Source organism: Pteronotus mesoamericanus, unplaced genomic scaffold (genome assembly GCF_021234165.1).
Source record: "Pteronotus mesoamericanus isolate MK-2021 breed Mesoamerican mustached bat unplaced genomic scaffold, CSHL_Meso_final scaffold_165, whole genome shotgun sequence".
In the NCBI taxonomy this organism is placed as follows: Eukaryota; Metazoa; Chordata; class Mammalia; order Chiroptera; family Mormoopidae; genus Pteronotus; species Pteronotus mesoamericanus.
In genome coordinates this window covers 6,635,226-6,705,924 of record NW_026555307.1, presented here as the reverse complement: position 1 = coordinate 6,705,924, position 70,699 = coordinate 6,635,226, and the positions used below count along the sequence as shown (strand labels likewise).

At 45.1% G+C, this 70,699-nt stretch overlaps 4 protein-coding genes and 1 pseudogene across 4 annotated transcripts; all 5 read right to left on the bottom strand.

Moving 5' to 3' along the window:
* Window positions 1-10,050: 10,050 nt before the first annotated feature.
* On the bottom strand, window positions 10,051-12,777 carry LOC129083085 (free fatty acid receptor 2). The gene is made up of 2 exons (XM_054588861.1): window positions 12,693-12,777; window positions 10,051-11,674 (listed from the first exon to the last, which is right to left on the bottom strand). The coding sequence occupies exon 2, from the start codon at window positions 11,665-11,667 to the stop codon at window positions 10,684-10,686; it is 984 nt and encodes a 327-aa protein (XP_054444836.1). The 5' UTR covers window positions 11,668-11,674; window positions 12,693-12,777; the 3' UTR covers window positions 10,051-10,683.
* A 24,209-nt stretch (window positions 12,778-36,986) lies between these two features.
* Window positions 36,987-44,497, bottom strand: LOC129083028 (free fatty acid receptor 2-like; annotated as a pseudogene).
* A 3,624-nt stretch (window positions 44,498-48,121) lies between these two features.
* FFAR3 (free fatty acid receptor 3) lies at window positions 48,122-49,105 on the bottom strand. The gene has a single exon (XM_054588860.1). The coding sequence runs from the start codon at window positions 49,103-49,105 to the stop codon at window positions 48,122-48,124; it is 984 nt and encodes a 327-aa protein (XP_054444835.1).
* A 3,764-nt stretch (window positions 49,106-52,869) lies between these two features.
* FFAR1 (free fatty acid receptor 1) lies at window positions 52,870-53,772 on the bottom strand. Its single transcript, XM_054588859.1, has one exon. It carries the CDS (start codon window positions 53,770-53,772, stop codon window positions 52,870-52,872), a length of 903 nt encoding a protein of 300 aa, XP_054444834.1.
* Window positions 53,773-58,428: 4,656 nt separating this feature from the next.
* Window positions 58,429-69,539, bottom strand: CD22 (CD22 molecule). Its single transcript, XM_054588858.1, has 12 exons — window positions 69,496-69,539; window positions 67,349-67,404; window positions 66,726-67,106; window positions 65,456-65,764; window positions 62,222-62,479; window positions 61,762-62,025; window positions 61,425-61,688; window positions 60,047-60,143; window positions 59,782-59,857; window positions 59,469-59,593; window positions 58,967-59,051; window positions 58,429-58,681 (listed from the first exon to the last, which is right to left on the bottom strand). Exons 2-12 carry the CDS (start codon window positions 67,380-67,382, stop codon window positions 58,550-58,552), a joined length of 2,025 nt encoding a protein of 674 aa, XP_054444833.1. The 5' UTR covers window positions 67,383-67,404; window positions 69,496-69,539; the 3' UTR covers window positions 58,429-58,549.
* Between the last annotated feature and the right edge of the window lie 1,160 nt (window positions 69,540-70,699).

Below are 70,699 nucleotides of genomic sequence, written 5' to 3'. Positions count from 1 at the left end.
ACCCAAAAGGAAGATGGGGGGATTGAAGAAGAGGGAAAAAAAAAATTTTCTTTTGAAGTCAATTGATGAGAAGATAATACTTTGAACATGCTGGGATTAAACAAAATATATTATTAATGTGGATTTACTGTTTTTCTTTACTTCTTTTAATGTGGCTATTAGAAAATCTTAAATGGCTTACATTATATTTCCATTGGACAGTGTTGAGGTTGGTAGAAGGATACATTGCAAAGCTCTTAGCCCAGTGATTGCCACAAAATAAACGTCTGATAAATTCTCCAAATGCACTTTTACAGACTGCTTCCCTGTGGAAAGCTTTATGCTGGTTATTGAGAATTAAGCTTTAAATAAAATAGAACTTCCATGTGGTACTCAGCTGTGAGTGGGAAGACACACATTAAGTAAGTGAACACAGAAGGCACTTTCAGATCATGATAAATAAGTGTTGTAAAAGAAAAACGCAGCAGTGGAACAGCAGGTGTTGGCAGTATATCTTTCATTAAGGAGTCTGGGAGGGCCTCTCTGAGCTGGTAGCATTTGAGCCGAGATCTGAGCGACTAAAAGAGGGAGCTATAGCCGTAGAAGCCCTGGGGACAGGGGTTCCAGACAAAATGAACAGCCTTTGCGAATGTCCTGAGGCAGGAATGAAGCTCCTTCTATAAATGAGGAATAGCAAAGAGCTCTTGGGTTCAGAAAATGGTTAGTAGAAAATGAGGCTGCAGAGCTGGAGCTGCGTGGCTGGCAGGTCACAAGGGCCTAGTAGGCTATGGTCATTGGTAGCTGAAGTGTGACAGGAAACTTTTGTAACCATTTCCACCCAGTGGGGAGAATTAAGCCCTAACACTCTAAGACATCCATTGCATATAATGAATTAGGTCATCTCCTATTGTATTAGAGAGAGAATGGTATTAGCTAGTATTATCCTTAGGAAAAGGGAGAAAACTGTCACTCTTACCATTCTTTGCAGGACTTAATTCTCTCCCAACACCTTGATAAAGGCTGAATGAGAGGACATCTAACAAGAGGTTTGAAAAAGATTGCATTGACTGCAATATAGAGAATATACAGGATAGGGGCCAAGGGGCAGGAATGGAAGCATGGAGATTGGTGAGGAATCCTTCACAATGGCCCGGATGAGAGATGATGGTAGCTTCCACTGGGGCTGTAAGCAGCTAGATAGTGAGAAATGAATATTCATTTTGGAAGTTGGATCTAAATGGAACCAATGGATTAGACATGAGGAGGAAAAGGAAAGAGACGGAGTCAAGGATAACTACTGAGTTTTTTATCTGAGCCATTGGGTGGATACCAGTACTATGTGTGGTGACATGGTTGAGTTCTAGACCCACATCTGCTGGCTGATCCTGGGCAAGGAAGTGACTTCCTCACTGCTGAGTCTCAGTTTCTTCACCTATAATATGGGACTGCCATGGAGATTTGATGAGATCATGTATGAAAAGCACAGGTCTGGGGCATGATAAACACTTAAACTTTTATTATTATCATAGGGATCATTCCTGCATGACAAGTATACTACAGTAAGTAAAATCATGGACTCTGAAACCAGTCAGACCTGAGTTGAGCTCTCGTATTGTTATGTGACTTTGGTGAGGTCAATTGACATCCCTGAGCTTCAGGTTCCTCTTCTGTAAAGAGGGTTAGTGAGACTACCCTCCCTCCAGACATGGTTATGAGGATTTAGTGAAGTCTTGAATGTGAAGTGCTTAGCACCTAACAAAGTTCGTAGTAATTGCTCAGTAAACAGGATCTAAATGCCAGAGTAATTTGAGTTTTCTTCTGTGTGTGTGTTTGGGGAGTAGAATTATTACTTAAAATAAGTCTTTGTATTTTATTATGAGATAATACGTGCTCATTGGAAAAATGTAAACTGTACAGAATTATGTAAAGTAGAAGATGAAGCTTGACCTACCTTCCCTTTCCCTAACGCCCTAAATAACCACTGTCGACATCCCTGCATACAGGCATGTTATGCTCCTCTTAGGGAAGCAGTATAAGACAATGACTCAGACTACAGAGTCATATAGACCCAGGTTCTAGTCCTATCTCTGCCACTGTTTTGCTATGAGATATTGGACCAGTTATTTAACAATCACTCTAAGACTCAATTTTCCTTTTTGTAAAAAGAAAAGTCATGACAGTACTAACACTGTGCTTTGGGAGAAGCTGAAGAGTGCATGCAGAGGCATTAGCACTGTGTCTACATGTCAAAGATCTCAGAACACTTAGATGCTATTATTATTCTATATACTTATTTTAACATTATGGACAATACTGGTTTCTTTATGCTCTTTTGCAACTGTTTTTATAGCTTCATAAGATGTCATGAGCCTCTTTCCACATCAAGACTCATTTTTATTTGATGCAAGGTTAAAAAGATGGACTCCTTTGCCAACTCCTCATCCTTAAATTTCTGCTTCTGAGAGATTCCTGGCTGCAGGTGAGTAACAGACGCCATGGCCTCTGTGATGCCTGGGCCTCCCAGGCTTTGGAGACAGGTAATAACCTTATCTACCCACAAGGTGGCAGGCAGATTCCAAGAGAGGACAGCAAGCAGTTCAAGAAAAATGTGGGGCCCTTTATAGCCTTTAACCTCTGTGACCTGTGCCCTCGGGACTTGGGGTGGTTTCTGAGGCCACCTCTTGTTTCTCTCAAGGAGACTGTGTACCCTGATTTCACTTTTCGCTGAGGGGCCTCAGGCAGAATTTAGACCAGCTTGTCTTAAAGTCCAAGGCCTTGATGTCACTGTTTTACAGAACCTGCTCTCTAGAGTATTTTGTAACTGGCTTTATGATTATATTATAGTTTTTCTTTTCATTTTTTGAGAGTCTACTGATTATGGGAGATGGTTATTTTCATCCCACCTCTTTCCACATTACACACAGACTGCTCTTAAGTTCCAGGACTTACGTTTCCTCCTTCCAGGATCTAAGCCCCCTTCCAGTACCAGCCTCTTCTCTGTGTTCTGCTAATTTGGACAGTCCCACTTTTTTTCTTTTTCTTCTTCAACCATGTAAAACTCAGACACTCTCTTTGCTCGAAGGCTCTTGTATTATTATCCCATGTCTGCACTTGTTTTCCTCTTTATGAGAGAGCTGGTCTTGAACTGTTGAAGACTATTTCTTTGAGAGATTACAAGCCTTAATGGTCCCATTTGCAGAGGATGTGATGGGAAGAGCAAGACAAATGGCAGTGGCCTGGGATGAAAGGTCAGGAACAAATTTGGTGATTCCTTCACAGGAAAGTTCTTGCTTGGCAAGGATCATAACTATTATGGCCAATAATAATTATTTTTCTATCTGGTCCATGGGCTTTTGTCAGAATCAAATGAGATAAGATCTTGAAACCACTTTGTAACATGTAAAGCAGTTTACAACTTGTTAGGTATCATTAGTTAGCAAAATCACCTACATCCCACCCATGCTGTAGAAGGAAGGACACTGGATGGAAACTCAAGAGACCTGAGTCTTCTACCAACATATTGGTAGAGAGTAGTACATTTCTTTTGCCAGAAAATTGATTCAGTTATTTGTTGAATTGTACTAGAACCCACATTCAAGAGAGGAAGACAGACAATAAACATAAACAAATAATAATAAATAAGAAATATTTGAGACTAACGAATCAAATACACCCATCTCCTTTAGCTCCTTCCTGAAATGACACTATAATGGTAGTAAAGAGATCATATAGAAAGGTACTAAACCCATAAGGACAGGGAGAAGAGCAAAAAAGAATGAAATGACATCAAAATTTTGAAAGTTGGAAAGCAGGTGAAAGAGTAGTAACTGCTAACTAACTTGGCAGGCCTCTGAAAATTGATTCTTAAGCCAGTAGTGAGAAAATCCAAGACTCAACCAAGTTTCTACTGCAACGTCCACATAAGGCTTGAGAGGCGACAAGCATCCCCAGAAATGAGGACAAGGAAGAATGGTTGGAAGTTTATCTGAAAACAATCACCAGATCTTTTCCCCAATTTCCGGTGTGAGGCAACACACATTTAGAAGAGGAAGCAAAGTAATATAAATAAGAGGTTTAAGGAATGTTGGATGTTGAGATCTTCCCCACCACTGCCTGTCCCCACCCCGGTCCTGAGCTCTCTTTTCCATTTGGCTTCTAAATTTCTGGCAGTCCAACTTTCATCCTCCAGAAGAATAGAAGAATTTTTTTTTCTGGGAAATTTGATCAACCCAAGAAGAAAATCCCACAGTACGGGTGGTGGAGTTTCTCCCAAGTAAATGACCCAGCTAAATCACCCTTCAGTGAAGCCTAATCCATGTGATCCAGCTTTCATTCATTATTTACTACCGCTGGAGAGAGCCTCCAAGATGACCCCAGTAGTCCTACTTCCTTGTATTCACATAATTATATACATTCACTCTCCCTCTAAGAATGAGGTGAGCAAAAATAATAGATCATTTTGGAGGTTAAATTTATAAAAAGACTGCCTTCGTCTTGTCCTTTCTTGCTTTCCTGCTTTGGTGGAAGACAGCTGCCTTATGGAGAGGCCCACCAGACCACGGCCAGTGGGGAACTGAGGCCCTCAGTTCAACAGCCCTCAAGGAATTGAATCCTGTCAATAACCACACTTATATTGTGAATGTTTTCAATACAATATCAAAAATATAGGAACTAGTACAATAGAACCAAATTCATTCATTACCCAGGTTCGACACTTACTGAGATTTTCCATATTTTCATTCCTTTCCTTTTTCTCTTCTGTCTTTAAGGCAAACCCTAGACATCATGCCATATCACCTTTATATAGTTTTTATATATCTTAAAGGAAGATTAGCCCCCTGCCTTCTCTTCAAGATGAGCAACCAAGGATTACCAGATATCTGATGACAACTTGTAACGTAAAGAGTGGAGACCGAAAAAGGCAACTCTAAGCAGGGAGGCGAACATTCTTCAAGATAACTGAATGGCTATTACAATCATAAAACAAGATCGATAATTTTTATAAGGTGTTTGGAAATGAAAGGTGATTACAAAAGAGAAAAATTAAAAAGAAGGACTGGAATATAAACTTGAGGAAATCTCACAAAAGGAAGAGCAAAAAGGATTGAGAGATGGAAAATAGGAGAGAAGGGAAAATTAGTGGGCCAGTCAAGAATGTCCAATATCCTGCAAATAATAGAAGTTCTATAAAAGGAGAAGGGAGAAAATGAAGGGAAGAGAACAATTACAGAATGTTTTAAGAGAATTTGCCCAAACTGAAGGATACTATTTTGCAGATTGAGAGTTCATCAAGTACCTGGCACAATGGATGAAATTTTAGAATACTTGCGAGAAAAATAATGACCCTTCAAGCTTTCAGTGAGGAAAATATAGGCCACATACAAGGAGTCAAAAGTCAGATATATTGGGAATTTTCAACAAGACTGCAAGCTAGAAGGCAATGTGACAAAGCCTTGAAAATTCTGAAAGACAATAGTTTCCAATCTAGAATTCCACACCTAGCCCAATATGAATTAAACATGAGGGCAGAATAAAGACATTTTCTGACATGCAGTCTTGAAATGCTTTCTTAAGAAGTTCGTAGGGGATGTAAACCAAAGTAAAAAGCCTCCTGAGTATACCTGGCATAAACTACTGACAGTCCAGAAGCAGGTCAGAAAGTTCTGGGAGAGATTTCTTTAGGAAGATGAAATCTGTATCCTACTAATACCTCTGAAGGTCTTGAAAGAAAATAAGACAATAGGCAAAGAGTTTAGGGAGGAATTAGTGATATGTATGTAGAAAACTAAACAAATGAAAAATAAGGCAATTATTATTTCCAGGTGGTGGGGTCAAAAATTGTGCAGGGTAGAAAAACTAATCATAGTTTACTATGGAGCCCGTCATTTACATAGTCACAGTAATGTAAACGTTGATTATTATTCTAACACAATTATAATGTAAGTATATTAGGAAGATACAGAGTGGGAGGGTACATGTGTTTATGTATTGGAGAAAACTAAATCCTCATCTTCTACCTTTCCAGACATTCAAAACTTTGCCAAGTGGGTTACTGGACTACTGCTTCTCAGGGCTTAGAGATCTTTGGCCCAATTTCCTGGTTTAATGTGCAATTTGTAGATGTGAAATGTCCTCATTTCCTGTGACTAGAGAAAAATAATGAAAAGGAAAAAATGGGGCCAAAGTATCTAACCACAGGAGACAAAGAAAGCTGAGGGAAAAAAGAGAGAGACAGAGAGAACTAACAGAAACTTGGAGCTAAGGGACAGGGAGGTTTAAGGGAGTGGAAGGGAATCTTGGCTGTGTGTTTTCCTTCAGATCCTCTCCAGGCTGGTCCACCCCTGCCTTCTCTGACTGAAGTGATCACCACAAAACCACACTACACGTGAACTCTGGCTGTGTGGTCAGATGAGAATTTCTGAGGAAGGGGAGCAGTAACATCTTTTCTAGAAAGAGGAAGTAAAATGCAGGTTCCCCTTTATTAGGTCAGGCTGAGCAAGATCCCTTCGCCCCCCCTCCGTTTCCTGGCAGTGGCTCTACACTGCTGTCTGTGTTATTCATTAACCAGACACTAATATTTCTGTTTACACATCTGTCATCCTGCAGGGTATTCAGAGGAGTCCTGCAATCTAACTAGCCACCCAGATTCTCTTGAATCAGGCCCAGCCACCCACATTTAGCTAGTGTTTATTGTGCCAGAGCCTTGTAGTAAATGTAGTCAGGCAGAGTGAACATTTTCTCAAGTAGGATGTTATCTGTCTGCCAGCTGAGCATATGTGCTGGGAGTATATCTAGTGAAGTGCTTGAGTTGGCTTGCAAGAGCTGACTATTAACATCTCTTGCCAAACCCATGTTCAGTGTCTTCATGTTGGTAGAAACTGGCCCTGGTAGAGTGTGTCTGCCATAGAAATTAGCAAATGGAACAAATCAGAGCCTTTCCTAACCTCCAGCCCCCCTGTTCCCCACCCCCTCCCATTCTAAGACCTGGTTGTTAAACTTTTTCTAGCACACCACTGAGGACATCTATTTATTAAGTAGATGCATAACTTGTATTCTAATGAAAGAGGAAAGAGTCCCCACGTTCAGGAAGCTATCAGTCTGATGAAAACCCTGCAGGTTTGTTGTAATATTGTACTTTATGGTTTCTTACTCTGTCACATACTTTATCTCCTTGACCTAACAATCATCTCCCTTCAGTGGTATGCACAGATGCCAGAATAATCATCTTAAAATGGAAATCAGACCATTCCACTCTCTTACTTAAGACCACCTAATGACTTCAAAGACTCTCAGAATTAATTCAAACTCCTATCTGTGGCCTAAAATACTTGGCATGGTCTAGTTTCTGCTCATAGTCTTAACATCTTCCATCTCTCATTCTCCCCAGTTCACAGTATATGGGCCTGTTGTTTCTCAAAGCGTGATCTCTGAACCACCAGCATCAGTATCGCCTGGAACTGTTAAAAATAGTCTTGGGTCCTACCCCAAACCTACTGATTCTGGAGCTCTGAGGAGGGAAGACAGTAATTCATGCTTCAGCAAACTCTCCATGTGATTCTAATACATGCTTAAGTTTGCAAACCACTGCTCTAGCTCCACATTAGCCTCAAGATACTAAGCATTTTTCCCTCCTCGGGGCCTTTGCCCCAGCAGTTCCTATTTCTAAAATGCTCTTCCCATGGGCCTTTGTATGGCAATTCCTTTGCCTCATTCAGGTCTTAGCTGAACATTATTGACTCAGGAAAGTCTTCTAAACCTCCTCAAACCCCTCATTATACTTTCTCCTATAGCTCATATCTGTTTGTAAAAAAAAAACATTTGCCACATTCTGAAATTACCTTGGTTGTTTATTTGTTTACTCATTTACTAACTATTTTTTCTCACTAGAATAGAAGCACTAAGGAGAGATACCTTGACTTATACTTTCTGCACCCCTAGCTGGCCCCTTATATATCCCAGCTTATAGTATGTAATCAATACGTATTTGTTGAACAAATGAATTACTAATTTCCCATTGAAGAAATGGGACCTATATCAAGTGACTTGATGAACATCAAATACTTGTTAGTGAGTAGCTAAAGTTTTACCCTGAAAGTCTCAGATCAAGTCCAGAGATTTACTTGCACTTTCTTGGCTAGTAGAAGCAGCCATAAAACCCTGGGAATCTCAGGTTGGAAGGAGTTGGGCAGTTCCTGGTTCAGCCCTTCTCAGATGTGTGAATTTCCTCCATGTCCTAACATGGCTGTTTTCTATCTTCTACTTTGATATCCCTGGAGACTGGGGAGTGTGGAGGTAGTTGGTTTCATTTTAAACAGCCCTGATTCCTTAAGACATAACTCCCTGTCTCTTTTGCCCATGACATTTGTTCTTCTCTGTGGGGCTGCGTTGACCGCATCTTCCATGCAATGGAACTTACTTGTTCCAGCCACACATCTAGCATTCTCTTCCTTGCTGCCCATGTGTGAATGAAAAATGCAGGCACTCTGGCATCAGGAAGACCTAGATTCAAACTCCCTCTTGCTTATTGACCTTGGAAAGTTCCCTTTATCATGTTAGGATCCTTCTCTAGAATGGTGCCTGGCATTTAGTGTGTTGTTATTTTCTAATTGTTATGTTTTAAGTCTCCAGAATATTTTGCTTAATTTTTCTGATTAACCAAGTGACTATCCTTTGATTTCCTGAGATAATATCCTTTATGAAATGTGTTGCTCAGCACTGAATAGATCTCAGTGAAGTGACATGATCAACTTGTTTAGACTCTGTTTCTTTTAATACCATCCAAAATCAAATTAGTTTTGGAAGGTGTAATACATCTGAAAATCCCAGATTTTTTCCCCCTCACTCATTACTATCAAACTATCCTATATAGTTAGCTATCTGATATCTTATATTCATCATTTTAAATTTCTGCTTATTATATTTCTTCAAGTAGGGGTATATCTGTGCTTCAGTTGCTACTTTAGAAGTAAATAATACTCTATAATTTCTTAGAAACTTTATATATGCAGTATATGCCTCTCAGAATGACCCTGGGAGGCATACATTACCCTCATTATTATGATTTGGAAATGGAGGCTGGAGGTGTGACTTGCTCGAGGTCAGCCAGCTTGTAAGCAGAACTAACCTTGAAGCCAGGGCTAATTACGCCAGTTCAGAGTTGTTTTGAGGAAGGAAAACAGAGAAAATGAGCTCTCAGTTGAGTACAAACAATAAGGGAAGTTTTTCTGGAGAAAGTAAATACTGAGTGGGGTTTTATAAGAAGGGAAAAAGCAAGCAATTATAAGATGGGGGTGCATGGGGTTGAGGGGGACTTTTAAGTAGGAATGGTCTCTCCAAAGAGTAATTTCTTGGACATATTGGGCCCCATAACCAGGCCAGTGATTCCTGACTGAGCAGTCTATCATAATCACCTGGGGATCCACCCTGAGATCCTGGGTAAGCAGATTTGGGGTGGCCACCTGTGTTATTTTTTATATCTGTACGTGTAATTCTGATGTATGGCCTCTGTTGCAAGCCACTAGGTGAGGGGCTGGAGGGTCAGTTCCCTAGGTAGAGAGAGTGGTCTCGGAGTCCACTCTCCTTGACTCATTGTGGAGAAATGAGTCAGGCAGATGGAACTGGGAAGGGAGAGAGGATATGAAGTAGGCTATGAAATGATATGATATGAGTTCCTGGGAGGAAAACTTTTGATGACAAGAAAACTCTGCAGGTTTCTGAGCAGGAGAGTAGGATGCTTAAGCCTCTGTGATCCACTGATAACTTTGAGCCAGGCCCAGGGCTTAGTCCACATCTTTCTAAATCCAATCTTTATTCATCAATCTAAACAAGAGATGTCAGTGCCCTCACTTAATCTACTCCCATTACATCTTTACTTTAGAATGTTTCTGTGGTTTCAGATGCTTCACCTTCCCCCTTTGCTGCTGAGTCTGGTTCTTCATTCCATTTTTGCCCTCACCATGCTTGTAGAAATGTTACAAAAACTGTGGACACTCATTGCAGAGTTTTAAAATCTTTATTTTCAATCTTCCAGACCAGGCTGTCAATTCCTGTGCTAGTCAGTTTTGAGCTCTGACTGATGGGTGCCGAGCTGTATCCTGACCTGTGTGGGGTGCCATGGAAGGAGAAGACAAGACCCAGACCTCAGGAAGTTCCCAGTTTAATGGGGGAGACAAGGTACACACGTGAAGATGGCTGGAGCATACTTACAAAGCAGCAGGTCTGATTAATACAGTGCAAATCTAGAGCATTAGAGACCTAAGCCCTCAGACCCTCCTCCCAGTCCCTCCGGCTCAGGACTTTCCTGAGTCTTCTTTGACCTTATTTAGTATTTCTCTACCATCTCTTTGCCATTGGCTTCTTTCCAGCATTGACAGCTAGACCAGCATCCAGGTGTTGTTTCAAAGCTTATGGCAAGATTGCTTCAGGATTCCCTGCTTCAGGCCGATCACCCAAAGCTACTGACCACCTTGCAAGGACTGAATTCATATTAGCTACATTGCTTCTAGAAGGTGGCCTGATGATGCTTCTACACCTACTCCTTTTGTCAGGGAGCTGTGTTCTTTTGGGAAGGTGAGAGGGATTTTTACAGTGCCAGTAGTGGATTGGCTCTGCAGATTCCTGAACCTGGAACCCTCATGCTCTCCCTCTCCCGGCCCACTCAACCCTTACGCAGCCCCCAGTGCCTCCGGAGGTCCAGGAGCATCCCTAGTCTGTGGTGAAGTCAGAACTCGGTGCTCCCTCCACTTGACTCACACCCCTGTCCCCGTTTGTCATCTCTGTTGTCTCTCTGCCTCTGCGTCCCAGCAGAGAGGAGCCCTGATGCCGCAGTATCTGAAGCCCTTTACCAAAGGCTCTGCGCACATCTGAAGAAGAGAAATAGAAAAGCAGGGGATCCAGACTAGCGTTGAGGGAACTTAACACCACAGCTTCCGCTCGCCATGGTGGGCTCATCTTTGTGACATACCCCACCAAGTGGGACACATTATAAGGTCCAAAGCACACCAGGAAATTAAGGAGTGTCACAATGGCTAGCCCCACAGCTCGGCGCCGCCTCTGCGCCCCCACGTGGGGCTGGGTGAGCATGATCCACACAAAGCGCCAGTAGCAGAAGATGGTGACCATCATGGGGATCAAGAAAAGGACAAGGAAGAGCTCCAGCCGCACAGGAAGCACAAATTCCAGCTGCTTATCGGAGAAGTTCTCATAGCAGGTAAAGCTCTCTTGGGTGCCCTGGGTTGAGTTCAAGTACTGAGTGATGATCACAATGGTACAGTGACCAAAGGACATGATCCAGGCAACCAGAGCAGCAATCACTCCATACAGAGGCCGGCGGGACAGCTTGTACCTCACGGGGAAAGCCACCCCCAGGTAGCGCTCGATGCTGATGCCTGCCAGCAGCCACGTGCTGCAGTAGATGCTGCTGTAGAAGCCAAAACCTGTGAGGGCACAGACTACCTCAGGCAGAAGCCATTTGAAGTCAGATGCAGCCTCAAAGATCTTGAAGGGCAGCAGCAGCAACAGGAGGAGGTCTGCCAGCGTCAGGCTGAGCAGGAGGATATGTACAGGTGCAGGGTGGGGCTGGCGGACCCGGCCCAGGAAGGCCCGCAGGGCCAAGAGGTTGGCTGGGAGACCAGTGAGGAAGATAATGGTGTAGGCCGCGAGGATCCAGGAGCTCTTCGAGCTTAGCATGACCAGTCTGGAAGAGAATGAGAAAGGGCTGAGTCAGGAGTTCCTACTTACAGCCTGCAGACCTGCCTCTGGTTCAGGATGAGGACATCCTCTCTGGCACTCTCCCCTTCCCAGGCCCAGGCCGTCTGCTGCTGCTGCCACCGCTTGCTCACACACCTGCCAGAACTGCCCAGAGCAATTATTGACTTTGCCTGGGGCGGGATATTAACTAGGAGTTATTACATTTGCCATCATATGTCTCTGGGGGAGGCTAACTCTTGGCTTCCCAAGGGAATTCCCCCTTCTGTTTCCCCAGCCTTTCTCCTACTCTGCTCACAGATACAGGAAGTTACTGTTAACCAGTTTCCAACTTTCCTTAAGTCCCTTCTTCAGTTGGAGATCTTCAGAGAGAAAAGGCAAACCCTTCCGCACAGAAAGGAGAACTCCTCTGTGAGAACCAGGTCCCCTACCCACTGCTGGCCCACCACAGGACCCCTCCCACGGCCCGGAAGCAGGTGCCCAGCCCCAACCCACTTCCCTACCTTGCCTTCCTCTCCTTTTGCAGAACACAGATTTTCCTCTACCTTTCCCTCACCTGTCCAATACCAGACTCGGGGACTGTTTAAAAGGGAAGCTAGTGAAATGTGGGGGCATGGGGAGCGGGAGGAAGGTGAGCCAGCACTATTTTGAGGGGCCTCTTCTCTGAAAGGCTTTACAGAATATTCAGAGAAGCCCACGGGAAGTCACTGGCTCCTGAGCCTGGTGTTTTGACTATAAACAGAATAACTTTTCTTAATGGGTAACTTGACTTCCACTTGGCTTGTAACCCTCACCACCCACACAGTCTGGCCCCTCCATCCTCTTTCCTGGCTTGATGTCCCAGGCCGCGTTTCCTTGCTCACCCCCCTCGCTACTTGCTCCTGTCACTGGGTATGAGCCTTGCACTCAATTTCTGACAGACTCCCTCCAGCCCTCTGACACCTTCCCCTCCAATTCTAATCCTGGCATCACTTCCCATAGTGCAAGCACTGAGCTGGCTGCCTTGCCTTGTCTTCGTTTTCCGGATAGATGGCTTCTTGGAAAGTCTGAAAGCTTCTGGGAAAGAGGAACAGACCTTCAGCCACTGCTACCGCTCATTTCGCACAGGAAAATATTGTAAGGAACCTGGCTGGTAGAAAGCTTTTATACCAACACAAGTCACGTGACCATAGAGAGGAAGGTCCGTAATTGAGTGCTGTCTCCTCTCCAACCCGAAGGAAAAGGCGCCAGCATCTTTCTCCTCACCCTAGAGATCTTCATTCTGACCTCCCAACAATGTTCCTGAACTTCTTTTTAATCCTAGGCATTTTCCCCATTTCCCAAGTCAGATTCTCTTCTAGGCAATTTCTTCTGTAATTCTACTCATCCTCAGAAAACAGAATTTCTACTTCCTTTTATCTTCATTTTTTCCCTTTCTATATGTCTCCTGCCCTTGTCCCCAATACTTTTCTTTTACCCTCTCAGTTGAAACAGATTGGTTCCTCCTAGCCTGTCTCTCATTCTGGAAGAAGTAGCATGGGATTCAGTCAAGTACATGTGGGCCCAATTCAAGTCCCTTCATTGTGACTTTGGAGCATAACAATTTTCTGAACTTTAGTTTCCTTTTCAGTCAAGTGAGGACAGGAATACTTACATCCCATAATTGCTGTGAGGAGTCGGTGAGACAGCATATGTAAAGCATGTGGGCCAGTGCTTAACACTTTGTGGGTGTCCATAAGTGGAAGTGGCCCCACGTTTCAAGCCTATTGGACAGCTTCAGAGGGAGTGAGCCACTTGGTAAAATATCCAGAAGCTGAGGACACAGACATGCTCTCTGACTTGGGAAAGTGTCAAGGATTCAGTGGCCCCAGTGTGCCTGCGCAGCTCTTACTAGAATGGTGCTTCTCTCTGTGAGCTGGGCGAGCCACTGCGCCTCCCTGCTCTTTTCTCACTGTTTCCACCTACAGAGCTCCTCAAAGTCCTGTTGAAACACATGCCTAAGGAAACAAGGAGTCCTGATTCTTGACCTAAGGAATGGGTGTCTTTGCCATCTGTGGCCTGATCCCTGCTCACAGAATCTCCATTCTTTCTCAAGCACATGCTTATTTCCTATTGCTTGCCCATTCACTTATTCATCCATTTATTTATTCATTTTGTGGCCTAGAACCCCAGGGTCCAGGTATCTTAATATTTAGTTTTTTTCTTCTCTTCAGCTCCCTTCTCTTCTAAAACCAAATTCTATCTTTTCATTTATTTCCTTCCCTCAGCAAAACATGTACTTCCAAGATAACTAAGGGAACTAAGGAAGAGACGATTCTCTGTTGCTTGCTACCAAATTTATTTGTGTCATTTTGTTTTTATGATTTTATATAAATATGCATGAGGATCTGGACTTAATAGCAAAGTAGAAACTTACTGGAAAACAGGTGTTGAGGAGTAGAACTGTATTTTTTATTCCCCCCATTTCCCCCCCACCTCATGCATTTTTCATATCACTACTGTATATAACCTATGTTGGAGGCCCCCCACTGAATCTCCTTCTCCATGTTATGAAGGTAGTTATGAAGGTAATACAGTAAAGGAAATTTTTAAAAAAGATTTTATTTATTTTTTAGACAGAGGGGAAGGGAGGGAGAAAGAGAGGAAGAGAAACATCAATCAGTTGCCTCTCGCAAGCCCCCAACCAGAAACCTGGCCTGCAACCCAGGCATGTGCCCTGACTGGGAATCAAACTGGCAACCTTTTGGTTCACAGGCCGGTGCTCAGCCCACCAGCCAGGGCATAAAGGAAACTTTTGGATTCATGGTTCATAATGTCCACCTATGTCACAGGAAAAGAACATGCAACCTCTTGGTTTGAATTCAAGGGCTGGGGTTTCACAAAAGCAGTGTCTTTCATAATCTCTTCAAGTTCAGTTTTCTCTCATCATCATTATAACCCAGCTTGTTATGCTAGGAAGTTGAACCCATTATTAAAATGTATAATCACTTTCTCCACTTCCTCATTTCTCAGTCACCCTTCGGTCTACTCTAATCTGGGTTACATTCCTACTTTTCCATAGGATCTGTTCTTAATATTAGCAGTGATCTCTATGTTACTAAATTCAGTGGATATTTTCTTATTATTTTATTAGCATTCAAAACAGTTTCCATAGCCATCTTGAATTCCTTCCATGAATTCTGAAAAGTTACGCTCTTTTGTTTCCCTGTTTTTATTTTGGTCACATCTTAACTTCCTTTGCTAGCTCACATTTGCCTCTACATTCTCTATACACTGAAGTTCTTTAAGACTTGGTGTTAGTGTCTTTGCTATCCTTATCCTATGTACTCTCCCTAGACTACTGCATCCATTTCTATAACAGTAATTACCATCTTCATAACTCCCGATTTTGAATCTCCATCCTGGGCTTCTGTGAGCTTTCACATCCACGTGTCCACCTACCTAGTAGACTCTGTCAATTGGATATCTTCCAGGCATCTCAAATCCACTGTGACCAGAGCTGACTCTAGATCTTCTCCACCAAGCTAGCAGTGCGTGGCTGTGATGGAGCTGGTCATGGCCCCTGTCGAAATCCTGGTAGCAAATGATGGTGGTAGCTTATACTGAGATTCAGCTAGATTCCCTTATTGCATGTTCTCATGGCATCTTTTCTATTGCTGAATAGTATTCTGTTTCATGGATATTTTATGTTTCATTTTTCTATTTGCCTGTTGATAAACATTTTTTTCCTTCTGTTTTTAGCTTGTGTCAACAAAGATGCTAGGTACATTGTTGTTTAGGTGTGAATACGTGTTTTCAGTTCTATTGGGCAAATACCTAGGAGTATATTGGGTAGGTTTTATGTTAAACTTTTTGTTTAACTTTTTAAGAAACTATCAGTTTCCCAAGGAGGCTGTACTATTTTTATTCCCACCAGCAATGTATCCCTGTTGTTCCACAGCATTCCTGTTGCTCCACATCATCACCAACACTTGGTGTTTGTTAGTCTTCAGTTTTAGGCATTCTAATCAGTGTGTATTAGCATCTCATTGTGTTTTTAATTTGCATTTCCCTAATGAATATTCATGTTGAGCCTCTTTTTAAGTACTTAATTGGCCTTTTGTGTATCTTCTTTTGTAGAGTGTCCATTCCAGTCTTTTGCCCATTTTTAAAAATTTGGATTATTTTCATACTATTGAGTTTTGAGAGTTCTTTATTATATTCTGAGTACTAGTCATCTGTTAGATAGATGTATTATAAATATTTTCTCCTGCTCTATGACCTGCCTTTTCAATTTCTTAACTGTCTCTGAAGAATAAAAATTTTGAATTTTGATAAAGTCTAATTTATGGTTTGTGCTTTTGTGTCCTAAGAAATCTTTACCTACCTATTCAATTCCAGATTTGACTTTCCCTGTTGAGTTGCCTTGGCACCTTTACTGAAAATGAATGGATTTTGGTTTGGTCTATTTCCTGAATACTTCTTCTGCTTTAGTGATCTTTATGTCTTTCCTTTCACCATTTCTATATAGTTTTGATTACTGTAGTTTTATAACAAATCTCGAAATCAGATAGTGTAAGTTCTCCAACTTTGTTCTCCTTTTAAAAAAATTGCTTTAGCTTTTCTAGGTCATTTACATGTTCATATAAATTATTTTCTACAAACAAGCCTGCTGGAATTTTGATTGGGATTGTGTTGACTTCATAGATCAATTTGAAACCATCAACATTGGAACAACACTGAACCACCCAATCTATGATCATAATATAGCTCTCTATTTACTAAGAAGTTTAATTTCTCTCAGCCATACTTTCTAGAGTTCAGCATAGAGGTTTTTATGTCTTAAATTGATTCCTAGATATTTTTGGTGCTATTTCAGGTTTAATTGTTTGTTCATTTTTTAATTTTTGTTGCTTTAATAGCATCTTTGACTGTTCCTTTACAGCATATAGCTCAGCTTATAATAATAATTTATTTCTGTGAGAATTTGCTTAATGTCTATTTCCTTTAAAAGACTCCATGAGGGCAGGGAACATGGCTCTTTAGCTCACCATTGTATCCTCGGAGCCTGGCAGAGAGCCTGACATATATTAGACACTTGATAATTATTTCCTGGTTGATGTGTGGATGGTAAGTGGAAGAATTAAAATGGAGAGAAGTCAATTTTCAAAAGCTCAGAGATACTTGTCTTCAGATGCCTCATTTTATTTTCTACTGGGACCATGATAAGAAATCACAGCCAGTGACCACTTGAGAACTCTCTCATAGATTAAAGGCACTCCTAGTACTTTTGTTGGAAACTGCAGGGATCTTTCCTCAGGCTGAGTACTGATAATGCAGGCTAATATGCCTTTATTATGTAGATATGGCTTAGCAAATAGGAGGAAGGTATAGATATAAAATATTCAAAGTGAAGGGGAATGCAGGATTTCACCAGTAGCAAAGTAACAATTAAAAAAAAAGCTGTTGTTTCATTCATTAATTCAACAAATATGTATCTCCTCCCTAGGATGGTAGGATTTGTACCAAGTACCAGAGATATCAGGGTAAAAAAATAGCTGTGGTCTCGCACTTATAGAGGGTGGTTGCACTCTAATGGAGGGAGATAGACAATAAGAAGTAAATGTGAACAAAGGAGTAATTACAGAGGCATAATGGAGAAGATAAAGCAGGGAGATGAGAGAGAGAGTGGTTAGGGAGTGGCAGCGACTTCTTTAGCTGGAGGGTTCAGGGAGGCCATTTCTGAGGTTACTCTTGAGCTGACACTTGAGAGGTTGAGCTAAATTCTGGGAAGTGTCTGTGTGAAGTTCTGGCTGAAGAGTGGTTTAGGCAGAAGAACTGTTAAGTAAGAGCAAGGCAGAAAGCACTTTTGTGTTGAGGGGACAGATAAGCCAGTGTGACTAGAGCGTGGTAAACCAGGACACTTACATAGGAGATGAGACTATGGCAGGGCCTTATATTGGTTACAATAAAGAGCCAGAATTCCATTTGTAAGCAGTGGGAAGTCACCTAAGGGTCATGAGAAGAGAGTGACTGGATGAGATTTTTGATTTGACAAGATCATGCTGGCTGCTGTGTGAAGAATGGTCTCCAGAGGGAGTAGGTTGGAAGCTGAGGGATCAACTGGAGGCACACTATAGTAATTCAGGAGGACTGGTGGTGGTGCGGGTTGGGGAGAACACGGCACCAGGGGCAAAGAGAGGCAGTTGGGCTTCGGGGCATGCACTTTTCATTCATAAAAATAAATGAAGAACTGCAAGATGCCAGAGAGAAATGGGGAGTAGGAGGGCAGATGATCTGAACCAGGACATTCAAGCAGGCTGAGATTTTGTTGCTCTCTGGTGCCAGTACAGCTCACACTGCCCCTACACGTGTTATTACCCTTTGCAGCCCTTGCAGTGGCTTTATGAAGGTGTGATGCAACAGTTTACGCTAGTTCCTTCTTGCATCTCCTCCTTTAGTTCCAATAGTGGCATCCTCCTACTCTGTAGCCTTTCACATCCGTACCTAGTACTGGTGCTACTAGAGAAGAGAGATAAGAAGGAGCAGTTGAGCACTAGCGTCTTTGGACCCTGTCTCTTTCGGCCTCTGTGGCAGGCATCGCAGGCTTTTGCAGGCTTCTGCTGGTAACCATACCCCACCTCCTGTGCAGAGACCACTCCTTCCTTCCTCTGCCCACTTGCTCACTGTTCATCAGACTCTGCTCCTGGCCAACAATACCAGCTGCAGTGTCTGGATGATGGTTCCCCAAAAGAGATCCATGTCCTAATCTCTGGGAGCTGTTAATTTTGCTTTCTCTTCATGGCAAAAAAGGACTTTGCTGATGTGATTAAGGATTTTATGATGGAGAGATTATCCTGGTTTATCTGGGTGGGCCCTAAATGTAACCACAAATATTTTCATAAGAAGGAGGCAGAGGGACATTTCAGACAGAAGAGGAGAAGGTAATGTGATCAGGGAGGCAAAGACTGGAGTGATGCGTCCACAAGCCAAGGGTGTCAACAGCCACCACATGCTGGAATGGGTTTTCCTCTGGAGAGACTCCACAAGGACAGTGGTCCTGCCCACACATTGATTTTAGGCCAGTGATACTGGTTTTCAATTTCTGGGCTCCAGGACTGTGAGAAAATAAATTTGTGTTGTGTTAAGCCACCAAGTTTGCGGCAATTTTTTATAGCAGACATAGGAAACCAGTCCAACAGCCAACATTTACTGCTCATGTGATATTATGTATGAGGCACTATGCTAAAGAGCTTTACGAAGATGAACTCATTTAATCCTTAGAACATTCTATGAGGTTGGCACACCCACCCCCATTTTACAGAAGAGAAAATTGAGGTATATAGAGGCTAAGTAATTTGCCTGACGTCGCACAGCTGATAAATGGAAAGCTGATATCTGAATTTAGGATCCAGGCTGTCTGGCTCTACAGTCACGGTGCTCACCACCCCACTGTGCTCCCCACTATTCCGGGGTGAGGGGGATGCAGGTCAGACCCAGCTTCCCTAGCAGAGCCTGGAGGTCCTGTAGATGCCGCAGAGGAGGATACAAAGGCACAGGCCAGGGTGTCATGTCATCTACTTCCAACATGGATTGTCTGCGTGGACATCAGGCTTTCTGACAGTGGCCTTCACTCTTTCCCTGAAACCAAGAAGGAAAGAATGACCTTCAACCATAGTATCCCAGGTCCCAGGAAACTCCCAGCCTTTCTCATGTTCTAGTTGCTGCTCTAACCCTAGATCCCAGATTGTGATCTTTCATTGGTCCCTCCCTCCCTGTCTCTAAACAGTTTGAATATACAGAGAGTAGAGAGATGACACCATTTACTGATTTTTGCTACTAGAATCACAGTGTCATTTAGCATTTAGGAGCACGAATGTTTATAAGAATCTGGATTTGATTGTGAAACAGAAATAAGAACTTGGGAGGAAACTCTTCCTTTGTTACTGGGACCTTTAACAGGTTGTCTGAGCTTTTCCTTCCTTCCTGGCCCCCTTCTCCACTTGTTATCTATACAGAGCTGAACTTCAGACCAGGAACTGGACTGAGAAACAAATCCTACCCCTCGTCCCTTTGTTCCCTTGGCCACACACACAGCTTTCAGGCCAGGCCACCAGGTGGCTTTTGTGGGCTCAGGCCAACCTTGGACTGCTTTTCAGTGTCGACCTGGAGCAACGGAGGACATGCACAGCAGCCTCTGGAAGTGGGAGTGGTACAGACGTCCCTCAGTAAAGCTGGACGTCCCTGCAGTCAGGTGCCAAAGTGAGCCAAACTGGGGTAGAAGTGTGTGCTCTGTGTTCCTTTTCCTAGTCCTCCCTCTGCTCTTCTCCCTTAACCTACTTCTGTCACATATGTGACTTCCCCCACTAGTTGTGGCATCACTGGAGTACCAGGGTTTCTCTCAGGGTTTCAGACTCTTAAGAAACTCAAATTAGATTGTTGAGTCTCAAGAGGTGTGGTGAGATTATCCTGGGTGAGGGGAATGATAGTTCATGTGGTTTGAAAATGTTTGGAAATTTTTCAGGAGAGGGGAAAGCCCTGGTTTTCTTAATACAAACTATAGAAAGTACAGTTTGTGTTTATCGAAAGTGGAAATTGGTTAAAAAGATTGAGAAACAGTGACGCAATGATGTAATACTTTACTACTAGCTCTCAGAAAAGTTTTGTGAACCCAGGTCCTCTGTTTGTTGAGTCATCTTCCCCTAGCCCCTTCTGCCAGAGAAATTCAGCTCCCAGAAAGAGCGTGAAGACTGTTGTCAAGAGAAAGGGTCACAGGAGTATGCAGATGGAGGTCTCATTTGGGAGGTATCTTCGGGGTTCCCCTTTTTTGCCTTGGGCCCTTGCCATGCCATGATATGAAGCCACAGTGAATTAGCACCTGAGAGTCCCCTTGTGTCCCAGGAAGTTTTTGTCATGTATAAAGCTAAAAGCTTCATATCTCAGTCACAGATTGCCAAGTGGGCCTGGGAACCCTCCTCACAGAGGCTTGAACACATCATTTTTCTTGCGTCATGTGACGGAAACAGGGAGTCCATGGCCGGCACAGCCGCTCAGGAGTGGTTCTCCACAAACCGGGCTCCTTCTGGCTTTTCTGCTTCCCTACATTTGGCTTTTAGTTTTATGATATTAAGAAAAGGAGCTATCTTTAAATTATTTTCAATATATTTTATTTTGTAGAGGGGTTTTAGGTTCACAGCAAAATTAAGAAGAAGGCCCAGAGATTTCCCACTCTCTACCTCCCCACTGCAGTGGTACATTTGTTACACTTGAATCTGCACTGACCTATCATCACCACCCAAATTTATCCTTTTTTCATTCAAGAAAATTATAGCTTTTCTAGAAGACCTACCCAGCAGACTTCTGCTTATTCCTCATTGCTAGCATTGTATCTCATGACAAGTCCTGGCTGCAAGGGTATTTGGGAATGTGGTTATTAACTGGGCACTTCCCCAATCTGGCAAAATTGGGGAAGTAATAAGGGGAGAGTACCAAAATTATATAGTTCTTGAACTGCAAGTATGGGGAGGAAAAGTACTTCTAAGACCAGATATCTGTGGTGGCCATAAAAAAGTGTGGAATTTTAGAGAATTTTTATAAGTTATTTTCGTTAAAGTGTAACATACATACAATAAAATGTCCTGATCTTAGTACATATATACATACATACAGTGACTTAACATATGTATATAGTTGGGTATCCACCATATAGGTCAAGGTATAAATTATTTTCAGTGCCCTAGAAGGCCCCTTTGTGCCCCTCTCAGTCAGCAACCCTGCCAGACTGAGATAACCACTATTCCAACTCCACCACTTACAGAGGGATAGTAACCATGATAAATGTTGAAAAGAAAACAAATGATAAATGGAGAAGAGCTAAAGGGAAGAAGAAAAGGGCCAAATTCATGGTTGCTTTGGTGATATTTTTGCTTTCTTTTGTCTCAAATTATGCTAATTTCATTTTTAAAAACTTCTATTTAAAGTGTCATCAAAAACTGAAAATAAGAAATCTTAGTTTATTATAAAGTTGATATATGCTGAAACTCCAGTCAGTTAAGACTGGATTCCACTGCACGAAATAGGACAACCCCAAGTAGCAGCAGTGTAGATAAGATAGAATATATTTCTCTGTCTCACAAAAGCAGCCTGGAAATACATAATCCAGGATTGTCTTTAGCAGCCCCAGGAAGACTTCAAGACCTGTCCTCCTCTAGCTCTCTACTCTATCAACCCTAAGGTAGCCTTTGTCCTTATGGTCCACTATGGAAGCTGAAGCTCCAGCCATTACGTCTGTGTTCCTAGCAGTGGAATAGAGGAAGGGAAGAAGTGTTCACCCTTTCTTGATTTAATATACTTTTTAGAAGTTCCACACAACACTTCTGCTAATAACTTAATGGCAAGCACTTAGTCAAATAACCACACTGAGCTGCAAAGAACTTTGAAATAGCCTTTTACCAGGGTGCATTGGGTTAATGACATGGGTGAGATTTCTAGTCTTGTCATAGTTGAAGAGAATTGTAGAATCAAGCAAGGCTCTCTGAGAATGTTCTGCTTGAGTTAAGAAAAATTTGGATAGAGCACCTTCCTGATTTTGGGTTCCTTTTCCAGGCTTAACTGGCTGAGCTTCTACCATTTGCTTCTTCGAAAAAAATCTGTTGGTGCCTGCTTCCCCACTCTCCAGTCAAACCATTAGTGAAGTTCCTTGATGAGGTAAGCAATCTGCTTGTCAGATTTCCTACCTTGACTCCTCACTTGCCCTGACCCCCTTCCTAGACACCTCAGACTTTCCACTTCTATTCTTCCAGGACAAGAAATGTTCTTACAAGGATTTTGAAGTTTCAGAAGTGCCCTCCTACCATGTAAAAAGGAGGAGTTAAACAGTTCTGTCTAAAAGTTGTACTGGTGTCAGATTCTTACTTTCTCAGAGGCTTCTTGGGCTCTCCTGAGGAGGGTGAACTTAGTTTGAGTGGGCAGGGGTAGAAGATCTTGATAACTCCTTTCTCAGTAAGATTATGTCACACAGTGGCCTTTTGCCATTTAGGATTACAATCTGGCCTGAGGTCCAAGCCAAGATCTCTAGGCTGGCCCCGCTGGCTCAGAATAATTTGGCCAGACCCATACGCCTATAGAATGTGCCAGAGAGCTGGGGTCAGCTCAGCATGAACCACAGAAAGTGAGAAGGGAAAAGGATGGCTTTCCAGCACCAAGGGAGGGATTCTATGTCAGGACCTGCTGCTCTCATGCCCTATGCAATTTCGGTCTATACCATGATGTTTCCCCTTCTTGCTCCCTCTAGAAAGTGCAATGATACTCCTAATTGACATTGTAATGGCTTACCTTGTATTTGCTCATTTCTTTGTTTACTTAAACTCACAACCCTGGTCCTTTCAATGTTACCAGGAAATTTTGACCTCTATTTCTTGCCTCTGGTTGCCACATACTAGTGTGTCTCAACACATCTTTTGAGAATTACAGACTTAGAGGACCTGGTGAGTGGAGAGATGTTCCTGGCCTGGCCAGGGTTGGACCGACCACCTGGGGCTCCTGTCTGGCCTGGCGCCTGTATAAAATGTGCCTGCATCCACATTCGGATCCTATCTGCTTTTCTTCACTGCTGCCACCTGGCAGATTGTTACCAAGAGTGACACCCTCCACTTAGTCCTCCAGAAGTCCCAGTGCCCCCTGGTGTGCTCCAGGACCCCTCTTTCCCAGACACAAACAGTGGTCAGGGTGCTTCCCACAGTGTTCCCAGAGAAAGTCTCCTGGCTGCTGGGAGTGCATGCAAGCCCACAGGTACCTCAACGGCAGTTCTGTCTGTGGCCACAGAACTCTGTCATCCACAGCAGTCACTTGTCAGTGAAAAGAAGGGCATTCGGTAAGCTTTCAGTGACAGCCAGGTACCCTGCTCCTCCCCGAGCCTCTGCCCCTGCAAACCCAGTCATTTCTCAGCATGCACGTTCTGAATGTTCTCCCAGGCTGCTCTTTACATCTGTAATCCAGGCAACCAGTATTTTGGAGGATCCTTTCTGGTAACATCTATTTACTCTCCAGCTGTTTTTTTTACCCCTTCCTTCTGTTCTTTCTTAATCTTCCTTCCTCTCCACCCCCACCCCGGACTATGGACTATGGCAAGTTCATGGCAAGTTCGTCAAGTTCCTGTTCTCTTCCCAGCATGAACTAGTCAAAGTAGGTTAATCTTTCCAGTTTTGCATTACATGGCATTCCTCAACCAGTGAGGTACATTTCATAGAAATTGGGCTACTGGCTTCCAAGGTCAGGGGCTCCAGCCAGCCCAGAAACATGCTCTGAGTCCAGCTTGCACCACAAAGCTCTTTGCTGTCAAGGGAATCAGGCTCAGCTCTTGCTCCCACACGTCCTGTCTGTCCCAGTCTTCTCTCCTGGTCTCTGTGTGACCTCCTCTCCCTTCCCAGTGTACTCTCTCTGAGGGCCTAGGAGAGCCCTACTCTCCCCAGCTGCACCTGGCAGTCTCTTGGACTAGGCAGCTGAGGACAAGGTGACAACCAGATCATGTTTCACCTCTCCATGAATGAATGGGTTTAGAGCACCAGACAAGACAGCCATGGTTTTTATCTTCATGGAATTCACGTTCCAGTGAGCAGGGAGAATAGAACAGTATCTATATGAACATAGAGGGTAACTTATTGTTGTGGCACATTCTATGGCAGAAAATAGGAGGATCTAATGGAGTAACCTGGGATGGGAAGTGGGTGCTTTAAATGAGTGCTAGGAAGTTCTTCCTGAAGGGTGGCACTTGAACAGAGACCTGAAGGCCTGCTCCATACACGGAGCCAGGGGACAGCACTCTGGACTAGACCCTTGAGACCCTTTGTCTCAAGACCCTGGGACAATGTGGAACATGGAGCGATGGAAGAACTGAAAGGGGGCCAGTGTGGCTGGGCAAAATGAGCACGGGGAGGTATGATGGGGAAGGAAGTGAGAGGCCTGACTGCGGGAGAGAAGCCCATCATGTTGGGCTCTCTAGTCCAAGGCCAGGAGTGGGACTGTATTCTCAAAGTAATAGGAAACCATCAAAGAGTTTAGGCACAGAGGCGAAATGATCGGATTTGTGGTTTTGAAGACCACTCTGGTGACCTGTTGGAGAGCAAGTGTGTCTCACTGCATTGTCTGTCAGAGCCTCATTCTTCCTCAGGTCTTAGGGGAGCCTGGTGATTCAGGAGCCCTTGGGAAGACCTGTGCTTTGTCATTTATCCCTCCATTCTCTCTTCAGGCTTCACTGCCCCCATCCACCCCTGCTCAGACCTGCTTTCTAGGTGAGGAGGAACATAAAGGAAAAGCCTGATCTTTTCCTCTTGACTAACTTTACTTGTGTCATTTTACTTTTATTGTTTTCTCTAGATGTTCATAACATTCTGGATTTGAGTGAATGATACTCAGCAGCAAAAAAATGTCAAGAAAGAAGAGTGCTGCTTTTCTCCTTAAATTTTGTCTCACCACCCTTGTCTATGCAGGAGAGACTTCAGGCTGTGAATATTATTGAGAAAACTTGACTCTGGAGAAGTCAAGTCACAGTTGGTTCCCATGACCTTTGATCCTTGCTGTTACCTCCTTTCTGCCCCTGCCCTGCCCCCTTCACCTAAAGGACACTTCTGTTTTGCTCCTCCCCAGGTGGTAAACCTGGATAAACAGGAAGAGGAGAGGGAATTTCTGGCTGGGAGGACCAAACTGGGGCATGGCCGAGTGCTTCCTCCTTTCTTCCAGCTGGCCTCTCTCCCTTCACCTTTTTACAGTAAGCCCTCCAGTCTGATGTGGTATGAGAAACGCCACACTTCCACGACACACCCCTATCCCTGCCCAGTGCTTTCCTGGGCCATTGGGGAATCATACTGAAGACAGGGACTCTACTCTGCCCTGCAGAATCTTAAGAAAGTTCCCTACAGGCCAGCATTTGTTCCCTAGGCCTGGCTGGCCACCCCTGTGTCTCGGAAGAGCTGAGGAGAGGATACTTGGGGAGAGGGAGCATGGGGTGGCATGGAGTAAACACTTTGAAAGAGCATATTTAATATAATTATATATTTGAAAATAAAACCCAAAACAGTTGTTTTTATGATAGGAATGAACGAGAGTCAGCTTTTGGTTTATTTTGATTAAAGCAGGATGGCATCTCAAGTTCAACTCAAAGGAGAGCCCTGTCGCCAGGATTTCTAGGCTGAGCTGCAAGCTCCTGTCGATGATCCCATCCCTGCGCAGCAACCCCTTCACTGCCATCACCAGCTGCAACTTGAATGGGACTGTGTGCCAGTGTTCAACACGCAGCTTTCAGAGTCATACTCATATTCAATCTTGGTTCCCATCTCTTTACTAGCTGCACGGTCATTGACAAGTTACCTAACCTGTAGTTAACCCACTAAACCTGTAATTTCAGCGGTTAAGAGCACAGACTCTGGAGCCAGCTGTGTGGGTTGGAACACTGGCTCTGCTACTTGTTAGCTGTGTGACCTTGGGTGGGGTTACTCATCTTCTCCAGGCCTGTGTCCTCATTTGAAAAAATGGGGATAATAATACACCTGCCTTATTAGGGTCGCTGTGAGGATTGACATGAATATGTAGACATATGTGTGCGCATGTGTGTATGTACATGTGAACATGTGTATAAATATATGTATGTGTGTGTGTGCCTGGCACCCTTATAAGTATTGGTTTTTACTATTATTATTTTATTTTTGTTTAGGACAAGAGTAAATTATATGTGAGAAAAGTAAGTCAAATTTTAAAAATATCCATAAGTAACATAATGCAGGCGGCATCTGGACGTAGTAAAAGTTGAGATGTTGCTATCTGACAAATAAAACAACACTAGCTAGACCATAGCATTCTGTCCTCTACTTCATATCACACTGGTTCCTACAGACTCTTTTTGCTCTTACCTTGCTACGTCTTTAATAGATTTTCCATCCTGTGCCTCATGAAAAGCCAGCTTTTGTTGAATTCGTCCTCTAGCCCTCTCATCCTTTCTACTTCCCATAAGGATTCCAGAGTCTCATAATAGGGGAAGATGCCTGTTATATCACAGATAGTGGTTCTCAGTGTGGGCCCGGGCCCAGCAAGCATCACTGTTGCCTCCTACCCAGACCTGCAGAATCAGAAGCTCTGGGCATGGGGTCCAGCAATTTGTGTTTTAATCAGCCCTTCAGGATATTTTGGTGCACTTTAAGGTTTGAGAGCCACTGTAACAGAAGAAGAGTGGGTCTGGTAGCTGTTTTGGGGTTATTCAAGTTCACAGTCCTATTTTGGATACCTAGTGTTCAGCGATCCCATAGGCTCAGTTGTGAAGACAGGAACCAGAGGCAGATGGGGAGACAGCTGACCACTCTGAATGCCTTTTGGCCTGGTTCCCTCCTGAACTTTCCAAAGTCAAAGTTTAGGGATGTCAGCCAAGTGTTTGAGAAGAGAGCCTGGATCCCCAAGTGAGCTCCATCTGATCAGCTGGAAGGTCTTGGAAAGTCACTTACTCTCTCTGGGCTTCACTGTGGGTTGTTGCCCTCAGTGAATAGAGCAGGGCTGTTTGGGGGAATGAAGGAGGTAACGTATGCAAAAACACTTTGAGAAACTCAAATACTTCTCTGTTATAAATTGTAACCAGACAACTATTCTTTATAGGAGCAATTCTCAACTTTTTTCCCAGTGGACTGATTATGCTCATCTGCTGGACAGACTCCCAGAGCACTCCAGCTGCAGCTCCTCCCATTCTTCTCGCTCAAGAGAAGGAATGGCCACAGGAATCAGAAGTTCTAATGGGCAGAAGACTCGTCTCTCTGCCTTGTGGCCATGGTCTTATCTGCTCCTTTTCCCTAACTCTAGCCCAGTTCAGCACCGTGCAGTCTCTCTATGAGTATCTCTGTGACCCTGCTCTCATTCTGTTATCTTTCCTTTTCCTGTCCCTTGGAACTGGACCTCCTGCCTTGTCCCCAACAGTGTGGCCCTTTCCTTATTCCTTTTATTCCATGCCACCAACAGTCCTTTCTCAGAGGACAAGATGCCATCTGGGAACCTTGCTTTATTCTGATTTTTTATTGGGCAAGGGGGCCATGGCCTCAAAAAGGAAGTCTTCAGGCTCCTTAATGAAGTAGCAGAGTTGGAGTTGCCTTTGTCTCATCTGGCTGTGCTCCAGGGCCAGGCCGTTACCAAGACTGTGTGTCATCATCGGAAATTCAACAATTGGTTACTTCTCTTTCTTTCCTCAGAGATCCCTTCCTTGGCAACTCTGTCTGAAGGAGTCCTCCTCTCCTCATTACGGCACTCTGTTTTGTTTTCTTCATTGTGCTTTACCCAAACCTGTCATTGCTTGTTTACCTTTTGTGTGTCAGCAGATCCTGGTGATTGGGAGTTGGTACTCAGATCACAGTCTTGGTTTTATACTGCCCCAGTAAAACTTTTTGTTGCACCTAATAATTAGAAATGCATACGTAGACATTCTTTCAGGTTAAACAAACAAGGTGGGTTTTTTGTTTGTTTGTTTGTTTGTTTGTTTTTTGGTATTTGCTACCTCTTACCACCCCTTGGCCCAAAAATAGGGAGGAAGAAGCCACACTTACACGATCAAAAAAAAAAAAAAAGAAAAGAAAGAAAGAAAAGAAAAAGAAAAAACATTGTTAACTAGCTCAGGTCTTTCATTAATTCAGTCATGTAGTAATCACTTAAATTGTATCTCATTTTTGGGGAACCCAAATGCTAGGCCTGAAGATGTGTACCAGTATTCATCAACTCCAGTGTTCTTTTAGAATGTAAACTTCATGAGAGCAGGTAGCTTCTCTCTCTTGTTCACCATAGTGTTCCCCGCACCTGGAGCAAGGCCTACCATGGAGCAAGTACTCAATAAATACAGTTGAATGAAAGAGACAGATAAGGATGCAGGCAGGTGTCTATCTCTGAAGGAGAGAGTGGGCCTTTGCCTTCCTGAAGCCCTGCAACCAGAGCCTTCTGGTAGAGCTAGCACAGTGGGTCAGAGGATATGAAACATTTAAAACAGTAAGTTCTCTATAATGTTTCCTGTTTCCTCAGGACCCAGGCAGAAGCACCAGCAGACCTAGTTCCCCTCCCAGGGTCCTAGCATTTAGCCCTTTAGTGTTCCTTGCACCACACCCAGATGCTATTGGACACAGTTCTGGATATAGTTCTGTAACTGCTGTCCCTGAGACACACACACTGGCTCCTGATTTTTGAGGAAGCCGGTGGAATAAAAGGAGCATGGACCTGGAAGACTAGCATAGTTTCTTGTCCAGGTTTCACCTCTGTGTGGCTGTGTATCTTTGAGGAAGGCATTTAGCCTCACTGGACCTCAGAGTCCTCACTTATGAAGAAGGCATAAGAAACCAACATCATATGATTTTTTCATGACTCAAGTCTGATAGTATGTGCAGAAGCACTTATAAAACTGCAGAACACACTTTTTCTGACTTAAGTTATTGTTGTTAACCTGGTGTGTGGAGGCAGCTACCAGCATGCCCAGAGCTATGTGCCATTCCTAGCCTATTAGCTGTGGCAGTGAAATTATTATACAGATAGCCTTGAATCTAGTTTATTTTAAAATATCATGAGATTATAATTTAGAAACATCTATTCTTTATTATTAGTGACATGTTATTTACTAATGGTTTATATTAATATCATGATTCTAGGTGACAGAAACTTGCCCTAGCTGATTAAGCAAAAATGGAAATTTCTTGGCAATGTAATTGAAGAGTCTGGGGCAAAGTTGTGGCTTCAGAAATGGCCAGATCCAGGAGCTGAAATGAAGCTTTGCTAAAATGAACTCCAGGTATCCACTCACAGGAGGTCGACATGCAGGAAACAGGTTGACGGAGGTGAAGACAGTTTAAACACTGGCCAGTTGAGTACCAGAGAACTTTTCTATTCCAACGGGAATATCAGTTCTGCTTGGTATTGTACCTCCCACCTCAAATTGTTTCTCCACCAGTTTCTCTCGAGTCCCCATTCAGTCTTCTTGATCTTTTATTATTCTGGCTTCACCCCTTAGCTGGCAATGAACATCTCACCTTGTTTCCCCACTAGCTGACCCTGGGGTCACTTGGGCCTCTCATCCCTTTCCTTTTCTGAGTCAGATTTCAGGGTGCCTTCTCCCAAGACTTGCTCACTGATTTGGGCATCTAGCTTCGTCCCATTCCCCAACAGCTGGCTCTTGGAGATAAGCCCTAAGTGGACGTTTACCACTGTGTGGAATAAGGTGCAGAGACACAGGCCCTTCTGCCATCTCAGGGTCTTCATGAGCCAAGAGCATTTACACTTGAACTTGATATGTATCAGAAAGGGAAAGGTCAAGAATTGAGCTCTTTCTCAGACTACTCAGCCCTCTCTGTTTCCCGCAAAACTATGTTCCCACAAATCTAATTAATCTCTAGATCTCAAGCCATGACTAGTCTTTCAGATTTTGTTCTGCTTCTAGAATTCAAGCTTCCTTTTTGACGTCATCCCTTGGGCTGATTCTTCCAAATGAACTTGCATTCTATTGGTTTTCTCAGGTGCTCCCATTCCTGCTCCTTGGTCACATTCCTCGCTTGGCCAGTTTTCTATAGCAAGGAGACAGTTGAATTGGTTATTCTTCAGTCTGCCTCACAAAACCTCTCTAGACACATGAGCACCCCAGAAGAAATTACGGCCACATGTCAAAATGTTCACAGAGGGTCAGGTGTCCTCAGTAGCCCATTGCTGTCTGCAGGCGGGCTCTGATTCTGTCTCCCAGTGTCCTGTCTCCTGCCTCTGCACCATCTCTGTCTTCTTCTCACCTCTTCTCTGCTTATACACACATGTGTCTGTGTCAAATGCCATAGAAGCCATTTGACACAGACACATGTGACAGACAGATTATGCTCTCTCTCTCCACAGAACCATGTCTCATCTTGGCCCATGGTATGTGGCCCAGAGTCAACGGAATAGGACACTTGATCCCCCGCCTCCCAGATCTATCCCCTCAGGGTCCCAGCATCTTATTTTCCCTTAACTCTGTTGTCAAACGGCACTCTCCTCCAGGACCAAGAATTCCTAGGCTTCCAGTCACCATTTCTCCCCAGTGTGAGTGCACTCCTACAGAAACAGCAGCACAGGGGGAGAATCTCTCTCTGCTATATTTAATCATATCATTTTACCTTTATCCTTTTCTTGAATGTTCATAACAGTGTGGATTTGGTTAAGAAAGGTAAGAAATAAGGAGAGGGGCCACTCCTTTACCCCTAAAGTGCTGGAGAGGTTGTCTGCCCCAACGTGTCCCCCATAGCCCATGTGTATGCCAATCCACTGGGCTATATTAAGGGTCTCAGGTCTCATCTGAACTCTTTTTCCTGCTAGCAAGTAGTGCATATCTAGCTTCTTCCCTCCATATGTCACTTGGTGTCGGCTACAGAACCAGGGTCGGAAGAAAAACCACTGAGAAAACAGGGGCTTCTGTGTTGTGAGCTTTTTTTCAGAAAGCTGGATTTATGCTTTCACTTTGGAGAGTAGTTTGGCAGCTTCTGCTGAAAATGCACATACCATGCCAGCCAGCATTTCCCTCCTCCAAGGAACTTCCCCTCACATGCACCAAGAGACATGCACAGGGATGTCCAAAGCAGCATTGTTATGCTCGTGGAAAATGGGAGGTTATCTAAAGGTTTATAAATAGTAGAAAGGAAAAGTAAAATGGCTTAGGAATACAAAGGCATAGTATTATTCAGCAGACAAAAGAAATGTATGAAACTGCAAGCTTCAGTGATAGGTATCAAAGGATAGATATCAAAGGAATAAGGTTGGATAGAAAATAGCTAGTTACAGAATGACTTGTACCGTACGGTATTTATGGATATTAAAAAAACACAAAAGAATACCAGTGTTTATGAATTTAAGCACAAAGTATACTTCATGGATAGGAAAGACACATTTAAGTTCCCAAATAATGTTGCCTCTGGTGAAGAAGAGAGGAATTCCAGTGAGGTAGAACATCAACTTTAAAAATCTGGAGAAATATGACTTAATAAACATCTTTCTGCATGATGAGTATATAATATGTTTTATGTTTCTAAGTTTCCATACTTAAAGTTTTAATCCAAATTTTAAAAATAATGATGAGAGGCTTGCTATTAATGTGATAGCTTGTGAAATAACATATTTTTTTGGTTGTACATGACTGAAAACCTAATTCAAACCAGCTTAAGCTAAAAGAGAAAGAATTTTTGGTTTTCAGATCTAAAAAAGCCCAGAGTAGATCTGCTCTGAAGGATGTCCAATTCCTGGACTTGGTGTTTTGCAGTTTTGCCTTCCTTCAAGTTGGCTTTAACCTATCTCCTCAAAGTGGCCCCCAAAGCAATAGCCAGCATTTGATTCAGGTTTAGTTCAGTAGAAGAGAGGTTTTTCTAAACAGTCAAAAGGGAAGGACTGAGCTAGTTTCCTTGGCCTAGATTGAGTCACGTGCACACGTGTGAACCATTGCTGTGGTCAGAAGGGAACTAGGCTAATGGCCATGATTCTGGGTCACACAGCTACCCCTGGAGCATAAAGAGCGCAGCGAGCTCAACTCCAGCAAACCACAGCACAGAGAGGGTAGGTGGGGCGCTGTCCAGAAGACCAAAGCAACAAATGCCTGCCTCTGATTGCTGGCTCCTTTTCGAAAAGGGATTGCAGTGCATGTAGTGATAAAACTATAACCTTCAAGTCCATTGATCAGTTCTGTCTTCCCTGCCTCCACACCCTGCCCTGGTTGTGGGGTTCCCTTATGGGAATGCCCTGTAAATGCCAGAGCAAATCTCTCAGGTGACTTCCTGTGAGCCCTCAGCTCTCCACCCACATGGAGGTGGGGGCAGAGCCTCTGCCAAGTCAGCTTATTAGAATCTCAGAGCAGGATCTTGCAAGTAGGATGGAGTGGATGGATTCAAAATGCTTGTTTAATATAATTTTATCTTTGCCAAATAATTCTTGTTTAATGTAACACAACTGCAGACAATTAGCGACTTGTCAAAAAGGTGTGTATTCAATGACTGTGAAGTGCTGGTTAGGGGTGTGGTATCTTAAGGAGAAAGCTCTCATTAAATTTTACATTAAACAAGTAACCCAGCTTCACATCAGAGTCCCTTCCTAGTGGAAGTTCACCCTTCCTAGCATTAACCCGAAAACCAGAAAGAGCTGAGGAAAACCTTCTTTTTTCCCCCCCTTAACACTATGCTCCAGAAGCCATTTACTTATCAGCAGGTGCAACAGACATTGCACTGAACTAGATTATATGAACCAGGTGTTACTGAGTACTGAAACAATCTAACTGGAGCTTTGTGAAGCTCCCCTTCCAAAATAAAACACAACAAAGTATATTAAAAACTTTTACCCTGACATGCTTTCTTTCTTTTTCTTTTTATTGTTGACACCATTATGGACGTCCCCCATTTTCCTCCCATTGCCCCCCTCTCTCCACATTCACCCAACCCCTGTCCCTCTCCCCTCTCTGCCACCTTCACCACATTGTTGTCTGTGTCCATGGACTATGCATACATCCATATATGTTCTTGGGCTAATCTCTTCCAGTCATGCCCACTCCCATGTCCTCTGAGATCTGTCAAGAAAGACTTGCTGTTAATGTGATGGCTTGTGAAATGACATATTTTTTGGTTGTACATGACTGAAAACCCAATTCAAACCAGATTAAGCTAAAAGAGAAAGAATTTTTGGCTTTCAGATCTAAAGAAGCCCAGAGTAGATCTGCTCTGAAGGGATGTTCAAGTCTGTTCCATGGATCCATGCCTCTGGTTTTATTTTGTTTGTGCCCTGACAAACCTTCTTTAACATTTGCTGACAAGAATCAAATGTACAGGTTTTTTTTTCAGGATGATATAGGGCAAATATAATTAGTATTGAGCTTTCCTTTTCCTCCAGTTCATACAATTTCTAAAATCAGAAATCCTACTTATAGTTTGAATCAACATACCACCACCTAAATGTAGATGTAGAATTCCTGCCCCATAAAGCAAGAAGAAAAGCTCCAGTTCAAAGAAACTCTGAAAAAGAGCACTGGCTAGCATAAAGTGACGGACATGCTGACCTGAGCAGCACAATTATATCTTGTCCATCTAAACCCATTTTGTTTACTTTTTATTTCATGGAGGAATAGTTCTGGTTTTTGTTTTACTTTAAGATTTTATTTATTTTCAGAGAGAGAGGAAGGAAGGGAGAAGGAGGGAGAGAAACATCAATGTGTGGTTGTCCTTTGCACTTGCCCTACCTACTGGGGACCTGGCCTGCAACCCAGGCACGTACCGACTGGGAATCAAACTGGTGACCCTTTGGTTCACAGGCCAGCACTCAATCCACTGAGCCACACCAGCCAGGGATAGTTCTGGTTTACATGTCTCATATTTAATACATCAAAAACTTTTCATTTGACGAGGCAGACTTTAAATCACATCTCTGAAAGTTTAAGCAGCATTAAAGTGTAACTCAAAATTTTTGAATCATTAAATGCCTCTACACCAGGTAGCAAAATGTTTTATACAGTATCAATATATGCAATTGCATTTAGCAGAATAAGCACAGTTTATCACTTGACTAGATTGGCAACTCACAAACTTGTTGAACTTGGGGTGCCTTAATAATCTTAAAACTTAATGAGTACCCACATCCCAAGGAGCTTTTTTTATGTTTATGTACATTATAGCCATTGACAGTTATCATATTAGAAATTAAAACAAAATTTTTAAAATATACTAATTTATTTAAAAATAATAATAATCATAAAATCAATGTTAATATGAATAATATTTTTTCATGAAAACAATGAAATTTTCAAGTTATTGAGAAGAATGGCATTGTTTTACATTTTTGCAAGTCTCTTTAATGTCTGGCTTAATAGAAGGCAGACATATATTCTCATCTCTGCTCTGCATTCAGTCTGTCGTGATATCACATGTCAGGTAGCCTCTAAAAAACTTTCTTGTACATTCACTCATAAAAGAATGAGAGTGAAAAAAGGAATTAGTGTCTTAGTGTCATTACAAAAATGACTTTGACTTCACATATCCCTGAAAGGGTCTCTGGACCCCCCAGCAGTCTTCAGATCACACTTTGAAAACTGCTCTACAGATATATATGACATACTTGAATGTCTTCTGAATCAGTTTTTCCATATGGTGTGGTTTTTAAGGGAAGAGGGAAGGAAGAGAGGGAGAAACAAATTAAGGAATTCCTATCATATTAGGATGACTAAAATAACTACTAAAATAATAAAAACAGAGCATATAATTTCTAAGTTAGCAATATGAGAAATAAATATGAGAATATGAGAAATGAAAAGAAATTAAAAAATTTAACCTCAAAAGAAGAAAGAAATATTAAAAGATGAGGAAAATAGAAACCACAAAATAAGATGGTAAACATTTTTTGTTTGTTTGTTTTACTTACATGGCTGTGTTCACCGTGATAATGCATTTGACCTGTACAATTATTACATGGCCAAGCATGGTATGCATGTATATTTCCATATGTGTGTATACATCAATGGGAGTATTTAAAAATAAGATGAAAAAATACATTGAAATATGTTGAAAAGTATTATTATATAAATGTAAATATAGTTAAAAGACAAATACTGTCAAATTGTCAGACCAGGTTATAAAAAATTGAAACACTGTATATACTGCTTATTAAAAACACATCTAAAACATAAGGATATAGAAAGTTTGAAAGTAAAATGATGGACAAAGAAGTACTAGGCAAATGGTAACAAAAAAACAAACATTGGTGTGGCTATATTAAATATCACATGGAATAGATTTTAAGGCAAAAAGAATAATGAAAAGTTCAATTCACCAGGAAGACAGAGATAAAAGGAGAAATAGACAAATTCACCATAATAAAAGAACATGCAACACATCTCTCATGTAACTGATAGATCAACTAGGCAAAATAAATAATGGTATAAAGATTTGAACATCACAAATTAAGAACTTTGATCTAAGGCACATACAGAGAATACAGCATCCAACTGTTGCAGAATCTATATTCTTATCATACCTGGAACATTAGATTGACTATATCCTAAGACAAAAAGTAATTTTCAACAAATTTTAAAAAACTAGTACCATTCAAACAATATTCTCCGACCACAGTGCAGTCTAGTTAGAAATGAATAACAAAAGGATCAAGAAAAAAAATCCATATGCTTCAAAATTAAGAAGTTTCTGAACTCAAGAGTCAAAGATAAAACTATATGGAAATTAGAACCAATTTAGAACTTAAGATAATAAAAATTCTGCAAATCAAAACTTGTAGCGTATCACTAAAACTGCTCTTGTAGGGAAATTTATAGCCTTATATACTTATATTAGCAAAGGTGCAAAAAATTAACGAGCATCCAACTTTAAAAAGTTAGAAAAGGAACAACTGAAAAGACTCAATAAAGTAGAAAGAAGGAAACAATAAGGTAAAAATTAGACATTAATAAAATAGGAAACAAAAATAAATGCTGGAGAAGATCTCATTTTTTTTTTTTTAAAGACAAATTAACAGACTCTGGTAAGGTAGATCAAGGAGAAAACAAGGCAAAAATATGGAATGGTGGGGATTGGAAATAGGACATAACTACTAAAAATTGCCCTGACTCAAGTTTCTTCATGCTAGCCCTGACTCATTTCTCAAAAACTGTTTCTTTTCTTGCACTTTTATAGAACTGAGCCGGCAACTGCTTTGATTGGGGTTTTGGTCATCGGGCTCACATGCAGAATTCTGTCTGGCTGTCCAGACTCTTGCCTGTGCTGGATGGTCAGACCCAGCATGTGGAATCCCTCTCCTTACCAAATCAGAGCCAAGGATATAGCAAACTCTCTGCTGTAGATAAATGAATGCTACTATCTTATAGATACTGAATGGGGAAGATAAAGGATTCCAGGACTGTGATATTTTAGGATAACAGAGCTTGTGGCTTACCATGAAGCAGTACCAGCCATAAATAAGGAAATGTAAACTCTGGGAAAAAGAACAAAAACACTCACCCAGATGTATGAGTTGGATTTGAGATTCTGTTCTTTGCTTCTTAACCTAAGCACAGAAGAACTCACCCTAGTTCTGTTTCACTGTTCCCCCTTTTTTAGCCTTCCTCTGCAAGGATGTAATAAGCTGGCAAATTTAGTCTCCTCTGAAGCTGACACTGGCCATACTTAACCTCCCATTTCCTCTCTCTGCAGCAGGTTCTCCAACTCTTATCCACCCAAGCTCTGTAGCCTCTTCAAAGGCTCTTCAAAAAAGCCTTTCATTAAAGGCTTTGTGGGCAGATGAGGAGGAAAAATAGGAAATGAAGGGGTCGATGCAAGCATCAACAGCACTGAGCAACACCACACACACTACCAGCTTTGACTGCTCCTCTGAAAGAACCCAGCCACATGAGACACATTGTAGGGCCCCAAACAGATCAGGAACTTGAAGAGGGTCACAATGGCCAACCCCCTGGCTCTCTGACACTTCCAGGGCCCGAGCTGGGCCCAGGAGAGCATGATATGCACAAAGCACAAATAGCAGAAAATGGTAACCTCTATGGCGAAGAAAAAGAGGACAAGACAAAGCTCCAGCCTCGCAGAAGGTACCATATCCAGCTGTGCTTGGGGAACATTCTCATAGGAGACAGGGAAGCCTTTGACATCACTCATCACATTGTTGGTTGGTAAGTTATTGGACAGTGATCACAATGCTACAGGTCCAAAGGACAATGTCCAGAAAACCCGAGCAGAAGTCACTCAATACGTAGGCTGGTGGAACTGCTTGTACTGCATGGGGAAAGCCACTCCCAGGTAGCACTCAATGCTAATGCCAGCCAGTAGCCACATACTGTTGTAGGAGCCACAGCCAGTGAGGGTGCAGACTATCTGAAGCAGGTAACAGTGGAAGTCAGATGCAGCCTCAACTATCTTGAAGGGCAGCAGCAGCAGCAGCAGGTGATCCGCCAGTGTCAGGCTGAGCAGAAGGATGTGTACAGGTGCAGGGTGGGGCTGACAGACCCGCCTCACAAAGGGCCAGGTGGTTGGCAAGGAGAACTATGAGAAAAAGATATGATGTAGACAAAGAAAAATCTCAAGCATCTGGGACTTGGGGCCATCCTTTCTGAAGAGAGAAAAGATGAGGTCAGAATCCTCTCTGACCATGGGACTTCCCAGCCCCAAATCAAGTTGAATCCTTTCTCAGCTTCATTGCATCTCCTCTTCTTGTTTCACCAATTGACTATTATTAACCCTTCAAATTGAGTCCTGTTCTGCTTCCTGTGTGTCATGGAGAAAGAAGGCTTCCTTGCTTTCCAGCCAAATTACTTCTTCAGCATCTTCCCCTCTTTCCATTCCCACTCCACTGAGAGAGAGAGAAAGAGTCTCCTAAGAATTCTGATGTCTCAGAAGCTCTCACAGGAAAAGTTCTGAGGCCTTCAAGTCCCCACTGGAAAGGATACTTTTTGAGGGTAGTGACAGTATCTTGTTCACTGTTGTGTCCCTAGCACCTAGAACTGTGCCTGAAACATGGTAGGTGTTCAATGTGTAGGCTGAGTGGAAAGAAATAGGCTGCATCATCACAAAGAAGACAGAAGCCTGAAACTGTCTTGGAGTTTCTCCAAGTTCTGCTCAACCTGGTTGTAGCTTTTTTCTCACTTTATCTTTTCATCTTTTCTTGCCTTAAGATAGTGAGCTTGAACATAGGTTTCTCAGCTCCACTTTTGAAAATGGGAATTTGATTAAGCCTGAAGGAAAAGCAGGTTAAGCTCAAGGTGAATCCCAGATGCCCAGTTTCTTGATATTATGCTGAGCAATTCAAAGAAAATGTGTAGGTTTGGGTGTGGTAACAGAAGGGGCCTGACCTGGGCCAGGTAACCAGGATTGCAGTCCTTACCACTCAGATCAGTCATGTGATTCTGGAAAAATCACTCTAAGTCTTCTCAGCATCAGCTTGTTTTCATTCTGTACCACATATAAGCAGTATTTTCACCAGAACTACCAGAGTCCTCAGTATGATGTCAGCAGATTCATCCTTTTCTCTCTCCCTGAGAAAGCATCTGTACATGAGATTTATGTCATCAAGAGTCACTCCTAGTCTCCTCTAACTAATTATTAAGGTAGACATTTAAAATAAAGCTTTGAGTAGGTAACCTGTTATTGGTAACAAATGATTGGTGCATGTCTGTGCGACTCATTCCCAGATTAGAGAATCTCGTAGAGGACCAGGTGAATAAGGAGGTTCACATCCATTTGGGACTGAGCTCATCTTTTGTTTCCCTCCTGCTCTCACCAGCACCCAGCCCTCACCACCAACATCCTTCCATTACCTTGCCCTTGCCCCCTTTCCCATTTCTATGGCTTCTTTCCTCTGCTCTTGGAGAGTAAACTCCATGCTCTACTCTCTCTTGCTAAGTTTGTCTGCATACATTCCTTCTACCCCAATTCTTCCTAGGATCATAATACCAATAGCCTCTTTCCTAAGCACAAGCAAAATCAGGTGCCTTGCCTTTTCTTGGAGGCAGACAGACAGCTTTTCAAATACATCATGTCTCAGAAGCAAGTGGAACCTTGTCCAACGGAACCACATTTTTCTCTTTCATGAATAACAGGCTTTTACACTTGGAAGAAAAACGTGTTCAGAAAGAGAAAGGTCAATAGTTGAGCTCCTGATGAGGAAGCTTGATCCTCCAAATTCTGTCCCCATCAAACTTATTTCTCCCAGAATCCAGATCACAACTGTTCTTTTGGGCTTCCTCCTTCCACATTCCAAGGAATCTGTTCTGTTTCCTTTTTATGGGCAATTATTCCAAACAATTTTGCACACACATCCACATCCTGCTCCCTTTGTTCTTTCTTTTCCTATTCCTCCCCATCTTTTCTCTCGAGGCCCCTGGCTTCTCACTGCTTCTCTTTCATCAGCTTGTGTGGGGCCCACATTGCTCCCCGGTGGTGCCTCGAAGCAGGCACTTGAAGATAATGGACACAGAGGGTGCTCTGTCTCTCCTCAGGGACTGTGTGTGTCTTGCCACCGGCTGCCTGACCCTGCCAGCAGAGGCTCTTCTTGCCCCTGGAAGAGTGACCCTCAGCCCACTTTCACCAGAAGAAATGATTTCTGTTCACTTAGCTCATTGTTCTCCACCTTGGTACCTAAGTGGTCTCTCTACATTCCTGCAGCTTGGTTCTCCCTCACCCACACAATGCCTGGCCTAAAATGGGCACTCAGGAAGTGGTTTTGATATTTGATATACATGGGATGAAAGCAACATAATAATCTTTTGTTCTCTACCAAATTAATGTGTACCATTTTACTGTGTGCATTTGATTGAGGAAGAGAAACTTACTGGAAAGGCGAAGATTGCTGGATAGAGCTTCTCTAAATTATCTTAAAATGCTAGGGGAGGGGCCTCTTTTCTCCATTACTATCCATGACCGTACAGAGCCGATTCCCAGGTCAGGAACAGAGCTAAGAACACTTTCTTCTAGCAGGTCCAAGACTGTGAGCAATTTCTAAGATTTCAGGATTCTCTCATAAGTCCCCTTCTCATGGGGTCCTATTGTTGAGCCTAGGTAAGATCAGCTCTTCTGGAAGTAACTGTTTTGAAGTTTGTCCTTAGGAAATACATAACATAGTCCCTTGCATATCATAGGCACTTGGTTATGTGGCGTGAAAGGATGAAAGTTGAATGTGCCTGCTCGAGCATACTACCTGGTAATACAAGCAACCAATGCTTGTTGCCTTCTCTCCTTTATCTTCATTCTGTCAGCTTACCAGTAATGGGACATCCTTGGTGCTGGGGTCCTAGGGTCACAGGAGTAGAAAGGGGAATTCAGACTAAGTTCTTTTGTAGAATCATAAGGCTGCATTGACCTCTCACACAGCTGCATCATGGGAGTGGGCAGTGCAACATCTCAAGTCTAAATAAGTCAAAGTTCAGGTTGATTTGCATTAATTATGCATGTGTACTTCCTCTCCACAATTTCCCAGTTTCACCATCACTCTGCTTCCCATTCATGAAATGCCCTGAGCCCTTACTCTGGGGATGTGAATGAACAAGACAGATGGTAAACAAGTAAACAAACCCACCAGGCAAGTTCAAGTGAAGAAAAGAAGCAAAAAGACAAACATAGAGAGACTGGCATGGGCTTTTTTTAGAGAGAGATGTCAAAGGCCTGAGCTGACAAAGGACATTTGGACTGATGAGAAGGAGCCAGCCATGTGAAGAGCATTCCAGGTGGAGGGAACAGCAAGCACCAAAGCCCTGTGGTGCAAACAAGCTCACTGTGTTGGAAGAATGGAAAGGAAACCCATGTGGCTGGGTAGAAGATAGATCAGACTGCTCAGGCTAGAAGACCATGGGGAGAGGACACTGGAGCAAGCTTGAGAGAGCTGACATTTGTCTGAAGTTGGTTGACCTTGAATGATGGTTGTCTCTTCTGTTGACCTTATCTTCCTCTCCTAGTCTTTGATGTGTCCTGATAAGCCAATCAGAATCTGATAACCCCCTTCTGGTTCAAAGCCCTCTTGATATCTTGACAACACAGAGCCACTGCTATTCTCTTCAGCATCCAGCAACGGACTAATGAAGTGAAGACCAGACATGGGAATACTGAAAATGGAACAACTAGGAAACACGTCAAGGTGACAGGAAACAGAGATTCCAGCCAAACATATAGCAGGATACACTCACAGGGAAGTCAAAGAGCAAAGAGGGACAGGGGCCTAACCAGGGAACTGGGTTCAAGGTAGTCACTACTCTCATTTGCAGTTCATCTGTACCCCTTTGAAACCACACAAACTATCTAAGATCAAGAAACCTTACCTGTTATGTTTCCTCAATGCCTCCACTCCACCAACTGCTGCTGCTCTGGGCTCTCACTTCCAGCATCTCAGGAGTAGGATTCCAGGTGACAGAGACTTTGCTTCTCGATCCTTTCAGTTGCTCAGGCCCCAAATCTGAGAGATACCTTCTCTTTCTCTACCATTTACTCCATCAACAAATCTTCAAACTATATCCCAAATCCAATCAGTCTTCACTGCTACAAGTCTACTGCTACCATTCTTTTTTAAATATTTTACTTATTTTCAGAGAGAAGGGAAGTGAGGGGAGGAGAGAGAGAGAAAAAGGGAAAGAAACATTAATGTGTGTTTGCCTCTTGTGTACCCTCAACTGGGGACCTGGTCTGCAACCCAAGCATATACCCTAACTGGGAATCAAACCGGCAATCTCTCGGTTTGCAGGGCAGCATTCAACCCACTAAGCCACACCAGCCATGACTACTGCTACCATTCTTGTTCAGACTCTCATTACCATCTCTTGCCTGCTTTCCTTAGTAATCTATCTGGGCTACCTGCTTCTGTTTTTGGCCCTTTCAATCTGTCATCCACACAGCAACCAGCATGACCTTTTGGAACACAAGTAGGTAATATCCATGCACTACTCAAAATCCCATAGTCTCCTCATATCTTGTCAAAGGCACAGTCCTACAGCGGCCTACAGTTCCACTGTGTCAGCTTCCTATTCCCCTCACTCTCTGACCTCCGAGTATTCCTCTCTCTCTCTCTCCCTGTTACTTGGGACACATTTCTAGGGGAACAATTTGTTGATATCTTATAAATTAAAAATCCTATGCCATCTGATCTAACAAGTTGACCTCTGTGAGTTTATCATATAGATATACTTTCCCATGTTCACAAAGAAGAATGTTTCACAGAGTTTTCTCTTGTTTGTTCTGTGCTGAAAAAAGACTGGGAACAACTCATATTTATCAGTGAAGGGTTTGGTTAAATAAAAACTATGGGCCATCCAACAGTAGAAGCACTGTGCATCCGTTACAAAGAATGAAGCAATTCTACATATGCCAGTGTAGATCAGACTCAGAGATGTACTGTTAAATGAAAAAAGCATAGTATAAGAATAGTGAGTTGTAAGAGAAGGGGGTATATACGCACACATTCACTCAGTGTGTACTTGGAGAGCAGCCCCCAAGGGACACCTCTCCCTGGTGATGGGCAGTGAGAGCGAACGGGCGTTGCTGCACAGAGCTGGTGTTATATTGAGACAAGACAGTCAACAGATTGAGAAACAGATATAAAACATCGAACTGGGGGCTAGGCTGGTATGATAAAGGAATGCAGAGATTGGAAAAGCAGAGTATGGAACAGAGAGTGAGGGCAGTCCTAGGACACCTCTCAGAGGAGGTGATATTTGAGCAGAGACCTGCAAGAAAGAAGGGTATGAGGTGTGAGACTGCTGCGGGAGTCCAGGCAAGGGACAGCAAGCCTAAGATGAGTCACAGCATGTCAGAGGGGTCAGGAAGGTCAGAGTGACTGACCTTCCTCACAAGGAAACCAAGTGAGGAGAGAGTTGTGGGAATGAGGTCAGGTCAGTCATCAGGGCCCAGATCATGTGGGGCCTTGTGGCCATGTCAGGATGTAGAGTGACATCCGGCGTACAATGGCAGAGTTGTGCTATAACCTGCTTCACATCTCCAAAGGATCCCTTTGGATGTTGGGTGAGGAGTAGATTGGGGAAAAGAATACCCAGGAGACTGTTAGCAGTGGTTTGTCTCCATATAGCCTTTTATACTGCTAATTTTTTTTTTCTGAGTATGTGTGTGTGTGATCTTGCTTAAAAAAGACATTAAAAATAAGAAAAAATATTCATAGCTAACAGTTATTATGTATTGTGAGCTGTGTTGCTCATTACAGTGAACACCTAGAATTAAGGTTAGATGGTTCATGGCAGTGGCAAACAGTGCAGTCCACACAGCTGAGCCACAGTCTTCTCTTCTATTGGGCAGCCCCAGATAGGAGAGCGGATCGTATCAAAGTAGACAAAGAACAGAAAATGGGCAGCCTCGTAGCCCTTGGAACAATGAGCCACACTCCAACCCATAGTTGGCATCATCCAGCTTCCGGGTCTTTGCCAGCTGAATAGATATCAAACAATGTCTCTTTGCTGTTTTAAAGGAGGAAAAAAATGACTAATGGGTTGAGAGTCTCTCATTAGAATGCAGGTTTTCTTAGCTTATAATCTTCATGAGTGGTCTTAATTGTAGCAACAGAGGCCAGCTCTGGCTAATTTAAGGACTGTGTGATAAAAATGTTAGATGGCTCAGAGATTTTCCAGGAAGGCTAGTGACCCAGGCCTCGAGAGTAAAGGAAACTGCGCAGCCAGGACCCCATGGAAGTCATGCTACTGACCCAGTCCAATGAGGACACAGGAGTCCCTCCCTCCCAAACACACAGACACTGAACACTGGGCCCTACAGCCACATTTTATTTGCACTACTACTGCCACCACCAGAATTAATGCTCCACTGCCCTGCCTTCTTGTATCATTTTGTAGCTTCAGATTTAGAATTTGGGCAGGTGCACCTGATTGCTGAAACACAGGAGGGAAGCACGGAAAACAAAGTACCAGTATTATCAGCTTCTCTAGTGGGAGTGGGACTCTGCTTCCCACTAAGACTCAGAATTCATACTTGGGCAGTTCCCTAAACATGGGAAGGGGTTCAGATGCTAGGCAACCGAAGGATGGCTGATGTCCTTAGAGCCGGGCCTCTCAGGGGTAGGGACAGGCCAGTCCACTTCCATTTTTTGAGGTTCCCAAAGTATGAAAAAAAAGTGATGAAATGCCAAAATTGGATTATAATAGAAGAGCAGCATTCTTAAATAAAATAATAAATGTAATTGTTCTGTTCTTTTCTCAAAAGAGTTTTAGGATTTTATTTGCTTGTTCTTGGCAGAACTCATTGAAGTGTAAAGTCAGAAATGAGCCACGGGTTAAAAGTTGGGTCCTGTCAAGGTTTTTCTGTGACTGTATGTTTAACCTTACCTGGTGATCATGTCCAAAGAGTGATTGTGAGGCCTGGGCCATATCCCCTCTGGGCCAGCACTGTGCCAGGCCCTGTGTGGGCAAACTGTCCAGTGCTGCCATGCTCTGACCCACTCTTGGGCAGCAGCCCCCTCTACATCTGGTCATTCAAGAGCCAAGAGGTGCCATGGATGTCATGCAGATGCTAAGAGCCAAAGAGGCAAATGACTGCCCCCTGAGGCCATCTAGAATTGAATATAAGCATGCTATTAAATGAGCTGAACTTGACAAGACTCAAGTAAACACTAAGTTTATTTTTCCCCTACACCCTTTCTTTCTGCAGCTTGCTTAGCTCCTTGGGTGCCATGGCTTCTTCAAGCATTTTTAGATGATTAAAAAGTCCAGTCCAGTTTAATAATCACACAGCTCCAGGCCAGAGTTATACCAAAATTCCCAATCTTATTCCAGTGTCACGTGTCCCTTCCAGCCCTGCAATGCCTCAGGCTCACAGCCCAGAGGAGGCCAGCCACTGGGATTCCTCTTTTTTGGCTCTCTCTCATCTCATCTCTTCTCCCGCTCCTTGGTTTTTACTTTGAACTCACCTCAGGCCCTGCCCTATGGGCAGAGAGTAGGTATAAGGGGTGGCAAATATATAGCTGATCTGGTACAGCATTGCTCTTTTAGGCTGACCCTTAGGGTGGTATTATTTATAAAATGACTCTATTCTGGCTCCTCAGCAAAGGGCTATTATTTGGTCCAAGGGAGCCATGCACCTTTGCTGCATTGTTGGTGGGCCAGCAGCTCACTTCCAGTGTAGCCTTCTTCCTCATTTTGCTCTGCCAGGCCAAATGAGCCACGTTTTGATTTCTACCAGCAAGCACTGGCATCAGCCTTGTGTCCTCTAGACTTCAGGGCCATGTCAAGTGATGAAATGCCAAAATGGGATTATAATAGAAGAGCAGCATTCTTGAATAAAATAAGAAATGTAATTGTCTTGGAGTCCCTCTATTGTGCATCTTTTTTAGAAATCCTCACCTGAGGATATGGTTATTGATTCTAGAGAAAGAGAGGAAGGTGGGGTGGGGGGAGAGAGAGACAGTAATCGGTTGCCTCCTGTACTCACCCTGACCATGGTTTGAACTGCAACATTGGTATGTGCCCTGACCAGGAATCAACAGTGCAACACTTAACTGAGCCACCCAGCCAGGGCTATTGTACATCTTACTTGTGAGTGGGAAGCTCTCCTCATCTTCCCACTCAGGTCAGAACACCGCACTCACAGAACAGTCCTCAATGTCTGCCTCTTCCGCTTCCCAGTTCCTTGTATGTGGCCTGGAGGGGGTCTTGAGCAAGTGCTGACAGAACCAGTTTTCAGAGTCTACATGGATGGTCTAACACCCCCCATTAGGTTGGGCTGTGGCAGTGCTTGGTATCTGTCGACTGTTCATGGCTGAAACTAAAACAGCGAAGGTCCCCTTTTCATACCCTGTATTCATTTCATAGATGTCATTCTCAGTGCTGTCGTCTGTGAAGACAGCAGAATGATGCCAATCCCTCAAACCTATTTTACAAGTTAAAGAGATCATCTATGGAGGAAATCTTTTCCAAATTGCAAAGCACACCACCCGCTCTGCTCTTTGCTTATCTCACAGGCCAGTGCCACGGTCTCCACCTGTGTCAGCCACACTGTGCAAAGGAATGACGCTCTCACTTGTGAGGCCGGCCTTCAGGGAGGCCAGTTCTGAGCAATCCCAAGTGCACCAGCTACAACCACACCTTTTCTCCCTCACTGTAGAAAGCTTATGAGCCAGACTCTTACTGTTACAGGGTCAGCCTTGGCTCTGTGCCATATTTTTTTCTAAGTTAATGTTTAAAAATCTCTCTCTAGCTGTTATGATAGGAGGCTCCTCCTAAAAGGATATGATACAGTACCAGAAAGGTTGTTGTCATGTGTCTCAAGGGTCCATAGGGACCCACCACTTTGGGGGAAATCCTGTGCCTGCATTTGGCAGTGGCTAGAGGCCAGTCTGGGGAGACTGATGGAGCAGTGCCAGAAGTCTATTATGTTTTGAACTCATTGCTGGTGAGTCTCTGCGACTGGCGCACATGAGGCTGGTCAGAAGGGCTCTGTCTGGGTGTGATTATCCTGATGGTCACCGTTTGGGGTATGTTTTTGATCTTGTGTCAGCAAGAGAAACGGCATTGTCCAAGAGCATGTATGTGCTGGCCCTCCACTAATGAGGCCTTCCCACACATTTCCTGGTCATCTACCCTGTTGGTCATCACCTGGTGGCGTGTCCTGCCCACATTCCCCTCTCTTCCAGTGATGCCACCCTCATTTTTCTCAGAGAAGACATTCTTCCTGTTTTCAGTGCCTGAGGTTTGAGGGGTGGGCACTTGAAGGCCTGACTGTGTTAAATGATTTATCCTCATGATCTCAGCTAACCTCACAGCACCACTGATTTTTCAGACAACTTGAATTTCTGTGCCCTCTCTTCCAGCTTGGTTAGAATCAAGGTGGTAAATGTTTTTCCATTATTAGGGCTTTAATTATTTTTAATTGTTTAATAATGCATGAATAAATCTCTATTACAATAAAACAACCCAGAAGTAAACTGTGAAATACCTCTTTACTTCTCCCTGACACTTCTCCCTTCCTAGGGGCAATCTTTCTTTTGTTTAGACCCATATATGCACATTACAAATGTATAGTTTTCAAAAGTAAATAAATAAATAGAATAACACTATATATATTGTTTTGAAACTTTATTTATCACCTGGGTGATCTTTCCATGTCAGAATATACATATCTACTATATTTTTTTCTAATGGCATTTTATTTTAGGACCATCTTATAATTTATGCAGCCATTTAAGCCCATTCCCTCATCTGTAAAATAGAATAATTACCTGCCACATGGTAATTGAGAGGGTTAAAGAAGATAACATGTCGGCCATTACTGTTGTCCCTCCAGCCCAGATCTCCTCCCAGCATCCAAGCATCTTATTGTTTAGCCCTTTCCCTTCAGAGTCTAGGTGTTTTATCCTTCCATCCACCAATTCCACCTGACCCACATATACCATAAAAAAACAGAATAAGGAAAGACAATACTTGCTATCAAATTTATTTAGGTAATTTTTGTTCTGTCATTTTTCATAAATGTCCCTGAAAATACGAATTTATTGAATGATGGAAACTTTCGCAAAAGTCCACAGGAGAACAGGATGCCCCTTCGTACCTGGAGTCCTGCATCCCGCACTCCTGGCCTGCCGGGTCAGCAGCTCTTAAGGGCAGATGCTTCTCTCCTGTCCCAAGTCCCTGGGCAGCTTCCTCAGATGCTGGACACTGCTCTTACCTCCTCTTTTACACTCAGGAAAGCACAGGAGCTCTCCAGCTGCCGTGGGGAACTCATTTATCTCCAGAGCCCTCTCTCACCTTGACTACTCCTCAGGGCCTAATTCATAGCATGTGGGGAGATGGGCAGGGAGGGCAGCATGGTGAAATCAAGAGTTGGGCTTTGGCGAGCACATCCTGAGGAAGGCTGGGTGCCCGCTCCCCGCTGGCTGCGTCCGTCCCCGACTGCCACTCTCAGGTCCCGCCTGACTTGAGCTAGGAACTGCCCTGTGGACGAGATGTCTTTTAGTCCAGGCCACTCAGCCACCCACTCCACAGCTCTCAAAGAGTCCACTACTTGTTCCCTACCTTGGACATCTCCTGAAGTTGCCCCTCTCCTCCGTCATTCTTCTGTTTCAAGCTGCTCTCCTGCCTCCAAAGGCCCCAGATCCCAGTCAGCCTACCCAGCAGCCTCTGAAACTCAGCTCGAAACCCCGATGATGAGAAGTAGTAGACCAGGGGATCGACACAGGAATTCAGGGTGCTGAGGAGCAGCACGTAACTTCTCCACGTTGGGCTTTCACCCTGGAGGTAGCCTACAACATGGGACACGTTGTAGGGCCCAAAGCAGACGAGGAAATTAAGCAGTGTGGCTGCCACAAGCCCTGCCACCCTTTTCCGCCGGTGATGGCTGGCTCCCCTACTGAGCATGCACAGCAGGCGGCTGTAGCAGTAGCTGGTGATGAGCAGGGGCACCCCAAAAAGGACAACAGCCATCTCCAGCCGGACAGGCAGGAGGACAGCCAGCTGATCCTCCTGGAATTTCAGGTAGCAGGTGCCATTGGCACCCTGGCTGTGCGAGGAGTTCCCCGAGAATTCAGTGACGTAGACCACGCTGCAGTGTGCACCCGTCAGGAGCCAGCAGGCCCCGCTGACCAGGCCAGCCTGGCCCAGCCTGGGCCGGGTCTTGTACCACAGTGGGTAGGCCACACTCAAGAAGCGCTCGATGCTCACAGCTGCCAGGAAGAGGGAGGTAAGGTAGATGGTAGTAAAGAAGAGGAATCTGGAGAAAGGGCAGAAGATGAAGGGCAGGGGCCAGCGCATGCCGTTGGCTGCTTCCACCATCCGCAGGGGCAGGAAGAGCAGCAGGAGCAGGTCCGAGAGGGTCAGGTTCAGCAAGAGCACGTCCACGGCCACCGGGCGGCGCTGCAGCTTGCCCACGAAGATCACCAGAGCAGCCAGGTTGAGGGGGAGCCCCACGAGGAAGGTGAAGAGGTACACGGAGAAGCAGAGCCACTGATTGCCATGGAAGAAGGACCAGTCCAGGCTTGTGTCCATGGTAATGGCCACTAGAGACAGAGAGGAAAGAAAGAGAGATGACAGTGTGGGTGGAGATCTTGCACCAGCAGCATCTCAACAATACACAGGCAACATTGTCACCAGCCCCACTTCCTCATGCCCCCTGGTGCTTTCTCCAGTGGGACCAGCTGGCCTGTCTCCTATTGCTGGCCCCAGTAAAGCAAGCATCAAGCTGCTCGTCCATATAGCCACTCAGGGACCAGTACTCACCTGCTTGTTTGAGAACCCAAGTGTTCTGCCTCTCAGCACCTTGAGGGTTCCTCCAGAACAAATGCAGTTAGCTATTCATCTGACAGAACTTATAAAGACCTGGCAGTGGCCATGACGTCACTCACTGCTGAGCGACGGGACAAAAGATGCCTTTAGCTCTGTTAGCAGAGCTGCACAGTATGCAAAATGAAGAGCAAATTCCACACATGTAGGCCTGGCTGCTAGGGCAGCCTCTGACAGAATGCCTTAACCAAGCCGGGCCAGACTTCGTCCTTCCCTCCCTGATTCTCCAGTTGCATGTATCTGCTTCTCTAGAGTGGCACTCATCCTGTGTGTCTTGTAAGGGCAGGAAGCACAATGCAGTGATGGAGAGTATGGGGCCAGAGGCCTGGGTTCAATGTCAGCTCTGTCACTTATTAACTCTAATGGGGGGCAAGTGACTTAAACTCTCTGAAACTCTGCTTTCTCATCTAAAACAGAGATAATCATAGTACCAGTCTAATGTGTTATATTGTAAATTAAATAATTAATACATGTCAAATGCTTAGAAGGGAGCCTGACATGTTACAATGAGAACTCAACAGATGTTAGCTGCCATCGTCCCAGTTACTGGTGTGAACTCGTCTCTGGGGTGAGGGTAATAATAATATTAATAGTGATGGTGATGGTGGTGATGATGATAGCAGCTACCTTTTAGGGGGCACATGATCTATAGCAGATACTCTGCTTCTCAGGGTATCACCATTATGTCTTGAAATCCTCGTGCCTTCCAGTGTGGAAGTGACTTGCTCCAGGTAATACAACTCTTTTAAGTATCACCACCAGAATTCAAACCCAAGTTCTGTCCAGCTTCAGACATTATTTATTTATTCATTCAAATATTTATGGAATAAAATGAGATACCATTTCACTCACATGCCACTGAAATAGCTATAAGTAAAAACGTCAGATAATACCAAATATTGGGAAAGATGTGAAGAAATGGGAATCCTCACATATTGCTGGTGAGAATATGAAATGGTGGAGTCACTTTGGAAAGCAATTTGACAGTTTCTTAAAAACGTAAACATAAACTCACTATGTGAGCCAATTCCCTTATAGGTATCTACTTAAGAAAAATGAAAACATACGTCCACACAAAATCTTGTTCATAAATGTTCAAATAGCACCGGTCCTAACAGCCAGAAGATGGAAACATCACTCGGTGGTCCATCAGCCAGCAAACGGATAAACCGGGTGGCATATCCACACAATAAAACATGATCTAGCAATAAAAAGGAATGAAATACCTATGTGTACTATAATGTGGATGAACCTCAAAGACATTATGCTAAGCGAAACAAGACAGAGATATGAAATGTCCAGAACGGACAAATTTATAGAGACAGCAAGTAGGTTACTGGTTGCCTGAGGAGTGGAGGTGGAAATGGGATGCGCTGCAAATGAGCTTGGGGGTCGTACTAGGGTGATGAAAATATTCTAAATTGTATTATAATGATAGTTGCACACCTCAGGAAATTTACTAAAAACCACTGTATTGTACACTCCAAATGGGTGAATTTTATTATATAAAAATGTTATGTCAAATAAGCTATTAAAAGTACAGCAGTGAACAAAACAAAGTTTCTGTTGCCGTGGTGCTTACATTTGGTAATAGGGGTGTGGGGGTAGAGGCTGAGTGGGAGGATAATACAGACAGCACTGGAGGAAGCATTGCAGGCGGAAGGAATGGTGGGTGCATAGGCTTGACCTGCTGGGGCAACTGGTAGAAGGTTTAGGGCTCGAGCGGCGATGGTCAGGAGACGATGCCAAGGGTGGTCAGGCAAGGAGGCCCCATTGGCTCCAGGGAGGAACTGAAATCTCCCCTAAGAGGGGGAGCCACAAGTAACTGGAAGAAGTGGCCCAGCAGCACATGCTCTGGAGCACTGGGAGAAAGAGTAGTCCTTGGGGTTACTGGGAGGGGCAGTGGGGCCACCTGAGCTTTTACCAAAATTCTTTGGTGTCACCACTGTACAGGGAATAAAACTGTTTCTGCCTCCCACAGAGCCTCTGGCAAGTTACTTAACTTCTCTGGTATGTTTCCATATTTATAAAACAAATGATAAAACTTTCTTTGGAGGGCTATCGTGAACATTCATTCATTCAGCAAACATTTGCTGACAACCTACTATGTGTTAGATTCTCTTCTAGGTGCTGGGGATATATCAGCAAATAAAACAAAATTCCTTGCCCTTGTAGACATTTACACATGAAAAGAGATAACTTGTATAAACCAATTCGCACACAGCTACCACTTTTGTTGCTCCTGTATGTTCACGGCATTACTATCATTAGAGGAACAATTAGGCTTCCTACACAAGACCTCATCAGAGCAGATGCCCAAGCGTCTGTCTCCTGTATGTCCACTCTCTTCTGCCCACTTTCTCATGCCACCATTCATCTTTGCAAAATGGACCCCAAGGATAGACATTAATCCAATAGCCCAAGTTTTCCAAATGTCTCCTGACCTTTGGGGGTCCTGCCTTAAAGGATCACATCCTACATCTACCCATTCCTTGCTGTAGGACCTTGGGCAAATTTCTTCACCTTGCAAAATGAAGATTATAATGGCTTCAGATCTGTAGCTAACTCATGCAGTACCTTTGTGCAAATTAGGAAAAGGTGCCCCCTCCAGGTGAACACAGCCCTGCTGTGTACCCAGTGTCCCGTTTGAGGAGTGGGTGGTGTTTTTGTTCAAATTAGAATGAGATGCTGCTTCTCCCAGATGGAGGCCACCCCGAGCCAAGCGCATGGCTTGGTGGGCAAAGTACAGGCTAGAATTCAGTCAGTGTTTTCCCCTCTCCCTGGCACCCTCATACAGTGAACAATCTGCCCATCTAAACCACAACTGCATGGCTAAATCAAAGGACTGTGTGCAGATGACATGAGACAACACTTGTAAAGCACTTGGCATGGTGGCTGTCACATGTTAGAGAATCTATATTTGTTTGTAACTATTTCTGGTGTTGCTGAACCATCCCTTCCAACTTCCTGTTCATAGTTCCAATGCTGCCCCCTTGTGAGTTCCATATGGTATCACAGTGCCTTTATTTTGCTTCCTGCCTCCTCTTTCATTCAGAAATTTTGTTCTTTCCTAGGAAAAGATTTAGGAGTATCATCTCCCAAAGTGTACCATCAGAGGGGCAGTTCCTCTAGATTAGAAACAAACTTCCCTCCTTCCCCACTGGTGAAAGGCCTCTGCCCATAGCACATGGGCAGACAGGCAAGTAAGGACCAAGGAGAGAAGAGGCACATCAGGGGAGTCATGCTGTTGTGTGTAGAGATAAACTCACCTTTCTCCTGTGACTCAGCTCCTGCTCTCCACTCTTCTCTCCCACTGAGATGCAGTCTTTCCCAGTGCAGTCCTTCCTGAAAGTGGCTCCAGGGGTGCCCCCAGGCAAGGCCACCCTGCCGTGCCTTTGGAGCAGCCCCCACCAGGGGCCTAACAAAGCAGCTGGGGTCTGCTGCATGTTCCTTCTCTCTAGCAGTGGCTACTACTTCTGGGCTGTACCCCCTTTCATTCTTGCCACACATGATGTTCCATGGCCAAACCCACCTCCCAAGTAGCCTGTCACGAGTGGGTTGAGCACAACGCTCCAAGCACCTGTAAGGAGCCCCAACTTTCGCCAGCGGCCTCCCATGTTGGGGCGCAGGAAGCCAGCCACATTGGAGGCGTTGTAGGGTCCCAAGCAGAGCAGCAGTGTGAGCAGAGCCCCACCAGCCACCCAGGCTGCTCTTAGTTTCCGTCTGTGGCTCAGGCCTGAGCCGGCTAGTGCCCGCAGGCAGCCCACATAGCAAAAGGCCGTGATGGTCAGTGGCAGAAAGAAGAGCAGGAGAGAGAGGCTGAGGCGAGCAGGGCCCGCTGAGGCTGGGTCCCAGGCCTCCAGGCAGACCGGAGAGCCATTGACTGGTATGTTGATGCCCAGGGAGCTGGTGGTATTGTCCATCCAACCTCCCGGAGCCTCCAACCCAAAGACCAGCCCCAGATGACAGAGGACAAGGGCCCATATGGCCACACACACGCCCCAGGAATAGCAGGGCCTCCGGGCGGCTTGGTAGCCCAAGGGGAAGGCGGCTCCTAGGTAGCGGCCAACACTCAGGGCAGCCAGGAAGCCACCACCTGCATAGAGTGGAGCAAAGTGGGCCAGGGCAAAGGCCGGACAGAGCGGGGCTGGCAGAGTCCAGACTCCTGCAGCCAGGGCCTCCACTGCCTTCAGGGGTAGGGAGGCTGCCAGCAGGAGGTCCGAGCAGCCCAGATGGAGGGCATAGACAAGGCTGGGGGTGAGGCGGAGCCGGGCATGGGTCACGGCACCCCTGATGGCCAGGGTGTTGAGCGGGAAGCCCAGCCCAAATGCGACCACATAGAGGGCAAAGGAGAGCTGTGGGGGCAGGTCCATGGGTCACAGTGGCCTAATGGACTCCTGCGTTCACTTGTTTCCTGCCGTCAGATGTTAGGCCCGAAGAGGGACACTCTTGGAATCACAAACTGGCTTCAGCACTGCTCAGGGTGTTAGAAGCCATCTGGAGACAGGGGCCCACGGAGGGAGGAGGCAGCCAGTTAGCAGGGAAGCCTGGACGAGAAGTGAGGCTGCTCGCCCTCAGTCCTCTGCTTTCCTTCCACTGTATCCTCTCTTAAAATGATAAATGTGATAGAGGATTGACAGAAGATAGAACAAAATCTTGCAGGTACCAGAAGCGTGAAGGCTGCTTAATTTCGGAGACTCTGGGAAGAGAAGGGGTAGATAGAATTAAAAACAGAGTTGGGCTCCACAGTATGTGCTTTTCTTAGACATGGAAGTTAGATGTCTGCTTGTACTCTCCTCCCCCCCAATTCTCTGGAAAGAGAAGGAGCTGCTCCCCGACAGTGGATCACCTGTCCCGCAGTGGAGGGTCGGTGGTAGCTCCTAGCCAAGGGAAGAAGTTGGGGTTTGGGTAGAGTGGAGCTTGCAGCAAAGGGCAGACAAAGGCAGCCTCAGGAGAAAACCCAAGGGAATGACCTTAGCTGACTTCAGGGGCACCGTAAGCAAGGGGATCTGAGAGTGCGGGAAATAATTGTTGGTGTAAAGAGGAGCCACAGAAAGAAGGACTCACCTCTTGTGCTGCCAGCTGCCTCTGAGGCTCACGAGTCCCCTTCCTGGGCTGAGGGAGGGTGCCTGGGATGCGCAGTGAGCCAGAAGGAAAAGAAGGGTGGGGTGGCAGGGCCATTAGCCCAAGGCACTAGCAGCCTGGATGAGCAGCTAATGGGGCATCTCCTGCAGGAGCTGAGGCCAGATGGAAGGAGGTAAGGTCTAGAATGACGTGAACACGGGTAGGGGAGATGGCAGAAATGTGGAATTTTCCTGGGTAAGTGCAGAGTGCAGAGCCAGCACCTTGGAGGAGCAGGACTGGTAACACACAACTGGAACACAGATTTATCTGCGCCCCTCTGACCCCCCAACACCCTGTTCAAACCTTTCCTGGGGTAAAATTTTCTCTAGTCCTGGAGGAGTTCCTGAGCAGGCCTCCAGTCACTTTAGTCACCCACAGCATCTCAATTTGGTCATTTTTATGTGGGAGAATGAAATAACTATTCTGAAGTACAGCCTGTGCTCTCGTCCCCTGCCATGCACAGGTGTGGGCATGTGTTGTGAGGAGAGCACTCCATTCTCCCTCTTCTTTCCCCTTTGGCTTGATGACACTGGTTCTGACCCTTCCGGTGTAAGCAGGAGGGGGAGGAGGAGAGACAACGGACAAGCAAATCTGGTTTGGTGGCACGAGGCTAACCCAGTTGTGGTCTCCACTCTGCCTCCCTGGCTGCATGGATGTCAAAGGGGGCTCCTTCTGGGCCCTTGTAGGGACATTGACTGGTACAGTGTGTGCTCCAGTTGTCTGCTTAGCTTTCCTCTCTCAGCCTCTGGGAATTCGGCCATTTACCTCCTGCTGGGATCACCTTGCCCTTCCAGGAAGACCTCCTCAGTCAGATTTAAAATGCTCTGAGGCTGTCTCTGTTGTTCTCTCTCTCTCTCTCTCTCTCTCTCTGACTTTACAGGTGTCTCCCTCTTTCTCTACCTCTACCCTGTCCCTGTCCCTGTCCCTATCCTATCCCTATCCCTATCTCTACCTCTACCTCTGTCTCTGTCTCTGTCTCTCTCTGTCTCTATCTGCTGTCTCAGACTGACAACATGTCCTCTTGACTTCAGTTTTCTTGGGTGTGCATGAGGGTCACCAAGCTATTGTGCCCATCCCACATTCCAACTCACCCAAATAAGTAAATAAGCTTCTTTGAGTGGTTTTCTTCGAGTGCTTCTCACCAGGCTTCAGGTGGGGACAGCATATCAACAACTCCCTCCAAAGAAACAATCTAATTTTCTTTTTCTACCTCAGTCATTAAATTGGTTTCTGGTAGCCTCCCTTCCAAGTCCCATTGATGATACTTAGCCCTTCTCTTGAAATGTAGAACTTGCCACCTCTTGTTTAGGATTTTCTCTTTGGAAAACACTGAGAAACTGACAGAACCAAGGGAAAAATCAAGAGCAGTGCCATTTCACCTCCTGTAACAAGTGTTTGGGTGAAGAACAAAACTGGGTGTAAAGCGAGACATCAAGTCTTCAGGATCTCTGCTCCGAGCTTGCCCACCTGATGGTTCAGGTCTCTGGCCAGAGCTACCTCCTCAGAGGGCCTTCCTTGATCCTTCCATCCAAACAGACCCCTCCCCTGTTCCCATCTCTCTGTATTCATCTTGTGTTGTGTTTATTCAGAGCACTCACTGTTAGAGACATCAGATTTGCTAGCTCCTCTGCTAGAATGTTGGTCAGTGAGAGCCAAGATCTCTGTCTGCTCTGTCCACTGCTTTTTGCACACCTAGTAGTGGCTCAGGGAGTTGAAGAGTCATCTGCCTCGGTCCTGGGAGGGCAGTGAGATCTGGGGCTGGGTGGAAGGCTGTCCATGGCCTAGAGTCTAAGCCTAGAGCTTCCTGGACACCTGCTGTGCATGCCTCAGCAGTGCCTATGAGTGGCCACATCTCTTGGTCAATTGGTCATGAAGTAGATTTACGTCAGCAGCCAGACTCAGGGACAAGATGGAAAGGTACTCACTGGTTGCCAGGAAGCCTGAGACAAGTTTCGTCAGGCTCAGGCCTGACTCCAGCAGCCTCTCCAAAGGGACCCTTCCCTAAAACTCTTTGGGTACCCCAGAGATCCCCAAATTAGGACTATGTCATATCTTTTAAGATTTTATTTATTTTTAGAGAGAGGGGAAGGAAGGGAGGAAGAGATGGAGAAGAATATTGATATGAGAGAAAAACATCAGTCAGTTGCTTCTCATAAATGCCCCCACCAGGGACCAAACCTGCAACACAGGCATGTGCCTAGGAGCAAACCAGTGATCTTTGACTTTGCAGAATGACGCCCAACCAACTGAGCCACACTGGTCAGGGCTGTCATATCTTTTTTGTACCCCAATAACTGGCTCTGAGCTGGATGCGTTGTTATATGCTCAGGAAATGTCTGCCACATGAATGGTTGAATGATACTGGACTTCATTTTCAATACAGAAACCCCCAAACCCCCTCCTTCTCATTTAAATGATTCTTGGAGTCTCCTCTTGCTCTAGAAAAACTGGTGGTGCTCACAGGAAATCAAACGTGGGACAGAGTAGACTGAAGAAATCAGTGTCTTGTTCTGCATAATTCTGAGGATGACCAGAAACTCTTCTTCCCTTTGAGAGCTTTCAGCATTGAGCAGACTGGAAAAGGGGCAGGAAGAAAAGGCAGCACTTTTGAAGCACCTACCATAGGCCAGGAATTTTGCGGTCCTCTTCTTGCTGATTGATTAGCCACACATCCCTCACCCTAAGGTGAATGGGCATTTGCTTGTTGGCAGAAGCAGGAGAATGGGTGGGGAGAGATCAAACCTAAGAAGTGAAAGGGAAGCTGGAAGGACCTAACTGGGAAGTCGTAATGAGTGAACATCACAGGGAGCTGGGGGTGGGGGGCGGTGCCAGTGGAAGGTAGAAAACCTGTGAGGTTTCTCAAGGCAGCTGTGGATTGTAAGTCACTTTTGAGAACAGCTGAGTAATGAATTGGCTTGCCCTTTTTACATTCTTCAAGAGTTGCAAATAAGATGGGAATTTGGTTTGGGGGACTTTTGGCTTTTGGGTGAGGCTTCTTATAATGAGACTCCAGCAATGTTAGGTTATACATCATTTCTTTTCTTGAACTTGCACAATAGGCATCTCCACTTTACAGAGGAAGCAACTGAGGCTCAGATAAGCTGGTGATCTTTGCCCACAGTGGTTCAGTTAGTTAAATAGAAGAGGCTGACTCAGACTCAGACCCAGAGCATGCTTTGCAACAAGATAACAGGCTCATCAGTCTGAGGATTTGATCGTGAAACTACCTTGACTCCTATCCTTTATCCCCAAGCCCCATCCATGATGCCTTCCCCACGTCCCCGTGCTCCTCTGATTCTACAGACTGGAAACAGCTCACTGATCCCTTGAAGTAATATCTGAGCCATGTTTTATTGTGCAGCTCTGTGCTTGTTACATGTTTTCCACACTGGTGTCTATCTCAGACCACAAGGCCCCTGAGGGTCGGGCTGCAGCTGCATGATCCTCTCCATGGAATGCCTCGCAGACAACAGAGGAGAAACCAGCGCCAGGCAGTGCCTCTTTCTACCTCTTTTCTGCCCTTTTCCCTGGACTTTGCTCTAGAGGCAGAAATTAGGCATAAGGTTAGTGAGCAGAGCCATCAAAGTGGGGCAGGAGCGGAGTGTCAAGGGGATGGGGGAAGGATAGAAGAAAAACTTGTCACCAGCTGATCCCAGTAGGGATATAACCAGCCAAGGACGAGAAATAGGAGGGGGTGGGTGGTGACAGATGGCTGGGAAAGGGCAGAGGACTTTGACCAGTGCAGCCTAAATGTTTAGATGAGTTCCCTGGGAGGGAAGGAGAGTGGAGAAAAACCAGGGTCAGCCCTTTTGGATGGTTGGGGTAACGAATGCCAAGAAGAAAGACTGTCTCTGGGCCATGCCCAGAGTTCTCTGTACCAACTTGGGCACAGTAATTGTGTGTGTGTGTGTGTGTGTGTGTGTGTAGGCTATGTAACTTCCCAGCTGAACAGCAGGGGCTGCATGGGCCATGACTGCCCTGTCTCCTACAGCCCCTAGGCACCGCCACCTCAGCCAGTTTGACTCATTAGTGCTTGAGGGTCACGTATTCCACTCCCTCTTGTCTCAGAGGCCGCTCTCCAAGCCCCAAATGAACCAGCTCCGAGTAATGTATCCCTTCGTCTTCTGGAACATCTGGAGTCACATTCTCATAGTCGCCCTGAAAAACCCACATCACAGTCAGCTTGGCTTCATGGTCCCTATCCTCCTACCATCTTCTTTCTCTGCCACTCTCTCCTTGACTGCACTAGGAGATCAAGTGCCCAAGCAGGGGTACTCTGGTCCAGACACTGGCAGCCATTGCCATCTCTGACGGGGAGGTGCCTTCCCTGTGTCTGAGCAACCTCTCCACTGCCCAGCCTTTGACACCACTGAGCCCACCCAAGTCTCCCCGTCCAGGACCAGGTCCTCCACTCTCCCGCCTCCCACAGCCCTGCCCTCTTACCACTTGACGCTTCAGCACCACAGAGTAAGTGACCGTGTTGTCCCTGTTTAGGGAAGTTCTCTGAGCTTCTGGGGTTCCTGCCTCTCTGAAAGAGAGGGCAGATAGATGACTGCAAATGAAGCATTTCTCATGAACTCTCCCCCTTCTCTTAATTCCCCCAGACCCCAGGAGCACCCCATCCTCTCAGCCCTTTATGTATATGCCTAATGCTTGCAGTAGGAGCTAATGTGTCAAATGAGTGGGTGAATGTATGTGTCATGCCCTTAACTTTGGTGACAGAGATTGATCGTGGGCATACTTTCTTCTGGCTTGAAGGAACAGGTCTAATTCCTGAGACCATTACTTACTGAAGGGGGCAGTTTGTTGTGGAGCTGGAATGAGAAAATGCTTATATGTCGATGCCTGGCATGAGCTTGGCACAAAGATGGCAGGTGGGACATGGACTTTTTCCCCCCACAGCCCTCCCAGGGTGCAGCTGTCACCTCCCTGGTATCCTCCATACCCAATCCTTGATGTGTCAGCCTCGGCGAGAGGGAAATGCAGAGTAGCATAGCTGATGGCATCTTCCATCCCTGGGTTGTAGCAGCCCAGGGAGTGGGGGCCTTCAGAGGGGGGGGCTCTTCTAACCTGTGAGGGAGACAAGGTTTGAGCTCTCACCCCTCCTTCCCCCACCACAGCTCCCTTCCCCTGGCCACTGACAGCCTGGGCTTCTCCACAGTACTCTTTATTCCCTGGCCTCCACGCCCCTCCTTTTCATTTTGTTTCCTTGCTTGACTTCAAGGCATACCCTGCACTTTATCTTTCTTCCACCCTACCTTTCTATTCCTCACGAAGAAGCTCTGTGCGCTGGAGTTTTCCTGAAGCTCTTGCTGGCTCCGAATCTTCTTCCAGCTAAGAAATAAAGGTCTGCTCAGTGAGGATCAAGGGCATGGGGGCAAGACTCTGTGCAATGGGCAAGCTGGGGTTTGCAGGACGGAGTCACTGGAGTCACTCCCTGGAATTGGCTGAGGGAGAGAGGAGGAAGAGGAGGGGAAGAGGGAGAAGCGGGGGAAGGGGAGGAGGGCAGTGTGAAGCGCTCACCTTCGCTGAAGCTTGACTCCCAAGAGTGGCAGGAGGAGGATGGCCAGGCAGATTCCCATTCCCAGGGCCACTTGCTTGCTGATGGTCTCCGGACTATCTGGTGGAGAAAGGAGTACCATCCATTGATGCCACTGGCTCAGCCAGATACCAGACCACTCTGCCCTGACATTCACCTCGAGGGCATCCCCGACTTCTCTCTGTAGAGCTGTGTCCTTTTGCCTGTATGATTTCCACCGGTGGGGACATGACACAGACAAAGAGGGAGAAGCCAGTCTTTGCCCTGTGGACCTGCTTTTAGGAGGATAGTGCTTTCTCATGAGGAGCTCCTCCTTTGTGATGGGCAGGGGCATCTCATAAATGAGTACAACTGCTTCAGAGGGCACTTTGGCCATACTATTAGAACTTCAAATCACTGTCCTTTCACCCAGCAATTTTGTATAGGAATTTATCCTGCAACTCTCCTTGCAGGGGTGCCCCAAGCAAGAGGGTATACACGCCTTGAGGAGGGTACTGGGTAGTGAGTTAAGCAACACCCATACACTAGAATATAGCGCAGCCCTTAGGAGGAAAAAGGCCAGTTTCCGGGGTGTCTGCAAAGTGGGAGACCCAGGAAACATTTTTTTATACAATATATTACATTTCAAAGTCAGGTGCTCAAGCTATTTTCCTTTAGTGTCCAACTTTGCAGACAATGATCCTCTAATTTTAAAATCATGGCTCCAAACAATAATCTGAAAAACTATAACAAATAAATTAATACATTCCCTATGTTTCCAAGCTCTTTAGACACCTTGTATATGCACTCTCCAAGTGATGTTATTACATGGAAAAGAAGGAAGTTCAGGGCAAAGTGTGAGCCCTGCCACCATTTGCATAATGAAAGGTGTGTAGATACAGATGCATATTGCGCAAGTAAAGAATTCTCTGAGGAGATGTAAACACTATCCAACAGTGAAGACTTAGGGGAAGGGTAGAGTTTTCAGGGGGAAAGAAAGGAGAGGTGTCTGTATTTCTACCATTTGCTCTTTCATGCTGTTTTAATCTTTTACTATGTACTTGTAAAATGTTTTTTTAAAAAAACACATAATTTTCAAAAGATAAAACAAGGGTGATACAGATAGTGACAGAGGGAGGGACCCAGTAGGAACTCAAGGGCACATGGAAGGTAGAAACAGACTGAGAGGGAAACCTCCTGGAAAAAGTCGAGAGAGACTGGGCAGGAAGGAGGGAAGACTGGTGAGCCATGTGGAGGAAGGGTGTGCCTTTGAGCATACAGGCAGGGCTGGGACGGGGGATGGAGGGAATAAGGGGTAGGTGGTCTGGGATGCACAGCCTTGGGGCAGAGCCACAGGGGTGATCAAGAGGGAAGGGGACTTACAGTAGATAGTGAGGATTCTGGGGGGTGACTGGTCCCTGCCTAGTCGGTTGGCCCCCTGGCACCAATAGGCGCCTGAGTGCTGGACCTTCACAGGATCCAGTCTCAGTGTCTGATCATCATGGTGAAGGTTTTGGTTATTCCAGTCAAACCAGGTGTACCGGGAGATGGGAGGGTCGGCATCACCCTCACACGTCAGTACTGCCTTCTTCCCCTCCATCACACTGTCTTTAGGGCTAATGGACACCCGCAGCCTCCTAGGTGCATCTGCAAGGAGAAGCAAAGTGAGGATCCAGGTAGCCAGATTCTCTCCTATTAGTCTCCAGGTCTAGCCACTCACACAGTACGTGGAGCTTCAATGCCTCAGACATGCTCTGTCCTATGGAGTTGTTGACCAAGCAGTTGTAATTTCCAGCATCTTCTGGAGAGATGGAATCAAAGTGCAGATCTTTTCCTTCCTTCAGAAAGATTCCATTTTTCTTCCAGAAGAAGTGGACATCGGTGGGGTGGCTATGTGAGAAGTCACATCGGAGGACGACTGAGAGCCCAGAGTGAATCTCAGAACGAGGGCTAATCAGCTGGACCTTGACACCTCTGGGGGCATCTGGAAAGCAAGGGCCTCAGTCTGACCTCTTGGGTCCCATTCCTTCTTCCTCTCCCCAGGACTTCCTCTCTCCTTGGTGCTGACTCTCATCCCTCGATTCCCTGTGAGGATTCTGGTCCAGGTTCCAGTCTCCTCACCCTTAAAGCCCAGTATCTCACCTTGCCACCTCCCAGATGCCCCTGCCTAGGCCACTCACACTGGACATGCAGGTTGACAGTGGGAGACCATGAACACCACTGGTTACAGGCTGCACAGGAAAATTGACTGGCATCCCAGGCAACTTTTTGAATCATCAGCACCCCAGGCATTATCTCTTTCCAGGAGCCTTGGGATCGCCATTCATATCTGGTAACACTAGGGTTACTGGAAGTGTAGTTACAGAACAGGGTCACATTGTCTCCTTCTCGAATTGGTGTGGGGTTTTGAATCATCATGGTTACATTCTTGGGGGAATCTGGGAGAAAAAGAGAGAAACGTGTGAGGAAAAGTCAGCTGCTCATAATACCTGTTCCTTTCCACTTCCTCTTTTCCCTCTACCTGTCCCCTGCACCTGTACAGTTCCTAAATTAACCACAGGAAGGCTCACACTTCCCTCTTGCATCCATATGAGGAAAGAGACCTTGCCCTTCCCATTTGGCCTAGCTGTGGTTAGAGGAGGAATGGTGCATCAGCTAGGAGCACAGCTCTGGCAGAGAACATGTGGCGCTGCTTGTGGTTTTCACAAGGGTCTGGGGCACATGGCCAGATGGCTGCAGCATGAGTGGTGGTGGTGGTGGCAATAATAATAATAATAATAATGATAGTGATAATAATGCACAGCTGTGGAGCCAGACTGCCAGGCCCTGCCACTTAGAGCTGTGTGATCATGAGCTGAAAGTCACAGTTTACTCATCTGTCAAATGGGGTCCTAAGAGTATCTAACCCCATAGAATTGTTGCCAGAAGAAAAGAAGATGATGTCCTTAGAGCACTGTAGTAAACACTCAATAAACATCAATGCTACTGCTTCTATCATATAGCAGCCTGTCTAGATGTTCAAGATTGGCGCATATTTGGCCCAGAAAATGGTGTTCCAGGGTCCAAGGATGAAAACTATGAATTCTCTTTGTCCTGAGCTCAACTCAGTGATAAGGCTCACAGAGTCTGATGATGGAGAGGTAATGACACATTTAACCTCATTTCTCCTCAAAGCTTCAGGAACCCTTCTGGGACTCAGCCACTGCTTAGTGATGCCAATTCTCTGTGTCCTTCATGGGACCCTAACATTGTGCAGCTTATTCATTCAGCAAACATCTACTAAGCACCTACCACCAGTCAGGCCTTATTTTGGTGCGGAGAATACAATTGTGAACAGCAGCAGAACGCCCACCCCAAGAAGATTACATGTCAGGAGACCCTGGATTTTGTTTGATGCCCATTCTGGGCTCAGGACCCAGAAATCCCCTCCACTCATTTGCCTTCCTCCTGCACCCACTTCCATCTTCTCCCTCTAGAACCCACAGGCTCTGTAGCTACTCACATTGTACATCCAACTCAGCTGCTTGGCCAGCTTTCCCCAGACCAAGACTGTTTTCTGCCACACAGGAATAATTCCCAGCTTGCCCGAGGCGGACATCTGGGATCTGGAGGGTCTTGACTGTTGTTCTTGACACTTCAATCTTATTCCAATACCAGGTATAGTTTGTTGGAGGAGGATAGGCCTGTGATATACAAGTCAAACTTACTGGATTTCCCTCCTTAGTTGGTGAGATGGTGATTTGAACTGTGGAAGGTTCTGGAGCATCTGGAAAAAGGGGCAGAGGCAAGAGGGGGAGGTGAGCCGAGGCCTCTCCTGCTGACCTCTCAGGGGCCTTGGTTCCACCCCTCTAACTCCCTGCCTGCCCTTCCACAGCTCCCAGGAGGCTCACAGCGCACTTTGAGGACCACTTCTAAGTTTGTTGAGCCTATAGCATTCCAGGCGTTACAGCAGTACTTTCCACTCATCTGCCTGGTCACTTGGGACAGAGTTAGTGTGAGTGTCTCCTGCTCCCTGTGCAGCATGTGCCCACTCAGAGGCTCTCCATATTTGAACCAGGACACATTCAAGTACTGTGGGTTGCTGCTGATGATCTGGCACTTCATGGTCACAGAAACCTTCTCTGTCACAGTGGCTTCTCCATGATCCATCACCATCACAAATCCCTCCTCTGTTACAATGGCTTCTCCAGGACTCGCCATGGTCACAGATTCCCTCTTTGTTACAATGGCTTCTCCAGGACTGAACATGATCCTCAACTTTGGGGTGTCTGGAGGAGGAGAGGGACAGTGGGGGAGAGGGATAGAGAATTCTCAGAGGGTGTAAAGTGGTGAGAAGTTAGTTGCCCAGCTTTTCTCCCGTTAAAGCAGTGGCCTGCATGGAGCATGCGAGGTGTGCAGCCACTCACTGTTGCCGTTGTCAACAAGTGAAGGGTGGCAACTGTCAACACCTCCCACCCCTGCTTCTGCTCTTCCCACCGCAAGTTCCCAAAGGTTTGGTCTCCACCAGCAGCCAGCAGCATTCTTAACATTGTCAACCAGACCTTGCCTCTCTCTTGCTTGAAAAAATTCAGTGGAGTCCTCACTGAGAATAAAACCCAAAACCCTGACTGTTGCCCACAAGCTCAAGAGCCCCGGTTTCTCTCAACCATCCCGTCCTATACTGAGCCCCTCAGACATGGTCCTGGGGCTCTGTGGCCCCTTTCTTGGCACAGAAACACCAAGTTCCTACCTTAAGAATTTCCTCTTCTTGGAATGTTCTTGAAATTATCTGCCTACCTCAGTCCCTCCCTTCACTCAAATTTCGGCTCAAGTTCACCTGCCTCACAGAAATCTCCATCTCTTACTTCCTCTGCCCAAAACTTGCTTTATTTTTTTTTCTTAATACACTTAGCACTAATTACTCTTATGTTCTCTATTTCTTTATTGATGTCTTTATTGCTTGTCTTTCCCACTGCAATGCTAGCTCCACATGGGCAAGAATTTTGCTCACTGCCATCTCCCCAGCAACCGTAATAAAGCCTCACACTTAGTAGATCTGCAAAAAATATCTAATGAATGAACAAATGAGGCACAAATAATCACATGGAAAAATTCCTCCCTTCTCTCCTCAAAGAAGAACAATAAAACCTAACAAGATGATCCCAAAATCATGTGATTAATTCTCATTGCTTGGGGATAGATTAAAATATTTTATTCTTTTAGACCAAAGCAGATGCTGAAATCAATCAGATTTCTGACAGTAGGGATGGTGGAGGAGTGAACCCAGCTATGTCAGGACCATCCCCAGCTTCAGGGACCCACAGACTGATTATGCTTCTTCCGTGGAGGTTCCTGCTACTCTGGGTGCTCACTGAGGTGTTGGGAGAAGAGGACAAGTCTCTCATCCTTCCCATAAGAGCATTGGAGAGACTCACGCTTCACATCTAGCTGCACTGTTTCCTCAGAGAGTAGCTCATCTGCGTTATCCTTCCAGAGCTGACAGGTCAGTTTCTTGCCATGGTTGGTCCAGTCTGGCTGGAATGTGAGCTGGTTCTGGGTAAAGACAGCCTTGGTGGTCAGGGAAATTGAGAGGAGAGAGGGAAAGCTATGTGATGACCCCTCCAGGGACCACTGCAATTTGATCTGGTACCCAAAGCAGGCAAAATCCAGCTGGCAGGTTAGAGTGACTTCCTTTAGCTCCTGGATGTTTGGAGGGAGCTGAATGCGAGGTCGGGGAGCTGTCTCTGCAAAAGAGTAAGAACCATAATGGCAGCCTGGGAGACAGAGGACTGCTGCATACCGGCCTCTTACATCTGGCTTTAGACGCTGTGCCCCAAATAACTCCTCAGGAACCCCTTCCCAGTCTATTTACCTCTCTCCGGCCTGCCTTTTTCTGCTGTGAATCACTTTTGCTCGGCTGCAGCACCACCCCCTCCCCACAGAAAGTCAAGTGTTGAACCTCCTTAGGATTTATATTTTATATTCTGTACTTATTTTATTGTCACTGTCAAATGTTTGCTTTCTAAATGTTTTCACAATTGCTCTCCATGTCACCCCTAAGTGAATTTCAACATGCAGTTTAGTTCAACATACATTTCTTAGCTTTGATGACAAGACTGCATTGTTTAATGACCTCAACACAGCATTGCTTTAGGGGGTTCCTTTAGTAGACAAGGACTGTGGGCAGCCAATCACAGCTTTCATGGGGCCGGGCCACCCTCAGACTGCAGGGTCTGAAGCCACACTTCTCACCCCAGGCACAGGGCTGCCTAGAACCACCCAGCTGAGAGAGGCTATGAAACAGATTGAGCACAGTACAGGCCCCAGAACTGTGTTTGATCCGCCTCTTGCATGTGTGTGTCGTTAGCCATGAAGAACCAATTAGAATTAAACGCCAACATTAACACACTACAAGATTTTACTCAAAATCTAAAGTTTTATCTCCTCTTGAAAAATCAGGTAACCTGCAATCCAGATTACAGAACAGGCAGAAACTGAGTGGCAGGTGGGATGCTTAAGAAGGAACAAGGGCTCATGCTCCAGCTTGGGAACAGCCCCATGTCTGTGCTGCCTGAGTCGCCCACTGGCACCCCTGCCTGGCCTTTGCAGGCAATTCTCTTTTGGGGCCCCTGTCCCAGGAGTTGTGTTTCCCACTTCCCTCCTTGCCCGTGCCCGAGCAGAGGGCCCCGTCCCCCAGGGCCTTACTAGAGATGTTGAGGGCTATTGTCTCCATCCATCTGTCCTTCCCCGACGTCACCCTCAGCCCCAGCATGCCGTTGTCTTGGGCATTGACTGTGTGGATGTTTAGGGTGCAGTTGGATTTGTCGTCTCCCAGGAATTGCACTCTTTTCTGAGGGTCAGATGTCCCTGACTTTTTCTTTACATAGAGGACTGTCCCATTGAAGTCCTTGGCCTTGGTATCATACTTATGATTGTGGTACACAGTCAGGTTATCCAGGAGCTTTCCATCCCCTGGGATTTTGTAGCTGCAGGGAATCCAGACGCAGGTCCCCTCCCAGGCGTAAAGGGTCTTCGGGAGCTCAAACATCCAGTTTTGTGAGTCAGAGAAAGCCAGGTATTCTGGAACTCACCACAGTGATCAGAAAGCATTATTGAGGGGCATGGAGAGCTTTCAGAGGAGTAAAGAATCCCCTCTAAAAAAGAGAGACACACACAAAGAGAGCAAGACACAAAGAAAGAAGCATACATACACATGTGTTCACTGCCCACCCTACCCCACATTTACTCTTTTCTGCCCCAGATCTTTCCTTCTTCTCCAGCTCCAGTCACCCCAGAACCTAAGTACCAGCCCAGGCCACAGTCCTTACCGAGGAGCAGGAGCAAGGGGCTGAGGAGATGCATGGTGTTGTGTCTAGGCGAGGGCCTGGGGTGGAAAGAGTATGTCTTTGAGGCATCCGGTCACTTACTTCCTCCAGACAGCTTTTCTGGCTCATCCACTGAGCTCTAACCCCTTGTCCTCAATCCCTGGAAGCCCATGTCTTGTTGTATGGTGGGGTGTGGGCTTCTGGATGAACATGGGACCTTCTCTGGATATGCTATGCCTCTCCCATCAGCCCAAGAACGCTGTTGAGCTAGCCTCTCTCTTTTTCCGTTACTCCTTCCTTTCTTCCATCCATCCATCCATCCATCCATCCATCCATCCATCCATCATTGCACAAACTTCCTGACCAGCGCTCAAGCTTTGAGTAGCACCAGACGACTGAGTACCAAAAGTGCCAGACCCTGGAAAACTTGAGGCTCACTTTGGGGCAACCAGTAAAGGTTTTTACATAGGAGAGAGACATGGCCAAAACTTGATTTTAAAGACCAGGAGAAAAATAGCTTTAAAACCAATAATTAAGTATGATATCAGGAGAGCATATAACAGGGTCTGAAAGGACTTAGGAGAATGTGGTCCCTCTCAGATGTCCCCAGGGACTGAGTAGAAAACATAAATCCACCAGGTGGAGACAAAGGTCATGGGTCATGCCTTGTGTAAAGGGGATGGCTATCTCAGTTCGAGGCAATTATTGCCAAGTGGGAATGTAGGCTTATCACTGCCTGATCTCCCTCTGTTTTAAGAGAAGTAAGAAGCCAGATTGCCATGTGAAATGTCCTGCTTTAAAAAAAAAAAACAAACAAGCATGGTGTTGGTCAAACAAAACCTGTCTGTGGACTAGAGGCAGTCCAAGGGCTGCCAATGTGCAACTGTTTCCTCTCTCTCTCTCTCTCTCTCTCTCTCCATCTCTCTCTCTGCAGTGAACTGACCTGCCACCTTACTATATTCTTTACAAAGTTACATTTACATAAAGTTAAATTTAAGTCCCAATTTGCATGGCTGTGCCCTCAGTGCCAATCCCCAGGGAGCCAGGCAGGATGTGTTCATAGAGTGTGTCTCCGTTCTCAGCACAAATCCGTGCCCCTCCCACCCACCCAGCCAACATTTCCCACACATTGACTCCTCCACCCACCCACCCACCGGCTTTGTGGCTTCTGCCCAAGTCTGTTAGTATCCAGTACCTGGGATGGGGAAGCTAAGCTGCTTGCTGAAAGCAGGAAGGGGTCTGTTGCTAGGCTTAGTGGCAGTAAGGAGTAAGGCTTAGGGGTCAGAACTGGGTTAGTCTCTTTAAGCAGAGTTGATAACCAGCTCTGTAGGTGCTAACAGTGTTACACATAAAAAAGTCTTCAAGGTCAGATCCATTTGAGAGAAGCTGATTTTTAAAAAGTAAAATAGGATTATTTACTGCAGGTCTTTTCAAACCCTTCAAGCACAGTGTGTGTGTATGTTGTACATCTCCCAGCATGATTGTTAGAGCACACTTCTTTAGCCATGGAAACTACTTTATGTTTTCCATGAAAATCTTGGCAGGGTTGCAGGGTCAGTGTTTTGAGAGATGCACTTTGGATACCCTTTGAGTTGTTACAAGATCAGTGGCAAGAGCCAACTTCCATGCCCCAAGGCAAAGACTAGCCTCCGGTAGCTGGGCCATTGCACCCCTAGCTGCCACCAGCCACCAGCCATGCCCTCACTGAGAACTGGCTTAAGAATTCCAGGATGAGTGGCAGAGGAGCTGCGTGGTTACCCGAAGAAGCTCCAGAAAGTCTCTGGGGGCACAAGAAGTGGGCTCCAGGCCTGGAATCGAAAGACTGCTGGGGCTTGGTGGAACTTGGAAGCTAGGGACAGAAGACATTAGGTACAAAGACTCAGGACAAGGCTATACCATTCAGGACCTCAGAGCTAGCCTCCCTGAGTTTGTGCTTCCCTCTTGGGCATCTAGTGACCCATCCTGTTCTCAGAAGACTCACCAAGCCCAGCCGGGAGATGTTCAAAGATGGAGCTCTACAACCTGCTGTAACACAGCAAGAGAGGGTGGGGGTCCTCACTATACTACCAGCCCCAAGAACTGTGCCTGGCACGCAGTAGCTGCTCCATGCTTGCTTGCTGAATGCAAAAGAGAACAAAATAGTTTTTTACCTGTTTTCTGGTGTCTTCCCTCTTCAGAGATCCTGGAAGTATCTGAGAGTAAAAGGGGAAGCACAGTGAAGTCTGTTAACTGATGTTCACCCTCTTTGGCCACACCCCCTGCCCTTGTGTGGTTCTGAGGGTGACTAAGAGGTATGATGAGCTGGGGAGTGGAGAAACGAGGCAATGAAGGAGATACGGGCTTGGAGTCAGGAAGAGTGAAACACTTGAATATCTATGGTCAATTTTTTGTTTTAGTGTATGAATTTTCTACATCAGATGAGTTTCAGAGCAGACTCCTCCACAACTTCGCCTCTATCCAGACCTTAAAAGTGCTAATGACTCAATCCAAGCAGATGAGAACTGCCAGCCTGCTGTAAAAGGCACAAGTCAACTTGAAAGTGTTTGTCATTTAGTGTCACCATCCAATTTTTCTCATTCCCGGTACTTTCCCTCTGTAGGCTTAAAAAGTAAGGAATCTGACTACTGATGCTGATGTTTCAGCAACCCCCAAGGGTTGAGAAAGAGCACACAGATATCAAAAAGAAAGAAGATAATTTATGTGAAGTATTATTGAATGGGCAAATCTTGAAACTAAAACCTCACTACTTTTCTCAGGTGTGTAGTCTGTGGGTGTTTGAGACCAGAGCTAGGCAATAGGTAAAGCCATGCAAATCCTACAGATGATATGGGAAACTTCTGAGAAATCTTCACTCTGACACCATTACACTCTACAGACTGCTGGGCATTAAGAAGGAAATAGAGTGAAGGCCAAGTTCTCAAAAAGCAGTGATGTTCTGGGACGTACTAGGTATTTTCGCTGTAGCATCCTTGATGCAAGGATTTTTGCCACAAATATTTGTGCCACGTAACTAATTGGCCATAAGGCAATTTAGCTATAAAAAGATAAAATTATGAAAAATAAAAGAGGAATGTTAAAAATAAAATTAAACATAAAATTAAAAAGACTTTATTGGGAAATACAAAATATTTGAATACATTTAAAATGTGTGTAAATTCCTAGCAACACTGTACAAATAACTGACTTTATTTTGTATCTAAGCACTTGTCTTTGGTCTGTGGGAAATGTGGGTTCAATTCTGCACCCAAAAAGAGGGCTCTTGGCCTCTAATTTTACCCCAAATGTAGTATGGTTTCAAAAAATGAAACCAACTCTTGGGGCAAATTATCACCTGGAAGAAATGTTATTTTAAGA

Coding starts and splice junctions, on each gene's coding strand:
- CD22 (XM_054588858.1), bottom strand. CDS start 67,382: ATGCATCTCCTCAGCCCCTTGCTCCTGCTCCTCG. Junction 59,858..60,046: donor GGAGTCAAGCTTCAGCGAAG/GTGAGCGCTTCA, acceptor TTTATTTCTTAG/CTGGAAGAAGATTCGGAGCC. Junction 58,682..58,966: donor TGGTGCTGAAGCGTCAAGTG/GTAAGAGGGCAG, acceptor TGGGTTTTTCAG/GGCGACTATGAGAATGTGAC.
- LOC129083085 (XM_054588861.1), bottom strand. CDS start 11,667: ATGCTAAGCTCGAAGAGCTCCTGGATCCTCGCGGCCTACACCATTATC.
- FFAR1 (XM_054588859.1), bottom strand. CDS start 53,772: ATGGACCTGCCCCCACAGCTCTCCTTTGCCCTCTATGTGGTCGCATTT.
- FFAR3 (XM_054588860.1), bottom strand. CDS start 49,105: ATGGACACAAGCCTGGACTGGTCCTTCTTCCATGGCAATCAGTGGCTC.